General features: G+C 33.9%; 2 protein-coding genes across 2 annotated transcripts; one reads left to right on the forward strand and one right to left on the reverse strand.

The window, feature by feature from the left end:
- Positions 1-22,395: 22,395 nt before the first annotated feature.
- On the reverse strand, positions 22,396-52,316 carry LOC109677898 (olfactory receptor 7E178-like). Its single transcript, XM_074053280.1, has 3 exons — positions 52,157-52,316; positions 42,002-42,383; positions 22,396-23,350 (listed from the first exon to the last, which is right to left on the reverse strand). The coding sequence occupies exons 1-3, from the start codon at positions 52,314-52,316 to the stop codon at positions 22,396-22,398; spliced, it is 1,497 nt and encodes a 498-aa protein (XP_073909381.1).
- A 15,519-nt stretch (positions 52,317-67,835) lies between these two features.
- LOC109702406 (olfactory receptor 7E178-like) lies at positions 67,836-68,798 on the forward strand. Its single transcript, XM_020187757.2, has one exon. It carries the CDS (start codon positions 67,836-67,838, stop codon positions 68,796-68,798), a length of 963 nt encoding a protein of 320 aa, XP_020043346.2.
- Positions 68,799-72,089: the final 3,291 nt, after the last annotated feature.

Raw genomic sequence — 72,089 nt, forward strand, 5'->3', positions numbered from 1 at the left:
AACAAAACCCATTTAAAGTTATCAAAAAGGCAGTAGGTTGGATAAAAAAGTAATAGAAAGATGAACCTGAGCAAAACACATCACATGCATGTATCGAAATATGGCGACAAAGTCCATACTTTGTGTAATTAATATAACATAGCAAAGAAGAAAATAAAACAGAAGTGCAACTGAAAGAGTATTTTATCTAGCACAAGAAATTTAACTTCTCTTTTACCTCAGTGGAAGAACTAGCACTCTAGGATGGAAGTGAGAAAATGACCATCTTAGCTCTGTATCACTAAGATGCTAAAATATGTTCAATGTGTGTTCATCTTTCCAGGTTTCTTTCTTCCTTCTGCTTTTTGTGGACATAGGGAGAATCATACCCATCTCAACAAAGTATATGCCAAGTAATGTCATTTTGAAACTAATAAATCTTGTGCTTTTATAATAGATAATTCAACCATTAAGGATCAGTGAGTTTACAGAGGAGTGCAATTGTTAAAGGACTGTGGAATCTGGGAAATATGTAAAAGCCTAAAATGGACCTCATGCAGCACTTAAAATGGGCATCACCCCAGGCCTTTTCATTGTTCCTATTTTCATTTTCTAAAGACATGAAAATTTCTGCCCTGATCTCTGAATATCCGAAAGTTTTTGATAGGAATTTAGCAACCACATATCCATGACAAACACACAGAAAAGATCTATCTTTTTGATTTTTTTGACTTCGCTTCCTTGAGTGATGACAAAGATTTTTTAAAACTAGGATATATTTGTTGCATAGGGGGGATTCATTGTGACAATATTGAATAGATTTACATTGTACATTGGTTAGATCATCCCCACCATCTTCCTCATGCAACCCCTTCCCTGTTCCTTTTAAAGCAATTGAGGGAGGTTTCATTTTTCTATTTCATATAAGCATATGAAATTCATCAATCATATTCCCTTAACTTCATCTCCTTAATTTACCCCCACTCCCACAAGAATTCCTCCCAACACATGCCATACTTTTTTTTAGAGTACTGAATTCATTAATTCCAAAGTCAATATACAAAGTGTTTTCTGGATGAATCCCCTGTGAGGATACATTACTCTGATCAGTTCATACCCTTCCATTATTGTCCTTTATCCATTTCCTCCCACACACCATTTTTCAACAACTTTCCGTACATATTGTTATCAACTCTACCTTCATAGGTGTCATATATTTCCATATTATTAATGCTCTATCATTCACTATCCTTTCCCTCCACCCCCTGAGTTCCATAGGGCAGTTACACTATTAAAACATATTCTACATGTAAATTAAAAGAAATATCTTATATTGTCTGTAGTTCTTTGGGACATTCCTGAAAGGTAAGCAAAGTGCTGACAGATACCACAAAGTGCACTGAAGTCACATCAACTAATATCTAATTTAATTATTTCCTTATTTATGTATTCATCATATGTTAAACATTTAGGTAGGATCCATATCCCACAGTTCTTAGTAAATACAGTTGTTCCAACTTGAAGTGAACTCAAATGACAATACTGTGTCTCAGAAATTTTGAAATCCTCCTTTCATAGAAGCAAAATGTTGATCCAACAATATTCCAAATTGCCTACTGCATCTATGGGTAAAAGGAATATTTTTCTTTGTTTAGAACATTTATAATGTTGTAAGCAGAGGTATAGCTTTCATAATCACATGTTCAACTCAGATGTTCTTAAATTAATATTAATTGTTATTCTAAAAACCACTCTACTATCCATTACAAAATTTATCCTTTGGACACTGAGTGTGATTATTATAAGAATGCAGAGGATATGGATATTTGCAAAGTTTTCCTGGCATGGGGATCATAGAGAGCTCAGGGCTTAATGACCATGTGCCTTCATTTTCTGTAATATTTTCCTAAGAGGCAGCTCTCTTCTATAATTATTTCAGCAGGTGTCACACACTGATCTGTCTCATGTTCTAGCACAAACAACCAAATGGAAATGCATAGGAAGGAGGAACTCTTCCTGGAGTGATAGGTAAGTAAAATGACTCATTAAGTGTCAAGACCTACTAGAATTGTCCTGGTTAGTTATCTGTAGTAATATAGTTCAATGCATACATGACTTCACATATTCTCTACTGTCCAAAAATAGACCAATTTCTGCTTTCATGTGTTTTTTTTAAATCTAGATTATGGCTATGAGATAATTCCTATTTGACTTTCTGTGTCTGGCTTATTTCACTAAACTTGGTAATCACCAGCACTATCCATTTTCATGTTATTGACATAATTCCATCCCTCTTATGAGTGAATGATACTCTATTTTGTCTAGAGGTGCCACAATTTATTTGTCTTTATGACGATGGACACCTATGCTGATTCCTGACTATTTTGAAGAGTTCCACAATAAACATGGGATAGAGGTATATATATTATTTGCTTCTCAGGACACTTTTACTTTCCTTATATTTTACATGAAAATATTCAGCATAGGAATCACCACAATGTAATTACTGACACTCCCAAATCACCTCAGGGGATTGTAATAGAGGTGAATTTATGTAAATTCCAACCTTTGCTCCATAAAATAAACACCTGAAATATAAGACCTTAAAAGAGGAGCAGGCTTTATATTTCCCACCTGATAATGGAATTAGTGGAATAAACAAATTCACAGCGTGAAGAAAAACATTCAATATTGTTCAGACAAGATAGTAAAGTTATATAAGAATACATAGAATGTAAATGGTTATGCGATTCAGAAGGATCACAGAACAAATTGGAAATTTCCATGTCTTTAATGTAGAGAAAATGTAAGGCAAATATATTGTGTGACAGGGTATTCAAATTACTAATCAAAATCTCTCAATACTAAGAAGACCAAAAGTTTACCTGTATCCTTTTTTATAAGTTTTCTCTATTTACACCCACAAAAATCTTTGCCATGGAATAATTAAAAGCTATAGACATTGCTAAATGGAGCTTACACTGTTCAAATGTGCATGATATAAACACAAATATTGAATATTTCACATTGTTTGTATCTTTGTAGGTCACTGCTACCAGGATGAAAGTTCCTAGATGAAAGCACCAAGTATTTTGAAAGCTCACTTATGGTGACCATTCACTGGTGAACAATGTAGAAACTATTCAATATTTAAGAAAGGATATATCTTTCTTGAATTCTGTGTGCCAGGTATATATACAATCTGGGGAATGAATAAAATTTTTATGATGAAAAAAATAACACACCCGTTACACAAATAAGAATATGGGCACTTCAGTCTAATTTTTGTGAAGTTTAATCATTTCATTCATTTGATTTAAAATAATGAAGTCATATTTACCTTATATTATCCATTCAGCACCAATTGGCAACATAGCAAGAAATTATTTTCTGTTTAATCATCCTCAATACAGTTGTATCAACTGGAAACACTTCATATCCATGCTAAGCATCAGAGATATTAGAGGCCTGTTCTATATCAGAAAATGAATAAGTATAGTGTCAGAAATAAAGAGTACATGCCTATAATTCTACCAATTAAACTTTTTCCTTGTTTCCCATAACACTAAGAGCATAGGTCTTAATGTCTAAACAACAGACCTGTCTGAAGAATATTAAATACATTCCAATTTAGTAAGCAAGAGCAAAAAATATCCTGAATTTATGTATCTTGAGGAGAACGGGAAGTATGATTATAAGATGGGAGTAGAATGTGGATAGCTGCAAGGATATCCTGAAGTGGACAAGAGAGATTTATGTTAATTTTTATTGCTCTTTCTATGATCTGTGCTCCTCATCTCAGACACCCTTTCTCGAGCTGAAGCAGCAGCTGTCTCCCCCAGCTCATCACTGTAATCTCATTGGAACCCTGAAAATGAGCAAGGCTGTGAGAAAGTGGTTATATCCTGAAAAAGCAGGGAAGTAAATAGGTTGTTTGGGTTGTCAGAGGTGCAAAATGCCAGGATTTTCCTGATAAGATGCTGTGTCTGAAATCATACTGCACAATTCAAACATATATTCATTATTTTTTTCCTAATTACATAAAAATCTACTGCCCCCCCAAGATTAAGGCCCTAGATTCAAACCCAGTATGGAAAAAATAAAGTTCATGGCATGGTGTTGCTTACTTGTAATTGTGGCTATTTAGGAGGCAGGGATAGGACATTTAGGTGCCAACTCTGACAAAAGGTAATGAAGGTCATCTACTTAATCAAACAAACAGGGATGATGGATCAAGCCTGTAATCATTGCTTCATGGGACACTAGGAGAAACATGGTCTCAGGTCAATCACAGGGAAAAAAATGAGACACTGTCCAAAAATAACTTAAGCATAAAAGGGTGAGGGACTCATGTGTTCCAGTGCCAACCTAGTAAGCATGAAGCCTGGAGCTCAAACCACAGTACTAAAAACAAAGAAACCAACAACAGGGAATGAGAGTTTTGGACTCTTATGATAAGCATTCACATAAATTTGCATCCATGGGGATTCATTTACATACTGGTATCCTCTCATCTTACCGCCCAACTTTCATGTTTGTCCTTATATTTATAGAGCAATGATTTCCTAAGACCTGTCTCCATCCTTCTTCTCCCACAACATTTTTGTCGTGAATTTGTGTCTCTGCTATGTCATGAACAAAGAATATGGATCCACAAACTCCTCTCCTGCCTGATGGCCAATTAAAGTTCAGGCCCAATACTCAAGATTGATATGAACATTGCCATGTGGTAGCTTCACACAGGTGAAAGAGACATGGGTTTAGTGCCTGGACACATTAATGTTAAGTATTAAACAAAATGTCTATTATTTACTGTCACTGCTCATTGGAGACTCAAACCCCAAAGATAATGACAACTCAAACAGGTCTTCATTATCCCAATTACTAAGGATGGTTTAATATTAATGCAGAAAAATAATAGACAACAAATGTCTCAGGGATTTCCTCTACTCAGCAGTAAGTTCAGGTGGGCAATTCAGTTTACTCATTTCTTCCATTTTAAAATAAATAGGCTTTTTGTTTGCATTGCTTATTGTCATAAAATTCACACAAAAAAGGAGCATTTTAACCATTTTCAGTGCACAGTTTGGGGGCATTAATTGAATTGAGTTTTTCTGAAATAAACATAAAAAATTTCATCTCAATCTCAAATTTTGCACTCAGTCCTCTACCTCTTAAACCATTATATTTGAAACAGTCTTAAATTATGAGAATGAGAACCAATATTTATACATCTATGTCTTCAGGTTGGCTACATTTTCAAACCAATAGTCATTACAATTGGATGTCACACTTCCTGAGTTTACATTAACCTACAGTGGAATCTCTTCATAGTTCTGATAATGTCTCTGTTCCTCAGGCTATAGATGAAGGTGTTGAACATAGGAGTGACTACAGTGTACATTAATGATGCCAGCACAATTTGCTTTGGACAACGTGATATAGTTGTATCAAAGTACACACCAATGGCTATTCCATAAAATAAGCAAACCACTGTTAGGTGATACACAGGTTGAGAGTGCTTTATACCTCCCTCTTGATGAAGATATTGTCAGAATGGAAAAAACAATTTTGTAATAAGAGAAAAGGATCCCTGAGATGGGGAAAAATCCAAATATTGCCCCTAGAAAACACATCACTATGCTATTTGTAAGGGTTTCAGAACAGGAAAGATTGAGTAGTTGAGAAGGGTCACAGAATAAATTAGAAATTTCCACATCCTTAAAACAGGTAAATTGTAAGACAATGAAATTGTGCAACTGGGAGTCCAAAAGACTAAACAAAAATGACACCAAAACTAAGACAAGACAGAAGCGACAATTCATAATGACTGGATAATGCAGAGGGTGACAGATAGCCACAAACCGGTCATAGGCCATCACAGAGAGAAGCATGTCATCCATGACTACAAAAATCAGAAAAAAAAATCTGTGTCACGCAAACCACATAGGAAATGGATCTTCTGTTAGTTTGGATGTCCACAATCATCTTTGGGACTGTGGTGGATATAAAACAGATGTCAGTCAAAGACAGGTTAAACAGGAAATAGTACATGGCGGTGTGGAGATGTGAGTCAGAGCTGACAGCCACGATGATGAGCAGGTTCCCAAGTACTGTGACCAGGTATATGAACAGGAACAAACCAAAAAGGATGCACTGCAGTTCTGGATCTTCTGAGAATCTCATAAGATGAAATTCTGAGACAAGTGTTAGATTTTGTGCATCTGTATTTTGTGGGCACCTATTGAAATAGAAATTTGAAAAAAAGATGAAATTATTAAAATACTAAAGAATCTGTCTGTGCTTTGAATTCAAGCATTCACAAGTTAGAATTCACTCTTGAAGTTCAAGTCATAAGAAACATGTCTCCTTTGTGACAAACCCAGTTGTCCAGAAGTCCATCACTTTGTGGGGCTTTGCTATCCATCTTTCTATACTTATTTACTTTAGAGACATATAACAGTATTAGAGGTCAAGAATATAAAATTAATAAAGTAGGTGATAATGGTAAAATAAAATCTATTTTTTACAAATAGGGAATATTTCATATCCAACCACTTTAGCTAAACTATCATTCTCAGTGAAGCAAATTAAGTCAGTCCAATATATCTAATTTTCACTTCAGAAAAGTTATACAAATTCCTTCCCTTGCACCATTTATAAGCAGACAATCAGAAAACATTTGGTGTGTCACTTATCTCCCAGGATTTTTTCATCATTCTTATGTGTTTTGATCTCCTGCTTTCCAGAATGTAATTTTTCTCACACATTATGTTTATATATTTTTAATTACTTATTATTAAGTTCTGTGCCTTTAGTGAACTTAAGATTTTTATATGATGTCTCAATAAAATGCACATAATCATATTGCATACCGACTACAGATGTAGCATTAGCACACACTGCACCTATGCTTAATTAAAAACAGTAAACAATAAGAAGCACCATTGACATTACTTATCTTTTTTGCATGTTTATTTGTTTCAACTCTACACATTAGGTATCGTATACTCTTTTTTACTCTTCAATATATGGTCTATTATAGCAAGGCAATATTCCTCATTGTTTTCTGATATGAAGCCACCCCATTTACATTTAATAATTTAGCACAAAGGAAAGTGCCAAGTCCAGGTTTGAGTCCATATCTTATTTCCACTTAATATGTTTTAACAGTAATCATTCATATGCATAAATTAAAAATTTTCTTCTTTCAGCTACATGAGGGAAACATGGGCTCAAATTGTGCCAGGAATAATTATATCACTTAATTGTGAAAATATAAATAACAAAGTCCATGAAATAATGCCTGCAGATAGCATTTTCCCCTAAACTGTAAAATGGGTATAATAATTATGTACTTTATAGTAGCATGTAAGAATGGGTTTTAAATATTTATGCATTGTATAATTGATTATTCTCATTGTGTTTTCCTTATATATTTGCATGTGTATATTTAAAATACTCGGATACATTGTCCTCAGAGCAGTAACAATTTCATCAGAATATCACCATATTTGTGAACTGCTGTCATATCTTATTTTCTGACATTGTGAAAATGCTCCTCCATGAATACTATTATTACACTAGATAATGCAAAATGACTATATTAACATTTAAGATTAATAGTATATACATCCCCAGTGATATTTTATATAGGTCTTTCAAACTTCTTATGGAATATGATTGATGCATATTTAAATAATTCCATTCTCCTATGTATCTGTCATAAACAGAAATATTTCAGGTGGATTAATTTTATTCTCATGATTTCTATGTCAATTTTGAATTATGTATTTAGAAATTTTCCTACAAAGCTACCTAAAAAGTACCTTAAATTCAGCTAGGATTGTGTTATACTCAAGCAATCCTAGCTAGAAAGGAGGCAGAGATCTAGTTGATCACAATCTGAAGCAAGACCCAGACAGAAAGATGAGAGCCTATCCAAAACACAAATAATCAAAAAGATGACTGAGTGTGTGGCTTCAGGGGTTAGACCTGAGAGTACGTAGGCAGGAGACCTTCAGTTCAAACCCCAGTACTTCCAAAAAATCTAAATTGTATGTAACAAAATACCTATTGCTCATGAAATGTACTACTTTATATCAGTAAGTGCTGTAACATTCCTTGGGAAATATGTTCATCTAGAACTAAATACATTCATTTCAAGGGCTTTAGCTCATCTTAAAAAAAGAAAAATGTATTTTTTTCAAAAACAGAACAGGAAAGTAAAACATGTCTTGTCTTGGGGTTGGTGCCAATGGGATGGAGGAAAATATAAGGAAAGAGTGTAGGAGAATGAAGTATTGAAAATATTATGTATTCATGTATGAAAATGAAAAAATAAGTCCAGACGAAACTATTCCTGGAATGAGGAAGGAGAATTATGGATGGGGTGAGTTCAACTATGACATATTGTAATAACTTTTGTAAATACCACAATGTATCCTCAATACAATAATAATATAACAATAAAACATGTGAAAAAGTGGTAGTTGACAGAATACATTACCTGAGTAAAGGGTACCAATTAACCTGTAAGTTTATTGCAAAAATGGTTATAAGCAGTCATCCCAATTCAAGAACGGGTTTATTCATTAGTACCTTCTATAACTTATTAAAATAATGTGGTCTTTGATTTTTGTAAGATAATAATTATGTGGATGCTTTTATAGGAATTTGAATCACATGAAATGAAAAGAACTACATAGAACACAGAGCTCAGAGCCACCCAACCAGTAGTAGTATCTAAATAACGTTTCATAATGTAGTTACTGTCATCCCTACTCCCATCATCATTGTCATAGTCCTTTAGAAATACTTAGATGTAGTTTATGACCCAGTAGTTGTTAAATTGAATAAGACATCTATGGAATTTAGAGCAAGTATAGGCAGTAAGAAATATTGAAGTATGTTTTCTGGTATTCAAACACAGCAAAGAACATAAAGTTAACAAACCTGAAAAATATACGTTTTATATTGGTAAACTCCAATCTGGCATCCGTATGGTCATGTATGTTCCTATGATGATGAAATAATTATTCCAAAAGCTTTTCTTACATCCATCCCTCAGTACTTACAGGGATATACTGTTTCTCTGCTTCGTCATGACAAAAGTAAGCTGGTCTAAAGACCTTCCCATACTTGATGCCCAATGAATGTTACCTATGTGGAAGATTCACATAGAATCTTCCAGTTGCAGACTGCAATGGAGGAGGAGACATATACAGAAGCACCTATACTGGAGATATTAAACTGAAATCCAAGAAGTACAGGCTGACTTATTGCCTATTAAATGACCTTAGAGACTGAATACATGAAGCTTATAATTAGCCAAATTGGTTAATAATGGACAGTTTCTAAAGACATTCTAACATAGGAAGAATATGAGAAAAAGAATATCTAAACTATGTTTTAAGCTCTTCTTCTAATCAACTGAAAATTTTGTGTTCTTTACAGTTTCATAAATTCTGCATATTTTTCAGGTCCCTTAGCTATTAATTACATTTCTTACTAGGGCAAAATATACATTACAAAAAAATTAAACATTACATATATCAAGTTAACTCTAGAGTAATATTTTCCCATTGTTGTGTGCTATACATATCAAAAAATATATCACTTATCCAAAATGAAAACCGTACTTCCCCCTTGAAGTTGAAGCAAGATAGACTTAGGTAAGTTAGAGAATCTAAAACATAAATGGCTTAATTTGGTATATCCTGTTGAACATTCTTCTCTTTCTCTGAGCCTTATTTTCAATTGCAAATGTGTGCAGGTTATGCACTGTCTGGACTGCAAATAACTCAAAACACCCCCATCTGACCCTGGGACCACTCATTCTCTTCCCACTAATCAATTATTGGTTGTTTAAAAACACCAGGTTCTTCCCTTGTGTATTTTAAAAGCACCTGAGAAAGAGAAAAACTCTCTCTTCTTCTGACTTCCACCTGGCCCACAATTACCTTTTCTAACTCTTCTCCTTAATTGTTAATAAATGCCATTACCACCCTTAGTATACCCACATGTCCTACCTGAATGCTTCCACGTGGACACAAATAATTTGGATATCTGATCAGAGACTGCTCCTATCCACAACAACAACTGCAGCAATTTAAAACACATCAGATGTTTAAGTATCATACAAAGCACTTGGAAACATCATCTGCTCCCTGAGTAAGTCTGGACAAGTAAGGGACTATTAACCCCCTCATTACCAACACTTATGCTCTTCTTTCTTCCCACTGGTTCCTTTATTACTACCCAATAATTCTCCTCTACTTCCATTTTTTTAAGATTCCATATTTGAAACTTGTCTAATATGTATTATATTGTACAGCTAGTTGTCCTTAGTCTCATTTACTAATATTCTTACCTTGTATATTTCAAATATCCAGTTGCTCTGACTTCAGATAAAAATAATTTTAACTAGAATAATTGCACTTGAAATTCTTGTGTTACTTTCTGACAAAAAAGATAATGTTACTCTTAGAATTGTTCCTGGAATCTAGAAAATGTTTCAAGAATACTATTATTGCTGGCAATAATAACCACTATTAATATCAACATATAAACATTTAATAATATTTGTATTAAAACTAAAATTTTATATAGATCTGAAAGTTAACTTGTGGAATTTTAATGCTTGGTATGCTACATGTTTCCATTTTCCACACAAAAATCCTTAAGGGAAAGATCTTAAATAATTTTGTGCATAGAGATTCTTTTGAATATTTCCATGTCAGTATTATTTTATGCATCCAAAAACATTCTGTGAAATTTACCTAAACTAACTAATATCCATCCAAGTAGTATAAAACACACTATTTCTTACCTGTAAATGTAATAACTTACACAGCACTCTTCTGTACCTTACTCTGTCAACACCCAGGTAATAAAAAACATAAGGAAAATAGAATATCCTGTTGGAGAGAGATGGATGTGAAATTGTTCATTGGCCTGTCAAGGTGAAGACCTGTTAGGATGTTCTTTGTATGATGCCCTGTGTCCTTAAGCACATAGTCAAATGTAAACATTGATTCTGTCTTTGCTACTTAGCAACCTAACACAAGTTTCAAAATAATAATGTGATTTTAAATGTTCTGGAGGATAATGGTGGTCAAATTTAACGTTACCCAGCACAGTAACTTATACATGGTACAAGGATCATAGGAGGCAGTCATAAATAGTCCATGATGTACAACAACACTGCCATGCTTTTCAATATTCTTACCTTTACCTTAGTAATTCTTGCAGAATGCTTAGGAAATGATTTTAAAGATTGATTTGCTTGAGGTGAGATATCTATGGATGTTGAACGAGTTTTGGGAACTCCATAGGTGTATTGAGTAAGCTGCATGTTTGAGTTTGGCACAGCCCCAAACCATAGAAGGAAGCAGGTAAAAATAAGCCCACTAAATTGCTCACTTGGCATAGCCTCAGCTGACAAAGTGGACAAGATGCAGTACAACTGTGTTTTCCTTTAATGTTTATGTTTTGGATAGAAGCTGACATAGGTTCCTTCTGTTCCTGAGGATCATGGTGTAACACCCCCTCTTCTGAGAAGTGCCTCTCTACCTCGTGTTGCTATGGTATATAATAAACTCATTGGAAGTGGAGGTTGTTGGTGTGTTTCCATCTGAGCGCCCAGCCTACCTGGTCCCAGCTTTATGAATGTTTGGTCTTCTGTCTGTTGTCTTTTCTGGCATCTCCCATCACTCCCAGCAAGGTTTCTAGGAAAAGTTTGTGTGGCACACAAGAACCAGTATAATTGTAATCCAAATTGTGAATAAGATTTCTGGTATACCTGCTACAGACGGGAACAGATATTTCACCTTCCTCATAACTGATATTTTCACATAGGAATCTTCCCATTTGCTACCCGTTCTGTCTTGTTTGTGTTCATGTCATGGATGAAAACTTTCAAGAGTCATTACCAAATATACCGTGTACCTCTTTAGTTGCTGGTTTATGCTGTTTCCCTGCTGGATCATGACCATAGAATGTAGATACAAACACATTCCCATCCTTTCTACCCTATGAAGCCTTAGACTGTTTTCTCGGGCTGATAAAAATGCAGTGTCCGACCCAAAGTTCCTGATTCAAACAAACATGGATGATGAAACACATATGGAACCCACTGTACTGGAGATATTAAATTAAGGACATTAAGAACAAGCTGGTTCTTGAGTATTTTATGTACTTTGGTGTTCAAAGCATAGTGCTCATATTTAATCAAATTGATTGATATTGGTTGAAGTCTTAAGGAATTTTTACCGATTTAAAGGAGAGAAAAAAAATAATGGCCCTAGTAGGTGTTAGACTCTTCTTTTCCTCAAGGAAATCTTGTGTAACTATTTACTTCTTCATTTCTGTTTATTGCTAAATGTTCATCTGCTTTTTATTTCTATTTTTATTTGAGTAAAATATACATAAAATAAAAATTATGATTTAGCTGAATTAAATATAAATGGTATTGACAAATATTTCATTCATTTATAACAATTTATTTTGATATAAAAGTATTTATATTGACATGCATATCCTGAAAATTAGGTTTTACAAACTGAGAACTTATAATCATTTTAAATCTGTTGTTCTTCCTACCACAAAATTCTAGCAATCATACTATACTATGAAAAATAGTGGAAAATCAAAGCCATTAAATTTCAAAAATATGGGGATCAGATATGGTAAGATTTGTAAACCTAAAGGCTATGTTTTATCACTTCTTTAATACTACATACAAATTAATTCCATAGGCTCTAGATTAGACTGTTCTGTGGTGCTGCTTCCTTAGGGCTATTTTACTGACTATTGTTCAAGCTACAGATGACATTTAGCTAGGGAGTGACCACATCGTACATAACTGGAGCCAGCTAAGTATATCTGTGAAAATGTGTTACAGCTGTGCCAAGGTACACTCTAATGTTTATTCCACAAAAAAAGCAAACAACTGGTAGGTTATACCCACTGGTAGAAAAGGATTTATGTTTCTAATATGAGTATATGATATAACATTGAATGAAATAAATTTATTGCAAGGAAAAAGGAACCCAAGGACAAGAATACAAATAAATATTGCACCAGCAAAACACTTGATAATACTATTGATGAATTTGTCAAAACACAAAATTTAAAAAGTGGGCAGTGTAATGGGAAAATGAGCAATTTCAACATTTTTAAATAGGTACATTGTTAGGCAAACAAATTGTTCACCTAAGAGTACAAATGTCTAAACAAAACAAAAATAATGTAACCAAAACGGGGAAGTCAGAAAGGTGAGAGGGTTCATGATGAGTAAGTAATGAAGCTTGTGAGAGATATCCAAAAATTAGTCATAAATCATCACAGTCAAGATAAAATCATCCATATCCAAAAGAGATAAAAGAACCATCTGCAGTAGAAACCTAACATAAGAAATAACTTTGAACTTTGATTTCCATAATCAGGTTTAGAACACTGGTAGAGATCAAATTTCAGCCAAGGACAGGTTGTAGATAAAGAAGTATACATAGATGTGGAGAAAAGATTCAAAGTGGATGGCCAGGACTGTAAGTAGGTCCCCAAACTATATGACCAGGTACCTGGATCAAAAGAATCCAAAGATGATAGTTTGTGGTTCTGGATCATCTGAGAGTTCCATGAGATGGATTTTGAAACATGTGTTAGATTTTTTTCTATATCACTCAGACACTATTTGAAAAATACGATGGTGAAAATGAAATGACTAAAAAGCTCCCAGGTATTGTGTATATATTTTCAATCCAAATATTTATAAGTAAAATGTTCTCCCTTGAGATCTATCCACATTCAGTCATATTTGTCACTTGTGACAATCCCAATTTCATAAAAATTCTTACATTATTGGTTCCAGAGTTATTTGTCTCCTTCTATACATATCTCCTTTAGAGTAACTCAACTAGACTATATTTGAAACATAATACTTGTTATTGGCTTTGGTGAACTTCAATTAAAAATTCAAAAATAAAAATCATTTTAGGTAAATGCACATAATCTTATGGCATCCCTGAATACAAGTGTGCTGTCATGTTCGATGCATCAATGATTAAAAATAAAAACATATTATGAAACATTTGCATTGTTAAAATTTTATGCATGTTTGTTTCGATTATCTCACTATATAAGTTCAATAACATACCCATACATACGTTATTGTTTTTTAAAGTACTCTATTCTGCAGTAACCTGACATGTTATTTCATTATTTATCTCACAACAAACCATCTTATTTAATGTGAAGGGGATTTAGCATTAGAGAAGGCTCTGATATTCAAGTTTGATTCCTGAACTTCATATTCTTCTTTAATACATTTTAACATTAGTCCTTCCTGATACCTTGCATGCAAGTCTCTTATATCATTACCAAAGTCTGTACAGGTTTATTTTGTCAATACCCATTGTGATTCAATTTGGAAATGTGTAAATCAGGAAATGATAGGAAATAGTTTAAGTACACCTGACAGGTTTGTGATTTGTACTATGGTGACCATAACTATCTACTTTATACTATTGCTATCAGAAACTTAAAACAGAAAAACTTCAGTTGCCTTCACCAGTGGTTTGTAGTTCCAAATATGAAAACATTTACCTGGGAATATTTTTAAGCACCGGTTACCTTTCTTACATCAGTGTTGAGAACAAATGCCTTTAAGAATTCTCTGAATTCTGAAAAATTGTTAATTAGTATGGTCTGTTAGCAATGTATATGAAACTGATTACTTATTTGAAAATTAAAACTTTCATCTTTATAGAAATTGTTTTATAACTTGCATTTTATTTAGATGTAAAAGATTTGGGTAACTGCATAATTCTTTTCTCCTGTACACTTGCTTGTAAAAGCAAATTATGCCCATGAAAATAACTGTTACGGTATTTGAATAATTGAATATTGCAATGGAGTTAAATGAAACTACAGGACCAATCTATCCATGGCAAACTAAAACAAGAGCTATTTTATCTGCTGTAGCTCTATTGAGCATTATTGAAAAGACCAAAAATGCATATAAACAAGCACAAATTGTTCTGAGCTACATTAACTATGTTCAGTTTTTGTGAACTAAAGGAGTGACCAACTAATGTTGAACACTCATTTTTATAATAGATGTCTTTCCTAGGTCAAGCAAGGCATATGCTCTGCAGAATCAGAAAGAAAAGATAGTCCTTCTTCTTCAAATACATACCATACAAATATACCCTGAACAAAAGAAAATGTGTAGTAAAGAAATTGGGAAAGTCACTTTATACGTTGCAAGATTTTATTTTTCTTAAATATGTGAATGTTAACCTCATCCTTATTACAACTATTATTATATTAATTATATTTTACTGATAATTGATGTTTCATGACATGTTAAGCACATGGGGAACATACATTATCTGTTTATTACTTACCCAGAACAATTGTGTTAACTATAAATCAACTCAGAAGAAAATAGTGATTCTCAGATATGGTAAAACATACTCTATGTCACAGAAATCCATTTAACTAACAGAATCCAAAATTAAGTCAGTCTTTGTGTAGTATACATTAATCACTGTCAACATTTCCTGACCATTTGAACATTTTGAGTAGAGGTAGAGATATCTTAACTACAGGTTTAGCTGTGTTATGTTTTAATACTATTTCCAGTTTTCATCTACATAGTGTATTGTTCTTTTTATCATTTGGCCTTCTTTATCTCTTCTAATTCTGTTTTGATACCTGATTTGTTAGATACCTCTGTTGCTTTCTTTTGGTTTCCATTAACTTTGGATATCTTTTTCCAGCCTTTCATTTTAAGATTGCATTTTCTCTGCCAGTGAGGTGTTTTTGTTTTAGCTTAGGAGATTTGGGATTTTGGTTTTTAAACCAATCTCCAAGTCTGTGCCTTTTAATGATATATTTGAGATCATTAATCTTCATTGTTATTGAAAGGCATGCAGTAACTCCCATCATTTTGTTTTTATTGTATTTGATAAAATGATAATCCACCTTTTCTAATCTACTCTTCTTATGTGGATTATTCTTTCCTATACTGTCATGGTTGTGCTTATTTTCTTGTTGTGTATGGAAGAGTTCTTTAAGAATTTTCAGTAGTATTGGCTAAGTGGTCATCAGTTTATTAAGTGTGTGTTTTCCATTAAACTATTTTATTTCTCATTCAAAGGATAGCTTTAGTGGTTACTGTAATTCATTTTGGCAGGGGTTTTTTCAGGACTTGAAATACATCATTCCATGCCCTTATGGAATTTACTGTTTCTCTTGAGTAATCTGCTATTATTATTTGATGTGTATGCCAATATATTTGAATTGGTTCTCTGTTTAGCTTTCAATATATTTTCTTTGTTCTGCTTAAGTAACGTTTTATTAACATGGTCATTAAGTTTTTTTGTCTGGTTTGTTTGTTTGGTATTATACAGTTCTTCAGTGCCTGGAAATTATGTGTTTCCCAAGATTTGGAAGATTGTATGTAATTATTTTATGTAATGTACTTTATGTGCCTTTTGGTTGATATTTTTTCCATTGAGTGTGCTCACGATTTACTGGTTTTGTCATTTACTGGTATCATGGAGATAATTTATTTTATATTTTTACTTTCTTATTTTTCATGTTTATTATTGTGTGAATGTTCTAATTCTTCAACTTTTGCTGGAGCCTTGAAGTTTGACCTTTTGCTTGATCCAGTATATTGGTGACACACTCAGCAATATTTTTATATAAAGTAATAAGTTTTTATTTCCAAAATTACATTTTTCTCATTTTTATTAAGATATATTTGTTGCACATGTTAGATTCATTGTGATAATTCTGAATAGACTTATATTATACAATGTTTAGTTTGTCCCAAACATCTTATCCCACCTTGACCTACCCTGCACCCCAGCTAAAGCAATTGCTAGAGGTTTCATTTCCTATTTCACCTATGTATGTGAGGCCCATCACCCATATTCCTTTACCTTCATCTGCTCCATTCACCCTTCTCCTTCCACAAGTACTTCACCACACGCTGTATCTATTTTAAAGTTTTGTCTTGTGTTTTTAATTCCAAAGTCAATGTCCAAAGGGATTTCCTGATGTATCCCTGCTGTGAGTATACTTTACTTTGGTCCATTAAACCCCTTCTGTTCTTCTCCCTTTCCCATTTCCTCACACTCACCCATTTTTTGACAGCTTTCAATACACATTTTTATATCCTCTACCTGCACAAATGTTATGTATTTTGATATGGACAACTCTCTATCATTCTCTTTTCCTTTTCCTCCTCCCCACCTTCCATAGAGATGTTCCAGTATTACAAACATTTTTACATATTAGTTTGTAAATGATCATGCTTTTTTGTGTATGTGTTTTTATATTGTGCATCAGCCTTCCACACATGAGAGAAAATGTGACCTCTTTGTCTTTCTTAACCTGACTTACTTCACTTAACATGATGTCCTCTAATTGCATACATTTACCTACAGAGCACATGTCCTTATTCTTTTGGCTGAGTAAAACTCCATTGTGTACATATACCAGAGTCCATTTACCTTCAAACCATGAGGTGTCATTCTTCCTTAAGTCTGAAAACAACTCCATTCTCTCTCTCTCTCTCTCTCTCTATATATATATATATATATATATATATATATATATATATATATATATATATATATATATATATATATACATGTATAATTATATAATTTTCTTCATCCATTCATCAGCCAGAGGGCATTTGGCATTGGGTAATTTACATCACTTGGATGTTGTAATAAATGTTTCAGTAGACATTAATGTGCAAATGTCTCTATTGTATTCTGACTTATGGTCCTTCAGATGTATGCCTAGGACTGGTATCCATACTGCTTTTTATAATGGTTGTAATATTTTGAATTACCATCAGCAATGTATAAAGTTTCGTGTTTCACTACAACCTCACCAGCATTTATTGTTTTTGCTCTTGAAGGTGGCCATTCTAACTGGAGCAATTGCTTAAGAATTTCATTATCTTGTTTAAAGTCCTTTTTCATAGCCTGTATTGTATTACTACATTCAGGTGTTTATTTATACTCTCTTTGAATTCTTTTGATGTTTATTTTGGCTCCCTTTATTTTTTTGATGTAATTTATTATATCAAAAATTTATCATAATTGCTTCTGGATTTTATCCAGTTCAACAAATCAGAATATGTTGTAGAATTGTTGATTTTTGGGTGAATCAGATTGTTTTTTACTTTTTTTCTCTGTATCTGTGTTTGCATTTGCATTTCTGGTTCAAGTTGATGGTTATGGGTTTTAATCTCCTCTCTTCTTTGAGGGGGAATACTTGCAATATGAAGGCAGGATTGGTTTGGGACATGGCTGATGCTCAGTTTCCCACTTCTGAGTTGGGGATGGATTTCAATAGCTAGATATTGGCCAATATGCTCATGCACCAAGCATAATCCCCAACATGTCAGAAAGATGGAAACTAGCTGTAAAAGCAACAATGATATAAAGACACATAAATTATGTAAATAGGGTAATTAAATAAAATTATCACTGAAACAATTCAAATAATCTTAGTAGAAAAAGAGGCAAAGATAATAGGTGAGCTAAGATAGTACTAGTTAATAACATTAGGGATAAACTGAAAAAAGCAGTAATAATAATAAAAGGGAATAGTAAATGAAATATAGGGCAATAAAAATGGAAGGAGAAATAGGAACATAAAATATAAAACTCTCACATATTCAATATCCAAAGAAATGGGCCAATGAACTGAACAGAAAATTTTCAAGAAGTACAAATGAACTAATGGCACATGAAGAAATGTTCAACATCCCTGGACAAAAAGGAAATGAAAATCAAAACCACATTTAGATTCTACCTCATTCTTAGTAGAATGGATACCATTAAGAACAAAAAGCAAATGTTGGCAAAAAAAGCCAGGAAAAATGGAATATTTATACACTTTTGGTGGGAATGTAAATTAGTACAACTCCTATTTTAAGCAGCATGGAAGTGTCTTAAAAACAACAAAAAATATAGTACTGCTGTACAATCCAAGATACCACTTGTGGACCTTTACCTGAGGGATGCAAGCCAGTATACAATATAAGGAACTTACACAGAAATGTTTACTGAAAAATCATTCACAATAACCAAGGTATGGAAACAGTTCAGATGTCGTACAACTGATGAGTGGACTAAGAAAATGTGATTTTACACACACACATACACACACTCACACAAAGTGTAAATGGCTTTCTGTTTTGCTGCATCCTCACCAGTATTTGTTGTTTTATATTGCCCTTGCGTAAGGCCATTCTAACTGGGGAGAGATGAAATATGAGTGTAGTTCTGATTTGCATCACTTCCATAACCAGGGAATTTGAACATTTCTTAAAGTATTTACTGGCCATTTCTCCCTCTTCCCTTAAAAATTCCCATTAAATTCATGTTCTCCTTTCTTCATTGGGATGTTGATTCTTGGGGGTGAGTTTTTTGAGTTCTCTGTAGATAGTTAGAGGAGACTAGTGGAAGAGGGAAGGAAGAAGAGTGTGAATCAACTATGTAGGAGCAAGACAAAAAATGCAAGGAAAATCTTTAATCTATATAGGGTGGGGGAAAAGGCAAAGAACATTAGAAAATACAGTTCAGTCTGATTGAAATATAATGTATTTATAACTACACTACCAATGCAAAACCCCATTGAACAATGAACAGGCACTGAACAACGAAGAACAAGAATGTAAACAGGACACAATTATCTGAGAGTACTAATTAGAGGGGAAGGGCAAACAAAGAAGGTAAAGGGAGGTAAACATGATCAATATATTCTCTACACATGTATGAATATGGATAATGAAACTTGTTGAAGTCAGTTTAAGAAGAGAGGAAGGATTGAATAGTAGAATGGACTAAACCAAACCAGAGTACAATGTGCACATATATGGAAAGGTAACAACAAAACTCTGTATAGCTATAATATACTAATAAAAAGGTTAGAAAACGAGCAATAAATATGTGTGATGAAGAGAAGAGAAAGATAAAGCAGGAAAATTCAATATTGAAAGCTGGATGATGTGGCTTGTGTATACCCCCTGGCACTTGAGAGGTTGAGGCAGAGAGACCATGAGACTCAGTTGATCCTGGGTCCATGCTAGAAATCAAACAACAGCAAACAAGACAAAAAAGAAGAAAAAGGAAACCAAGGAAGCAGAACAGGATGGGGCAGGTCAAATAAACTAGATATTAAATGGAGATGTAGTATAAGGGAATTACAAAAGCAAAGATAAATGAAAAATGAATTTTGTAAGAATTAGAGTAAATTATATATTTGAATATATAAATTAGTCACTCTGCTTTTAAATGTCTCCATAGAAAAGTGGATAATCAGTCAAGAAATATAAGACTGGACAAAATAAAGAATACATTAAATAAAAATGATAGACTCCAAGTCCGCGAATGATGCCAATCTTGTAGGTTGTGCTAAAATCCTAGATCACTTATTAATAGGTTTTCTTTACATAGTAAGTGCAGCTTGTTAGGGATGTCTTTATACTATTTCACCTTCATCTTGTGTGTGTGTGTGTGTGTGTGTGTGTGTGTGTGTTCACCTAGCAGCAATCAGAGTGTGTGTTTTGTGTGGTAAAACCAATACTCTATAGTTGTGGAAAAATCCACTGCCCCCCTGTTTCTGCCTCCCTGAGTTTTGTCCATATGAGAAGTGGCATCTGCTCCTCTATGTGACTTTGAATAGTTTCCCACCATGTGTAGCTCTGTATATCACATACTCATACTTTCCTCTGTAGCTAAATCAGCGCTCTTGGTCCACACTCACTAAACAAACATCTATTCATATCTTGCTAAGTGTTTCCAGAACCTGGGAATTCTGAATCCTTACTCCATTAATTTAGTGAGTTGCACAATGGCTTCTCACCAGTGTATCCTCTTCTAATATCAGGAAGAGAGAATTTTCCCACTCTACGCTCTATACAGATGCCAGGACATGTCCCTTGCTAGACTAAAAATGTGCTTGATATTTACTCAAGTGTTTAATGAGTTCTCAGAGACGCTTATCCTTCTCTGTTCTTTCTTTCTGTTGTGAAGGTTCTACACAGGCCACAAAATGAAAAATTCACTAATCCCATTCTGCTCATTAAGACCCTTTAAAAATATCATCCTATCTGTTCACAACTTAAACCACAATGTGTGTTTTCTGTCACTTAATATTTTTCTTTCTTTCTTTCACTTTAGCTTCACTAGTTGCATGCCCTCTGCATTCCAGGGTGAACATTTGGACCACTGAAGCAGATATTCACACATATTCTGTTTTGCTTGTCCAAACTACCACATTTAAAAAAAAATTGTTCTAACTGAACAGTAATGAAATCACTGGTCTTGAAGGGTAGCTTTCCCTGAGGTGATGGAGATACGTGGGTATCATTCAAAGACACTTAAGTGACACCTACTTTCTTCTATTGTAAGTAGGATACATATAAGAAGTGTAAACAGTGTGGGAAGAAAGCAGAAAAGAAGAAAGTGAGATTTCAGGGACTTCTATCTCAAAGAAAATAAACATTATTATATTCATAACTGAATTTTAATGCAGTATCATATTCCCATGTAGCTACACAAACTGCATTTTTGTAATGATGGAAATGAAACAATTTCCTTTGCCTATATCCATATTTCTCAGGACTGACTGAGTCGCAGTATGGATCTGGTGGGTCATGAATAAGGATTTACTAAAAGGAATACCTTTTAGTAATAGGTGCCCAGTGAAATCACAAGCTCTGATATCAAGATTTATTTAAATCAAGTAGTTGATTCCTGATGCAGGCACCCATAAGGAAAGGAGACACAAACATAAGGCCTACCAGACATTAAGCCAACTAACAGAAGAGTGGTAGCCACAGTCTAATTATTAATAATTGTATAATTTTGGAATGTGAATGCAGAGTTCATCGTTAGCCATATTAACCCAGTTTATCACAAATTCTAACAAGTCCTTATTGATAGTATGGGAAGAAAAGAAAATGGAAATATCGGTCCAGAAAGTTTCTGAATTTTCCTCTATTCATAAGAACCTTGATGTGAATCATTTCTTTTATTTCCCTTTTTTCTAAAATGCATTTCCTATTTTCCATTCATATTACTGCAAAATTAAATTTAAAAATATTTACATTTTGCAAATATCAGATCCAGAACTCAATAGAATTACTACACAAATGTTATAGTGCACATTACCAAGAACCATCTCCAAATTTTTTCATTTTGTCAAATGAAAATTTCTACCCATCTTAATGAACTGCCCATACTTGTCATCAATTTTTCTATTATAAAGCATAGTGATAAACTAACTATTAAACTAAACTAATAATCTGAACTAAGAAGCAGGCCTTAATACTTACTGTATGATCTTTTCCATGGTGCAATTAGACAGATTGTCTCAGAAACTGAGATGGATTTTTCTTCTCTGGATTCTCCTAAGAGAACATTTGATATCCCTATTCCTTAGGCTGTAGATGAAGGGATTTAGCATAGGATTGACCACGGTGTAAATAACTGAGGCCACCAAAACACTTCTAGGAGACTGTGATATTCCTGAACTAAGGTACACACTAATGCTTGTTCCATAAAACAAGCAAACAACGGAGAGGTGAGACCCACATGTTGAAAAGGCTTTAAACTTACTATCTGATGATGGTATCTTCAGAATGGATGATATAATTTTATAGTAGGATAAAATGATTCCTGAGATGGGGAAAAAACCAAATATGATACCTGCAATATATTTCACAACGTTTTTTGAGAATGTGTCAGAACAGATAAGATTAAATACATGAGATGGATCACAGAAAAAATTTGAAAGTTCAACATCTTTGAAATTATTAAATTGTAAGGCAAACAAATTATGCAGCTGTGAGTTCAAAATGCTAACCAAAAGGGACAGGAAAATTAAGAATACACATACACGAGTATTCATAATAACTGGGTAATGCAGGGGGTGACAGATGGCCACAAACCGGTCATAGGCCATCACAGTCAGAAGCATGTCATCCATAGTTCCAAAAATAATATATATAGACATTTGCACCAGGCACCCCACATATGAGATGACCCTACTGTGAATTTGGATGTCCAAAATCAGATTTGGAACAGTGGTGGAGATGAAACAGATGTCAGTAAATGAGAGGTTGGAGAGGAAGAAGTACATGGGTGTGTGGAGGTGTGAGTCACAGGTAATAACCAGTATGATGAGCAGATTCCCAAGGACTGTGAGCAGGTACATACACAAGAATAGTCCAAAGAGGACAGGTTGCAGTTCTGGATCCTTTGAGAGTCCCAGGAGATAAAATTCTGAGACAGGTGTTAGATTTTGTGCTTCTATACTGCTTGAACACCTTTATGCCAAAAATTTAATAGATAAAAAAGCATGAAGAAAACAGAATTCAACATTCTGTATGTATTTTGTATTCATAACTTCACAAGCCAATTATGCAAACTTGAGTTCCATACACCTTTTCAGTATTTCTTAGTTGTGACAAATCCTGTATTTGTGAGTCTTGCATTATTGGTTTTTGAATTATTTCGTTCCATCCAGACACAATTACTTTGAAGTCACTCAAATGAAACTTCAAGTGGATAAAGAAATATTGGAGATAATAAGACCTGAATCACACTACAATAATTCCTTTCTCTTATAAAAACATGAAATAAATAATAACCTTCCCCTTTTCAGAAAAAAACTCCATTATAAATCATTTTAAAAGCACTACAATTTACCTTATGTTTTATCTAATTTTATGCATTTTGATATTTGCATACATGCATATCCACCCCCTACTTCTTTACACTTTAATCTCCCCCAGACCTGTTCCCCTTCCTCTTCTCTAACAGTATTCTTTTAGATTCATGTGAACTTTTCACTAGATTCCAAATATTAGAGAAAACATGTGATAGTTTTCTTTCTGAGTCTCCTATTTTTCTTAACATAATGATTTTCCATTCTATCAACTGTCCAGCAAATTACATGATTTTTTCTTCCTTATTCATGGATAATACTCCATTGTTTAAACGTATGAGTTTCTTTTATCCATTTGTCAGTTAAGGGAACTATGGGAATTTCATAATTTGGAGATTGTGAACAAAGTTGAAATGAATAGGCATTTGCAGGTACATGTGTAGAAGACAGCTTTGATTTTGAGGGGAATAAACCAAGAATCACTGTGACTCTATAGTATGGAAATTCTATTTTTTTGAGGATCCTCCATACAGATGTTCATAGTCGCACAACTAAATTACATTCTACCCAGAGTGAATAGAAGTTCCTCTCCCTTGCATCCTTATAAATTTTTATTATGTTTTGCAATTTTGAGGATAAATATTATGACTAGTGAAATATGGAATACCAATGTCAAATTTCTTTTGCAGGAGGTTTGGTGGGACATGGTGTGAACTCCAGGCTTCATGCTTATTGATGCCCACCACACCACCAGTCCTTCAATGTACTTTTTAATTGTTATTTATTTATTTTATTATAACATCTATTTTTTCTTTTTTCTGTAAAATATTTTATTTTATTTTAAATTTTTTATTTGCTTATTCACATGTGCATACATTGTTTGGGCCATTTCTCCCCCTGCCCCCTGCCTCCTCTTGCTCCCCCCCCACTTCCTGGAATAACCTGCTCTGCTCTTATTTCTAATTTTGTTGAAGAGAAGACATAAGCAATAATAAGAAAAAGAGTTTTTGCTAGTTGAGATAAGGAGAGCTATTCAGAGAGATTCCTAGCATTGCTTCCATGTACAAATGTGTTATAACCCAAGTTGATTCATCTCTACCTGACCTTTTCCCTAGTTCCTGATCCCCTTCCCATACTGACCTCTGTTGCTAAAATTTTTGAATATTATTCTATATAACTATTAGCCATTTGTACTTTCATGCTAAATTTTTCTTTTATCAGCCCCAGAAAAACATTTATATTCATTATTTTATTAGCTGTGACTCAGTTATAATTGAAAAAAGTGAAAAAAGAGAAAAAAAACCCAGAAATTTGAACACACCTGGATGTTTCATCACTTTCAATATGACAAGAATATTTACCTACAATATACAGATATCTTAGAAAATTTTAAAGACATTGTGGTGATTGAGCATAGGTACAGCTCTTACCTAAATTTGTGAGGTCCTGGGTATAATCACTATCACTGAAAATAATCTAATTATTTAGAGAAGAGTACTTTTTCATGTTGTTTACCCATATATTGACCTGGTACTATTTTTAAATATCAAGATAACCTGACCTAAGACCTTAATTTAATCAATATATCTGAATGTGAATTAGTTTATTATGACACCATTCAGAACCATTGCATTTTAAATATCTTTGGACTTAAATAATGCTTCATTATGATGACCTTTTCTTTCAATAGTAGGGATTGAGTACAGTGCCTGGTGCATTCTAGGCAAATGTTATTCCATTTTAGTTAGGATTTTCATGATCTCTGTTGTATGTAATTTGCTATTGTGATAGGACCTTACTATCTTTTCCTGGGCTAGCCTTGAACTTGCAATCCTCCTGCCACTATATCCAGAGTAACTGGGATTACATATGTACACCACCATGACTGGCTACTCTTATTTGTGCTGACTAAATTTGTACCAATTTTGAAATATAAGTTTCAAAAATTTGCTACATAGCTAACTTTTTAATGAGATATAATCTCAAAGGTATATGAAACTCAAATTTTGTTAAACATTTCTGCACAATTACATTCTTCTTCATAGTCATTCCCATTAGCAACAGTGGCCACTAATTTGATTTTATTATCAATGTTTCCATGCAATTATTGATTTACATATAAAAGAGAAGTTTCCTTAAATAATTTATTTAAAGATCATCTAGAACTCATCTAAATAGTACACAACACAGCACCTGTTGTCCCAGAAATTCACAGGTTCACATCAGCATCTCGATTTAAGTCTCTCAGACAAATACACATAGGTACTTCAAATGACTTATATTGTGTACAAAATTACCAGAAGTAGGGACATGATTTTACTTGCTAGTTTGTTATTACAGCAATACTGTCGAAATTATTGTGCTTGTCTCTATATCAAATGGATGAAAATTTTCCCAATTTATGTCAGTTGAGGATTTTTATTTGAATCACTGCAATTAATATGTACTCAATTTTATGACAAAGGCATGTTTTTATTTATATAAAAACTTATCATCAGGTATATCCTCTTATTCTTAATATGTACTATCATAACATGACAGTCTTTCTTACAATTATCTGTTCAAGAGAGTTCATAATGAAATTTCTTACAGAATGTGAAGTAATATTTCCTTTTGTCTTTAGTAGTTGATGGGAGTCAGCATAATAACATTTTGACTTCCACATAACTGACATGGTACCATATCCAAAATGTATGTAAATATACACAACTCTTCATTTATCCATACAAAATGTATATAAATATATCCAACTCTAAATCATAAGAGGTAGATATACTCTAATCTCCACAACAAATATAGCAGGTAATCTATGTTTGAAACTTGTAAATATTATTAAAATCGTGATTTATTTTTGCAGTATTGTTGTTTGAACTCAGGGAATACATCTTGAGTCACTCAAGCAGACCTTTACTGTGATGGGGTTTTTTGAAGTAGCGTCACAAGAACACTATTCCTGGGCTGGCTTCAACCTGTAATCCTCTTGATCTCTGCCTCCTGAGTAGCTAGGATTATAGAATTGAGCCACCACCACCCAGCTAACATTGTGATATTTTTAAGAAATAAAGAATTATGTCATTAGGAAAATGGAGAGTTTACTGATAATGAAGGTTTCAGGGTCTTGGAACAATATGAATTTGAAATGGGTCTTAGCCCAAGAAACAAGTTTCACCAGCCTAATGATTTTCATCCCTTTTTAGTATCCAAAATCCTCTCAATCCAGCCTTTCATAATTGAATATTTTAATGTAATTAAGTGAAATTATATGTCCCATATTTATGTGACTTGAACACCATCAGAAAATAGATACTGTTCTTTCTATCTTCGCAAAAGTGATTTATGTGTACAGAGGAAAGTACCAAGTGTTTTGAAATTCCAGAGATTATGAACAATTTCTATGAATGAAGGAGTGTCTGTCTATTCAATGTTTAATGGAGATTTTTTTAATGTTTAATGCCTCCACTGTGTCAAACAGTTTAAAGGATCTGGGCAATGAAAAATGAAAGTAATCCAATAAGCTTCCAACATATGTAGATAACCATACAAAGCAAAAAAATGTCTTTTATATCAAAAGATAAATGTGAACTTCACCTCAGATGATATTTCAACTGAATGGTGTGATGTTTAACATTATCTATAATGCCATTAAAAATATTCTGCCAATATTATGTACACATGCATGAAAATGGACAAATAAGAGCTGTTGAAACTATTCCAGGAATTGTGCAAGAGGGATAAAGGAGAATGATGGAGGGGGCAAATTCAACTCTGATGTATTATAAGAACTTTTATAAATGTCATAATGTACTCCCAAGACAACAATAATAAAAACTAAAAGGTTAAAAATGTATATTGTATTTCCTCTTATGTTATACATTCCTTACGAATTAGTAATGTGGAGAGCATCTATTAACTGTTTATTTCTTCTTCAATAAAGCTGAATCAAATGTAAATTACCTCAAATGACAATGCTGACTGTCACACACACTAACACTTACTGCATTTCAATGACAAAATATTTGTCCAGAAAAATCCAAAATTAAATTGAATTGTCTGTTTCTGGATAATGTATGCTAATCTTTTATACTGTTTCCCAAACAACAGAAAGACTTAGACAGACATACTAATCACAGGTATATCTCAGGTACATTTTAAACTGCTTCAAGTTTCTGGAATAGGAAGGAATTAAAGACTTGACTTTAATCTCCTTTTAAGATTGAGTGATCTGTTTACAAGAATGAAGGAGGATGTGCACAGCTGTAAGAATATACTGCCATCAGTGAAAGACAGAGGTCAGTGCTTGTTGCTTTTCTGCATTCTATTTTGCTGCTCTTTTCTCAGAATCTCAGACATTCTTTCTTTTATTGTAACAACAGGTACCATGCACTGATTTGTTCTATGAACATCTAGGAATGCCTAAATGGAAGAGGACTATGAGGAATGGGTCTAATTCTGGAGTGACCAGGAAATGAGATGACTAGTTGAGTTGTCACAGTAACAGCCTGAAGGTATGATCTTACCCAGTTGACCCATTAATCTAATTAGCACAACTCAAACAGGATTAGCATTGTTTCCCGAAACACTTACATTAAAATGCTGTGCTGAATTTTTCATGAAAATAACTATAATGTGCCAACAATCTACACAGAATGTGTAGATGTGTTGGATTCCAACAATCTACACAGAATGAATAGCCCAAAACCTGGCACTCAATAATAGTTTATGATGTTATGGATAGTATCATCAACCTAATCCTCCCTCAATCAAAATGTTTATAAATCTTATGGCATGCTTAAGAAATAGTTTATTGACATCCATTTTCTATTTCTTCCATATGCTAAACAATCTCCATGTTTGTCTTGATGCCAAAGAAACAATACATCTGATAGAGCCTCCTTCAAATTTATCTCCCTCAGCACTGACTGGGACTCTGGTGGGTCATGAATAAAGAATGAGGATCAATGTCCACTTACATCTTATTGTTTAATGAAGTTTCTCTCTCCTTTCTCAGATGCATATGAAAGCAGATTAAGATATGTCCTTCCCCATGCAGTCTGCTCAGGGAGGAAGAGTCGATGATATTGAGCCACCTATACTGCATTCACCATAATGAAAAACTGGAGTGACCAGCTGTTATTGAATATTATATGACCTTGCAGGCTCAATACACAAAGGTCATAATTACCGAAATTGATTCAGGATATTCCACTCTCTAAGGACATCCTAACATTGATGGAGGAAGAAGAAGGGGAGAAAATGATGTCCAAAACAGATTGTGAGCTCTTCCTCTACTCAGGAAGAAGCTTATGTGTGTTATACATTTCTTTAATTTTTTGAAAAACATTCATTTTCCTGTTTATAAGCATTGTGTGTTTCAATTATGAAAGAATAGCAGATGTCTTATAAAATTTTAATACATGAAGCATGATCATATTTAACCTCCATTTACCCATATTTATCCCCTCCCATCAGTCATTACTTTCCCTAACAGTCCCCCTACTAGTTTCATGATTTTTTTATTTTAGATTCCTCACATGAAAGAAAACATGTACTACTTGCTTTCTGACCCTCACTTATGTCTCTTAACAAGAATCTTACCCTTTAAAGATTTTATTATGGTAAAATTCAAATTATAAAAAGTGTATGTCAACTTGCAGAGTGGCTCAAGAGATACGGGTGCGTACCTACCAAGCAGAAAACTCTCATTTCAAACCCCAGTACTACCAATAAAAATTTTTTTAAAGATGTATGTTCCACTGACAAGGACTCATTTCTATGGCAATTGCCCTCATATTTTGTGCATCATTATATGCATACCTTTCTAGAATATTTGCATCTTCACACATTAAAACTATTTGTTAAAAGAATAAAGTCTCCACATTGATAAGACCCATAACTCTGGCTGCCATCATTGTATTATAAAATAGAGTGAAAAAGTAAAGCCATACAAAAACATAATGGAATCAAAGAGACAGAATTTACATGTGAACATATACTTTTCTATCTTTTCACCTTACAATGAAGTTATTTGCCATAGATCGTGAGATTAGACTGATGTTTTGTGGAGCTTCCTTAGAGCACTTTTAGTTTCTGTGTTCCTTCTGCTGTATATAAAGGGATTCAGCACAGGGGTGACAACAGTGTACCTGATTGAGGCCACCAAAACTTTTTCTCAAAAATGTGACAACAAAATGAAGATACAAGTCAATGCATATTCCATAACAAAGCAAACAACTGAAAAGTTGGATCCACAGATACAGAAGGTGTGATACATCCCTCCAAGATGACATATTAAAAAAGGAAGGAATAATTTTATGGTAATAAAGTACTATTCCTGAGATGTAAAATATTATGCCAGCAAAATGATTGACTAAACAAATAAATGACACCAACAAAAATTCAATGTAGTTTATAACAACTGGGTAATGCAGGGGTGGGAAATTCACCACAATCATGCCAATACAATCAAAACTGCACCATCATATGTATCCAAGAGGGATACCTGTGTCAGGCAGTCCACACAGTTGATCCTACTGTAAATTTGGATGACTACATCCACTCTTTGGACCACTGTAGAGATTACAGAGAGGTGACCCAAGGGCATGTTTGAGAGAACAAAGTACATGTGAGTGTAGATGATGGAGTCACAGTTTGCAGTCAGGATAGTGGAAAGTTACCTAAGCATTGATTTTAGATATGTGGGTATGTTGGTAGGAAGAGTAAAAAAAGGATGGGACTGAGGGTACATTGCAGCATTTGCAAATGTTCTTTCAATATATAAACTATATGACAGTAGGATTCACCTACCTCCATAATTCTCCTTTACCCTCCCTTCCCCAATTTCTGAATAGTAGAACAGGTCTCATTTGTCCATTTATATACATGTGAGTTATACATTATATTCACACTGCTACACCCTTTCCCACATCCTCTCCATTCCCACTGTTACCAACCCCCAAGAAAAGACATGTTCTGCCCTCCTGTTTCCTGATTTTATAAAATAAAATTGACATTTTTCTTTAAGATAGCTACAGTGGAGTTTTCTCATGTCATTTTCATCTGTATGTGTATTAAAACCCAAATGGTTTCATCTGTCCTATTTTTGTCCTTTCTGCCTTAGACCTCTTATGGTGATTGCAACAGCTTTAAAATTTGTATATTAATTCTTGTGTAATAAGTGTATCAACCATATTTACCTTCTTAACATCCTTCTTTTTCCCTTCCTCTCTCATATGTGACCACTGCTTAGTGTGAACTGTTTTCTTGATATGGCTTATATTAGATCATTATTCCACATATGAGAGAAAACACGTGGCCTTTGCTTCCTGAACCTGGCTAACTTCAGTTAAGGTGATGTTCACCAGTTCATCCATTTATCTGCAGATGTCAAAATTTCATCCTTCTTTATGGCTGAATAAAATTTCATCGTTTATAAATTCTACATTTCCTTAATCATTTCATCAGAATTGGAGCACTTTGGCCATTTCCATAGCTTAGCTATTGTACATAATGCTGCAATAAACACGGGTGTGTAGGTGCCTTTATTGTAAGCTGACTTACATTCCTTTGGGTATATTGCTAGGAGTGGTATTGCTGGATCATATGACAGTTCTATTTTTAGTTTTTTTCTTTCTTTTTTTATTATTGTGTTGAGTAGTGGTACATTGTGGCATTGATAATAGTCCTTACAATATATCAAATATATCATACTTGAATACACCCCATCCACTATTCTCCTCATATACCCCTACCCCATTCCTGGGATAGTTTCAACAGATACCATTTTTCCATTTACATACATGTGTACACAGTATTTGTACCACATTCATACTTCCTTCACCATTTCTCCATTTCCTCCCCACTCACACTGGTATGAATCCCCCCAGACAGGGACTATTCTACACTCCTGTTCTCCAATTTTGTATAAGAAAAGAAGAGGAGGAAGAAAAAGACATTTTTGGTTGTTTAAGATAGTGACTCAGGAAGTTGACTTGTGGAACTTCAATGTTTATATGTATTTCAGCCCGATTTGATTAATCTCTATTTATCTTCTTTCTACCTTAGTCCCTTTCTTATGGTGATTTCAACAGGTTTAAAAATTCTACAATCATATTCCTATAGAAAGCACAACAACCATATTCATCTTCTTAACTTCCTTTTCTTACCCTACCCCTCTCCTATATGACCTCCCTTAGCATGTCTTTTTTTTCATAGAATCACTGTGTTTTTATTAAGTGTATATTCCACTTATGAGAGAAAATGTACAACTGTTTGGCCTTTTGAACCTAACTAACTTCACTTAATGATGATCTCCAGTTCCATCCATGTACCTGTAAATGACAAAATTTCTTTCTTCTTTGAGGCTAAATAAAATTCCATTATATATAATTCCACATTAGCAGTGGGACATTTTGGCTGTTTCCTTATCTTAGCTATTATGAATACTGCTGTAATAATATGGAGTGTGCAGGTGCCTTTATTGAACCTCACTTACATTCCTTTGGATATATTCCTAGGATTGGTATTGCTGAACCATATGGCAGATTTACTTTTAGTTTTTTGAGGAGCCTCCATATTGTTTTCCATAGTGGTTGTACTAATTCACATTTCCTGCTAACAGTGTATTAGGATAAATTTTCCCCCACAAACTCACCAATGTTTGTTGTTTGTGTTCTTGATGGTAGTTAACACAACAGTAGTGAGGTGAAATCTTAATGTGCTTTTGATTTGTATTTCAATTATGTCCAAGAATGCTGAGCATTTCTTTATGGATTTTTTTGGCCAATTGGACTTCTTCCTTTTAAAAATCTTTGTTTAGCTCATTTGTCCATAAACAAATTGGGTCATTGATTTTTAGGGAGTTAATAATTTGAGCTCCCTGCATATTATGGTTATTAATCCCTTGTCATGTGTACTGCTGGTGAATATTTTCGCTCACTCTGTGGGCAACCTCTTCAATTAAGAGACCATTTATTTTGCTGTGCATAAGCTTTTTAATTTCATGTAGTCCCATTTGCCAGTACTTTGAATTAACTGCTGAAGCATTTGAGTTCTATTTAAGGAGTCACTGTCTATGCACTAATTCCAGTGTATTCTTTGCTCTTTCCTACACTAGCTTCAAAGTTTCCAGTCTAATATTAAGGTCTTAAATCCATTTTGAGTTGATACAATTACAGAATGAAAGACATTTGCCTAGTTTCAGTCTTATGCATGGAGCCATTCAGATTTTCCAGGAACATTTGTTGAAGAGGCTCTGGTTTCTCCGTCATATATTTTGGGGCCTTAGTCAAAAGTCTGGTGGGCATAGCTTTGTGGATTAATATCTGGGTTTTCTGTTCTGTTCCACTGGTCTTCATATTTGTTTTTGTGACAGTACCATGATGTTCTTATTCTATGCCTCTTAGTGTACTTTGAAGTTGGGTTTCGTGAACTCTTTTTGCTCAATATTGCTTTGGCTATTCCAAATATTTTGTGCTTCCAAACGAACTTGAGGGTCCAATTTCCAATGTGTACTATGAATGTCATTGAATTTTGATGTGGATGTCATTGAACATGTCGACTGCTTTTGGTAATATAGACATTTTCCCAATATTGATTCTTCCAACCCATAAGCATAAGAGACCTTTCCATTTTCTTTAGTCTTTATTTTGTTCTTCCATGGTTTATAATTTTCATTGTAGAGATCTTTCAATTTTTTTTATGTTCATTCCTAGATATTTCATTTTTGAATCTATTGTTAATGAATTTGTTTTCTTTATTCTTTCTTACTCTGTTCATTGTTGGTGTATAGAATTACTACTGATTTTTGTAAGTTAATTTTTCCTTCTTCTTTGCTAAAGATGTATATGTGTCTAGGAATTTTCTGGTGTAGTTTTTGGGTCTTCTCAGAATAAAATTATGTCATCTGAAAATATTAATATTTTGACCTCTTTTATTCCTCTTTGTATTCCATTTATTTCTTCTTCCTCTCCTATTGCTCTGGCTAGGCATTCCAAGACTATGTTGGATAAGAGATGAGAGAAAGGACAACCTTGCCATGTTCCTGACTTTAGGGGAAATGGTTTTAGTATTTCCCCATTAAAAAGACCAAAAGTGCATATAGACAGGCATTCCAAGACTATGTTGAATGAGAGATGAGAGAATGGACAACCTTGTCATGTTCCTGACTTTAGGGGAAATGGCTTTAGTTTTTCCCCATTAAAAAGAACAAAAGTGCATATAGACAGGTATAAAGTATGTTGAGTAACAGTAAATAAGCTCAGCATTTTTGAGCTAATGAAAGGACCATTCAACTTTCAGCACTAATTTTTATATTAGATGCCTTTCCTGTGGCAAGTAGGGAATATACTCTGGAGAATCAAGAAGAAAAAAATGTCACTTCTTTTCAAGTATGTGGTAGATAAGTATATCATGAAAAAAAGTGAAAAAGCATTTGAAAGATGGCACTTTAAGTTGCCAAATATTTTTCATAAATATTATGAACATTAACTTAATAGTTATTACTATTATTACTAAAATCTTATTTTATCCATAATTCATGATTTCATGAGTTCTTAATCCCATGGGGAACATGTGTTATCTGTTCATTCTTTACCCAAAGCTATTGTGTCAACTAGAAGTCAACTCAGATTGATCAGAAAATACTGATTCTCAGGTATATTAAAACTTACAGTATGTCACAAAAATCTATTTAACCTACAGAATTCAAATTTAAGTTGTTAGTCTTTGGATAGTATGCATTAATCATTGTCATAATTTCCTGACCATCAGAAAGTCTTGAGTACAGGTAGAGTTATCTTAAACAAAGGTACATTTCAGGTATATTAAAAATTATTTCCTATTTTATGAATTAGGAAGAAAGTAATGACCTGACTTCAAGTGTCCTTTCTAGATGGTCTGAGCATATTAATAAAATGTAGGAATATATGCACAACTGAAGATATATCATGGAGCAAGGGAAAGAGAAGAGATCAATGATTAATGATTATGTTATTTCTATATTAGTGCTCTTTTATCATGATCTCAATCATTTTTCCTATCATTGATGCAGCAAGTTCCACACACTGATCTGTTCTATGGACTTCCTGGAACACTAAACTCAAGAGTACCATGAAGAAGAAATCTTGTTCTGCAGTGAAAAGTAAGTGAAATATTAGTTGAGTTGTCATTAGGACAATTACTGGAATGGTCCTGGCCAGAAGCCCTGTATCTATGATCATACAGTTCGATTTGTGCATGATCCCAGAATTTTCAAACTATGAACATAGCTTAAGTTACATAAAAATTTTGCCCAGCTTTCTTTTCTGTAAAATGAGCATAATATTCCCATTATAACCTTGGAATAATCATGAAGATGAATTTAGAAAATCTATATAGGACACATAGATCAAACCCTGTTACTCAGGAACCTCTTAGAAATAGCTGATGGTGTTATATGCACTATCTCCATTCTCAGTTGCATTCTATCATCACATTCATATAATTTTTGAGGGTCTACTACATAAGCTTATGTTTTATTTAGTGTATACTTACTGTGGAATGGAGGGTTTTCACATTTTATATTTCTATATATGTATACAATATAATTTGCCCATAGTCATGATCTCTATTCCTACCACTTATGCCCCTTCCCATTCTGACTTTCCCCCTCCCCTCCCTTTCTACGTCCTTTCAGCAGTCCCTTTTTCACTTTCCTACTTTGTTTTGTGACTTTTTGTTTGCTTTTTTCCCTATCTTCCACAAATTAGGGAAAAATGTGATAATTGCCTTTGAGGCAAAGACATACTTTACTTAAACTTATGATCTCCAGTTCCATCGACTTTTAAGTAAATGGTGTAATTCAATGCTCCTTTTGAAAAATTTCATTAGGGCATTTAATTATTCAGAAGGATTTCTTTGCAACTGTACATGTAAATATTGTACATTGTTTAAATTCACCCCCTTTGTTACTCTTTATTATCCCTTCTTCCTTTTGTAGTGGGTTTCATTATTTTATTTGAATACATGCATATAATGTACTGTGATCATATTAACCTTTCATTACCTGCTCCTTTCCTCCTTACTCCACACACTGTTTTCCCTCCAATAGTCCAGCTTCTACATTCCTGTATTATTATTATTGTTATTACAGTTTATATCAAGACAGAAAACCTGGGAAGTTTAAAAAGTGATAAATCTCCTGTGTATAAGTGTACCACAATTTCTTTATCCATTCATCTGTTGATAAGCACCTAGAATTGTCCTATAATTTGGCTGTTCTGAATAGTGTCATGATGAACATGGGCATAAAGATATGTCTGTAGTAAGTTGATTTTGATAATATTTGGATATACCCATGGGTGGTATGATTGGGTAACATGTAATTTCTATTTTTAATTTTTTGATGAAAATTAAAAATGATTTCCACAGTGCATGGAATAGTTTATATTCCTAACAGTTGCAGGTAAGAGTTATCTTTTCATATGTCCTCTCCACATTTGTTGTTTTTGTTTGGATGATGATAGCCATTTTGACTGGAGTAAGGTGGAATCTCATTATAGCTTTGTCATTTCTCAGATAGCTAAGGATATTGAATACATTTCATGTATTTTTTGGTCATTTTTACTTGCTCCTTGAAAAATGTCCTGTTCCATTGTCATTTTTTTTCATTTTATTGCTTGCCAATATGTTGCTAAATTTAGGTATTCTTTATATAATCTGGAAGTTAACTCTCTGCCAGATAAATATCTGGCAAAGATTGTCTTCCAATTTGTAGGCTGTCTCATCACTCTATTGATTGCTTTCTGTTGAACAGAAGCTTTTTATTTGGAACAATTTCATTTATCAATTTTTCACTTATTTACTAAGTTATTGGAATCCTATTAAGTCACACAGTATTACTGTGTTGTTATGTATCTATTTCATTATTTTCATTATACATATTTTGTTTTAATATGTTTACAATTATTACATCTGCATAGTGACTTGCTTCATTTATCAGTATGAATTGACATTCTTATCTCTTTCTTACTAATTCTGGTTTAATATCTGCTTTGTTTGATATGAATATTAGCCTATGCTACTTGCTTTTGGTTTTCATTTTCTTGGAATATCTTTTTTCCATCCTGTCACTTTTCCTGCTGTGTTTGTCTCTTCCAGTGCAGTGTTTTTATTTTAGATTGAAAAGAATTTGTTTTTTTAAATCAATCTGCCATTTGATGCTTATAATTGTTTAATTGAGAACATTAATCTTCAGTGTTATTATTGATAGGCATGCAGTAACTCCTGTCATTTTTTGTTTTGTTTTGTTTTCATTTTTTTACATTTTGTCATTGTTGTGCGGATACCTTGTGACATTCACAAAAGTCCTTACAAATTATCATACTTGAATTCACCCCCTCCATCATTCTGCTTTCCCACCTTCCCCTATTCCTGGAATAGTTTCAACAAATCTCAATTTTTTCCATTTATGTGTATGAATACATTACATTTCTACTAAATTCACACTCTTACACCATTTCCTTATAACCTAGCCCTTCCCAATGGCACCCATTCCCCAGACGGGATGTGTTCTGAGGCCATTACTCTTCAATATTATTATTGAAAAGAATGCAGTATTTCACCTAATGTTTTTTTTCTTGTTTGATGCAATCATAATCTTTACTTATCTACTTTACTTGTGTGGGTAATTCTTTCCTATAGCATTATGGTTGTTCTTATCTTCCTCTTGTGTGTGTAGGATTTTTCTAAGTAAATTCTTCAGTGTGGTTTGGGTTGTCATGAGTTTCGAAATTGTGTGTTTGCCACTGAAGCATTATTTTCTCTTTCAAAAGATAGCTTTGTTGGTTACTGTAATTTAGGTTTGTTAGATTTCTTTAAAGATTTGAAATGCATCTTTCCATGCTCTGTTGAAATTTACTGTTTTTGTGAGTTATCTTCTGTTATTCTAATTTGTATGCCCTTATACTTGGAATGGTTCTACGTTATTGTTTTCAATATACTTTCATTGTTCTGATTAGTTATTGTTCTAATAATGTGATTTGGGAAGTTAATGTCTGGTTTTGGTATTACAAAGTCCCTCATAATATTGGTGGCTATGTATTTTCCAAGGTTTGGAAAATTGTCTGTTATTATTTTATTAAAAATATTGTCTATGACTTTTGCTTACATTTCTTTAACTCCTTTTCCTTTGCATATATCCACGATTTACTGGCTTTGTCTTTTATTGTTGTCACAGAGTCCCTTTATGTTGCATTGTACTTTCTTAATTTAGATGTTTATTATTGTGTGAATGTTCTAATTCATCTACCTGGTGTTTGAGCCCTGGTATTTGGTCTTTTACTTAATCCAGGATGTTGACAACATTCTCCAATGAGTACTTGTATGAAGTATTAAGTATTTTAGCTTCAGTATGATTTCTTTACAATTTGTATATCCTTACTGAATTCGTCTTTCCTAGCCTGCATTATCTTTCTTGTTTCATTCACCTGTTTACTTATATTCTCTTTGAATTAATTTATTGTTTGTTAGATCTCTTTAATCTAATTGATGATCATTCTAAATGCTTTCTGGGAATTCACTTCAGAGTCAAAGTAGTTTGTTTTTGTGGGCTTGTTTACTTATGAATAAGTCATGTTAATTTTTTCAATTGTTTTTCTGTTTCTGTGTTTGTATTTGAATGTTTAGGTCAAGGTGTTGGTTGCAGGTTTTAGTTTCTTTCAGGGAAAATATTTGCAATGCTCAGACAAGAGTGGATTGGGATAGGGTTGATACTGAGTTTCTCACTACTGAATTGGGTGTGTTGATTAGAAGTTAGATATGGGACTATATTCACAAGGCACCAGGCCTGATGCCAACATCAGCCAGCAAAGAGGAAACTAGGTGCCTAAGCAGCAACAACTTATAGACTCAAAAATCATAGAAACAGTTATAACTGATTAAAAATAATCACTGCCTTTATTCAAATAATCTTAGAGGAATAAAGAAGCAAAGATAATAATATGTGAGTTAAGATAGTACTAGTCAATAAATAGTGATAAAAATAAAGTAGGAGGAATAGTCAATAGTAAAAGAAATATAGGGAAATAAAAATGTAAGGAGAAATGTGAGCTCAAAATATTAAATTCCCAAGGAATCGGTGACCCCAAAATGGGTAAATGAAATGAATAGAAGTTTTTTGATAGGTTAAGTACAAATGGCCAAAACAATACATGAACAATTCTCAACATCCCTGGCCATAAAGGAAATGCAAATCAAAACCACATTAAGTAAGTCTCCACATCATTCCTATTCCAGTAGCAATAGGAATGAAAGCTGTAGCAATAGGAATAAAAGCTGAAATGTTGGAAAGGATGAAGAGGAAAAAGAACACTTATAATGTTTGTGGGAATGCAAATTAGTACAATCATAATGGAAAGCATTATGGAAGTTCCTGAAAAAAAACTAAAGAATATAACTGCCTTCATATGATCCAGCAATAGCACTCCTTGGCATATGTATGAAATAATGTAAGTCAAAATACAATAAGTACACTTACCTACTGATGTTTATTGAAACATTATTTATAATAACCAAGCAATGGAAGCATCACAGAAGTCCTACCGTTGATGTTCAAACATTCCAGCTGCCCTCCAACTGATAAATCATTTAAAAAAGATGTTATATCTATCTATCTATCTAGTAGAATATTATTGAACCATAAAAAATGAAATTTTGGCAATCATAAGTAAATGGATAGAAATGGAGAAATTCATGTTAAATGAAGTAATCCAGACTCATAAAGACAAAGGTCACATGTTTTTGTCTCATATGTGGAAGATAGATCCAAATACAAATGCAAGCATTTGTATACACAGACACACACAAGCACACACACACACATGCACACACACACACATATGTGTAAAACAAGTTTCCAATATAGGAATTGTTAGAGGAGACTAATGAAAGAGGGAAAGAAGAAGAGAATGATAGAGAATGAAGCATCTCTGCAAGAACAAGACTAGAAGAAACACACTGAAAACCGATAATCAATACAGGGAAGTAGGTAAAGGCAAAGAAGAGTACAAGTAGGCCTAGACAAAGTATTTCTAGCTAAAATACCAGGGCAAATTGCCAATTAACAATGAACAGACACTTAATCAATGAAGGACAAAAATATAAAACAGGTCATCAGTAGAAGAGAGTACTAGTATCATGGGAAGGGCAAAAACAGAGGGCAAATGAGGACAACTATGATTGGTTTATTTTCTATAGATGTATGAACATGGATCATGAAACCTGCTGAAGTCAGTTTAAGAAGGATGAATTGCACATAGTAGAGAGGAATGAACCAAAGCAGTGTACATTGTATGCATAAATGAAAATGTCACAACAAACCCCTCTGTGCAAATATTAAATACTAATAAAAATGTTAGGAAACAAATGAACAAAAATTTTGTGGAGGAAGAGAGGAGAAGGGAGGGGAAGAAAAAAATAATTATTGAAAGCTAGCTTATGAAGCCAACATGAATCAATTGAGCCTGGGTCCTATAGGCAGTGTCCATTACAAAAGAAGGAGAATGGGGCAAAATGGGTCAAATAAATGTGATATTAAATGGAGATGTATTAAAAAGAAATTAATAAAACAACCACAATTGAAAAATAAATTATATAAGAAGTAGAGTAAAATTATATATTTGAATATTGAAGTTGATCATAATGCTTTAAATGTGAACATTTGGACCACTGAAGCAGATATTCACTCCCTGTGTTTGGCTTATCAAAAGCACTCACCTTTTTTTTAAAGACATTGTTTTATCTGTTCAGTAATGAAATCGTCTCCCTTGAAGATTACCTACTTTTAGCTGCTCACAGTCACTTTCCCACAGCTTATAGAACTCAGGGACCCTTAACACAAAGAACATAACCATCACAATCTTCACTGCTAAAATTTAATGCAGTATCTCATTACCATGTGGCTAAACAAACTATATGTTTGTACTGATGAAGAGCAAACAATGTCCTTCCTCCATATTCTACTGTCTCAGGATTGAATAACTTACACTACCGTTCTAAATAAAGGGTGCAGAATTGATGCCCTTCTACTGATAGGTGGCCAGTGAAGACAGAATCTTTGTACTCAAGATTTATGTTAATCTGTTACTAAATTTCTGATCCAGACAGGTATGAGAGAAGGAAACACAAATATGAGGCCCATCAAACCTGGATCCAATCAGGAGAAAAGCTGGAGATACAGTCTGATTATTTACAATTGTATGATCGTGGAGCCTCAATGCAGATCTCATCATTAACCATATTGGTCCATATTCTCACCAACTCTAACAACCCTTTCTTATTAATAGTGAAGAAGAGTAAGATGAGATATAGGTTCACAGGTTTTCTGAATCATCTTCTATTCATTAATAACTTCATGTGAGTTGACAATATCTTTTGTTTCCATTGTTTTCTAAAATTCATTTTCTTTTTCCACTCATATTATTGTAAAATTAAATTTTAAAATATTTACATTTTGCATGTATCAGATCAGAACTGAGTAAAATTATTATACTCATATTTCCATGCACATTATCAAGGTGCATCCCCAAAATTTTGTCAAAATAAAATTTGTACATAATACTCTGCCCACACTTGTCATCCACTTTCTACTATGAAGATAGTGATAAATTAAGGCCATTAAACTAAAATAATAATTTGACCAAAAAGTAGTTCTAAATATTATTTTATGAACTTTTCCATGGTGCAATTAAAGAGCTTATCTCAGACCCTGAGATGGATTGTTCTTCTGTAGATTCTTCTAAGAGCACATTTAATATCCCTATTCCTTAGGCAGTAGATGAAGGGATTTAACATGGGATTGACCACAATGTGAATAACTGAGGCCACCAAAACCTCTCTAGGAGACTGTTGTATTCCTGAACCAAGGTACACACCAATGCTTGTTCCATAAAATAAGCAAACAACTGACAGGTGAGACCCACATGTTGAAAAGGCTATATACTTACCACCAGTTGGTGATGTTTTCTGAATGGATGATATAATTTTATAGTAAGATAAAATGATTCCTGAGATGGGGAAAAAACCAAATATGACACCTGCAGTGTATTTCACAATGTTCTTAGAGAATGTGTCAGAACAGATAAGATTAAAGACATGAGATGGATCACAGAAAAAATTGGAAATTTCAGCACCTTTGAAATTATTAAATTGTAAGGCAAGCAAATTATGCAGCTGGGAGTTCAAAATACTAACCAAAAGGGACAGGAAAATTAAGAATACACATACACGAGTATTCATAATGACTGGGTAATGCAGTGGATGACAGATGGCCACAAACCTGTCATAGGCCATCACAGTCAGAAGCATGTCATCCATACTTCCAAAAATGATATAAATAGACATCTGCATTAGGCAGCCCACACATGATATGACCCTACTGTGAATTTGGATGACCAAAATCAGGTTAGGCACTGTGGTGGAGATGAAACAGATGTCAGCCAAAGTCAGGCTGTAGAGGAAGAAGTACATGGGGGTGTGGAGGTGTGAGTCACAGCTGATTGCCAAGATAATGAGCAGGTTCCCAAGCACTGTGACCAAGTGCATGGACAGGAACAGTCCAAAGAGGACAGGTTGCAGTTCTGGAACTTCTGAGAGACCCAGGAGGTGAAATTCAGAGACAGGTGTTATATTTTTTCCTTCTATATTGCTTGAACACCTTTCTAAAAAGAAAAAAGAAAAAAAGTAAACAGGCTTCAGCATTCTGTTTATGTTTTGTATTCTTATACTCTCAAGCCAAGTCTGAATATTTAAATTCAGTACATCTTTTTCAATATTTCTCGGTTGTTGACAAATCCAGTCTTCTTGGATCTCTTTCATTATTGGTTTCTGAATTATTTCCTTCCATCCATACACACTTAATTTGAAGACATTTAAATAAACCATTCTAGAGGATTAAAACATGGGTGATGATAATAAGTCCTGGATTACAGTAAAATTATGCCCTTTCTTTTATTAAACTATATGATAAATAATGTATTTAATCCTTTCAGAAAAAATTCATTAGATGAATTTAAGAAGATTCCAATGTATGTAATTTTATATAAAACCAAAATAAAATATCCTTATACTTTGAATAATCCTAAAAACAGTAAAAGTTCTAGGACTGGATAACCTGAATAGTAAATGAAAATTGATCATTTAAGAGCATATTTATGTCCTGGTTTTCCTGCAGAGCTTTCTATTTATTGTTTTTGTGTTTCTGGTTTCCGCTTTTATTTTAATTTAAAATACTTATGGGCTTTTATATTGTACAGAATGATTTCATTGAGACATTTCCATGTATGCTCATTAAGGATTTTGGTTACATTCACCCACCATCATCTTCCTCTTCCCTACCTAAACTGATTTCAACAAATTTCATTTTTCTCTTTTTATGTAATCATATTACATACATTGAGCCTATTTATAATCCTTTATAACATTAGGTGCTCATTCAAGTTTTTTTGACTTTTAATTAGTATTTTATATCTATTCTTATTCTTGGCTTTGTTGACTTCTATATTTTATGGATAGTATTCATTTTAATGCCCCTGATCATGACACCAGTTGGGACAAATGTGCTTTTTGTTTACACTGCAAAGTTTAGTGAATGAAAATCAAGTTGAAGAACATTTAAATTTTTTATATAGATTTATTTTGTCAATTATATATAAAGTCAGTGAAAATGGACATGGGCTTTTAATTTTTCTTGATTCTATTTTCTGTAGTAAAATTGTAAGGCTCATTCATTGTTTATCTAATCACAAACCATCTCATTTACACAGGAGGACTTTGGCACAATGGACAGCTCCAATTCCATGATTTGGGACCTAAACTTCATATCCCTAGTTAACAGACTTTCTTATTTTTGTTAGTATATATCAAGTATACAGAACAAGTGGATGTAATGTGGTATTTTTGTACATTCATATAACACAGTTTGATCATATTCATGTTCATCCCCAATTATCCTGCCTTATATTTTGCTCTCTCCTAGAACTTTTCTCCGTATTCTTCTGTAATAGTCTTTCTCAAGATTTATGTAATCTATTATCTGCATCCCACATAGTAGAAAAAAAGATGAGATAATTTTCTTTCTGAGTCTGGCGTATTTCTCTTAACATAACAATCTCAAGTTCTATCCACTTTACTTGAAAGTGCATGATTTTATTTCTTCTTCATTGTTGAATAATACCCCATTGTGCAAATATACAATCTTTCTTTTATCCATTTGTCAGTTTATGAACAAAAATTCTAATAGCTTACATATGTTGAATATGGTTCAAATAAATGTGAGTTTGTAGCTATATGAATAGAGAGATGACTTTGATTTAGTGAGACAGATATTTAGAAGCAGCACAATTTTATTTTATGTGTATTCTACTTTTAAGTTTTTTGAGGAATCTCCATATTTACTTTCATAGTAGATGGAAAATATTTTGCTGCTCCTGCCATGAGTAGGGGTTCATTTTTCCCTCATACTCAGTAGCATTTATTATCTTTTTTATTTGTGATAATAACTTCTGATTTGTGTGAGAGGCAATCTCAATGGAATTTTGATTTGCTAAAGATAATGGATAGTTTTTCTCATATAAATATATGGCACTTGTTCTTTCATGCCAAATTTTCCTCATGCATGCATATGGTTCTCCTTTTTCAACCACATAAAGTCAACTTAAGTTAAACAGTTTTCTAGCTCTAAATCAGATATAATTTGGAAGCAATGATAAAGAGAAAAATACAGCAAATTGTTTAAACATATCTAGAAGATCATCATTTGCAATTTGACACAGAAGATTATTTACCTATACTATGTAGAGATCTTTAAAAAATTTTAAAGGAATTATAGTGATTGGAGCACAGTTCAGTAGTAGAGCTCTTACATAGAAATTGTGAGGCTCTGTGTTTGATCATCATCACTGAAAATAAACTTCTAGTGATATGACAAGTGGTTGTCCATATCATTTATCTGAGGATATTTTTAAATGATCACGTATCCTGGCTTAAGACCCTAAGCAATAGAATCAACATATCTGGGTGTGAAGTTCTCCATTATACTGCAGTTAAGAAACATAAATATTTTTGCACTAAACCATGGTTCATTAATATGACATTTTTTGTAGTAATGGAGATTGATCCCATGGCTTTATGCATTATAAGCAAATGCTACGCTGCTTGAGCTATGCTAGTTTCAATCTCTCTTGTTTATAATTTGTTTTTGTGCCTGAGTCATGCTAACTTTTCCTGGGCTGGCCTTGAAATTACAATCCTCCTGCCACCTCTTCATGAGTAACTAGGATAACATATTAGCACTCCCATGCCTATTTTCTCACATAACCTTATATTAGTGTTAACTAATTTCATAGCAATTTTAAAACACAAGCATTTAGTAATTGCTTTATCACCTAAAACTCATTAAAATAGTACTAAACAACTGTTGTCCATGAATTTCACTGGTTCACATCAACATCTGGATTTAACTCTCAAGAAATTACATAAAGTTACTTCAAATGATTTATTTGATGGACATGATTACCTGAGGTAGGGATATGATTTTACTTGCTGCTTTACTATTAGAAAAATACTTTAAAATTTATTGCACCTCCCACCATATTATATAATTCAAAATTTCCTTAGTTTATTTCAGGTGAAGATGTTATTTGACTTCCCCAAATTAATACTCAGTTTATAACTAAAGCACATTTTATTCAAATAAATACTTATCATTAAGTATATCTTCTTGTTCTTAATGTGCACCATCAAAATACTGCAGTATGTCTGACAATGAGCCATTCAGGAGAGCTCATAATGAAATTTCTTATAGAAGTTGAAGTAATACTTCCTTTTCCTTTAGTAGAGGAGTGTCGTCAGCAAAACATTTGGGTCTTGACATCACTGACATGATACTATATGGAAAATGTAGGTAAATATCTCTATGTCTCTGTGCTCATATGCATAGATTACAATATGGAGAAGTACACAAATCTACACAAAATGTATAGCAGGTAATATAGGTTTAAAAACATAAATATTCTTATGATTATATATTTGAAACAAAGTAACAATTTCTATCAGTCAGAAAATAAAGAGTTAACTGATCACGGCAACCATCAAAGGTCTTGGAGGCCTTGGAACAATATGAAAGTTTCAAATGGGTCTCAGCTCAATGAATGACTTTCACCAGCCCAATGCCTTGTTGCCTCTTTTTTATAGCCATGAATATCTCTACCCAATTTTTAACAATTGAATATTTTGATGTAACTAAGTAAAATTATTTTGCCTGGTTATCCATGACTTTGACACCAGTAGAAAATAGTCACTCTTCTCTGAATACCTATGGAATATTCCCCAAATTGATCAAAATATAAGAGGAAAGTATAAAGTATACTGAAATTCCAGTAATTTTAATTTTCATGAGCCAAAGAGTTTCTAGTGAATGCTTGTCAGGTTTTTTTTTTAAATTTAATGACTCTACTGCATAAGTTTAAGGATCTATACAATCAAAAATGAGAGACTTATTCAATAATCTTCAAGTACATGCATATAATCATACAAAGGCAAAAATGTGTCTGGTTATAGCAAAAACTGTCAATTTCAGATCATAGGCTATGTTAATTGAGTGGTATGAATTTTAACAGTACCTGTGATGCTACTAACATAGAAATTGTATCTCATCTTTATTATACACCCTTATAAATTAATAACATGGGGAGCCTTTTAGTGACTGTTCAATGCAGCTGAATCAACTGTAAATCAACTCGGATTATAATGCTGAGTCTCATAGACACTAACACGTGCTGCTTTTCACAGACAAAATGTTTAACCAATAGAATCCAAAATTATTTTCAGTACCTAGGTAATATATGATAATATTTCATACAGATTCCAAGCCGCTGAAAACAATTAGATAGGTTGCATACATAAAAGACATAAGTACAATTTAGATCCATTCTAAAATGACTTCCAATTCTACAGCAGGGAGGAAGACAAGGCCTGACTTAAGTTTCTTTTTGGGATTGAGTAGGCTCTTTAAAAGAATGCAGGAGAATGTGCACAGCTGTAAGAATATCCTGGAATAGGAAGAGAGAGATCACGGCTTATTGATGATTGCCTTCTCTTTCTGTGACCTTTTCTCATAATCTCTGCCATTCTTCCTACCATTATTGCAGCAGATACCACCCACTGATCTCTTCAGTGAACTTGTGGCAAACTCAAAATGGAAGAACACCATCAAAACTGTGTCTCATCTTGGAGTGACAGGGTAATGAAATGACTATTGGAGTTGTTGTGGTAACAATCTAAAGGGATTACTTTGATCTGTTAATCTAATTAGACAGCTCAATTGAAAGATGCCATTAGTGATTTTGACCTGAAATACTTGCATTTACATTAAAATTATGTGCTGATGTTTTTCTATAATGATAGCTATAATGCATAACTTATAACTTAGAAAAGTACTATGCATATGTATTAAAATAATCTACATATAACCCATAGCTCAAAACTTGCCACTCAGGCAATCTCGCAATAATCATTCATGATGTTATATCATCCTAATCCTCTCCTCCCTATCAAATATATAAACCTTTATAAGTGTTTAGGAAACATTTTAACAGTACCCATTTCAATTAAATGTTTATGGGAAGCAGAACCATAGTAAGAGGGAATCAAAAGTTAAGTGAGATTACTTAGATACCCTCCACAAACAGAAACATAAAAATTGCAGTCCCTATACTGAGATTTATGTATTATTTTTATCATTTTACAATAATAATTCTGTATTTTTACTGACAATGAAGATATAATCTTCTGATAGTCTTTCTTACTACTTTATCCCCCTCAGCATACACTGATTTACATAGAGCTCTGTGGGTCATTACTAAAGTATTAAGATTCTACGTCCACCTACTTCTTGGTGTCCAATGTAGGCTTAGTCTCCATCTTCAATGTTAATATGAAAAGAAAATCAGATATTGGTTTCTTGATGCTAACAAACAAAAGAAGAAAAGACACAAATATGGAGCCAGCTGTAAGACAGACATCAACCTGAAGGACTGGAGTGACAAGCTTCTTATTGTCTACTTTATGACCTTTGCAGCTTAATCCACAGAGCTCATCATTACCCAAATTAATTTATGATATCCCATTCTCTAAGGTATTTGCAACATTAACGGAGAAAGAAGGGTAGAAAATGAATGACCTCAATAAATTTTTAATTAATGCCACGCAGATTTGTCCTTATCAATACTGAAGACCATACATTTATAAAATTTGACTTTTACCATTTCGTCCTGTTCTAAGGAAGCTTATGTGTGATATGTCTTTCTATTCTTTTTAAACATTCATTTTCATTTTAATAATTAGTATATATTCATTATAGAAAATTGTGAATTGATTTTGGAAACTGTTTAAGTCATCTTAAGTAGGGGAACGTGGGAAGATGGGCAATAATGGTGAGGATGACCTTAACCTAGCTACACTGTAAACATATATGGAAATGTTTAAATGAAACATGTTGTACAACTAATATATAGTAATAAACATTTGAAAAGAACATTATACCAAACATCAAATAAAAATGCATGCTTTTCTTCATTGACAAGGACACATTTCTCTGGCATTAATGACATTCACATTTGGTGTCTCCATCATGAATATGCATTTCAATAAAGCTTGCTTCTTCACACACTACAAACTGATGCATTATTAAGTAAAAATACTTCCAACTTATCTGACTCCTGATTCTGGCTACCACCATTCTACTCTAAAACAGATTGAAAAATTAAAGTCATTAAACTAGAAAATGTGATCAAAGAGATAGTATTATAGGTGCAGATGTTTACTTTGCTGTATTTCCATCTTACAATGGTAGTGAATGCCACAGGTCCTAAAAGTTGACTGATCTGCTACACAGCTTCTTAAGGGAATTGTTAAAATTCCTGCTCCTCATTCAGAAGATAAAATTCTTCAGTATAAGGGTGATCTCACACTGGCATGATTGAGGCCACCAAATCATTTCTTAGAGATTGCAATGTTAGAAACAAGAACCATGCAAATTCTTGTTCGATAAAAAAACCATGGAATTTACAAGTTGAATCCATAGAGGTACACACTATGACACATCCTTTCCCACAGCATGAGATTCTAAGAAAATATGGAATAACACTGTGGTAATAAAAATGTACCACTATAATGAGAAGAGATATGATGCCAGCAAAATTCTTGACAATGCTAATGAAGAAGATGTCATAAGAAAGATTAAGGGACTTCAAGAGAAATAAGAAGAAATTATAAATTTCCATATCCTTGAAGTAATTAAAATGTAAGCAAATAAAAAATGTAGCTGGACTACACAGAGTACACCAACCTAACATGCCACAACTATGCAGGTTTATAGTGGGTTGTGAAGTGGGTGAAAGAAAGCCAGAGTGGTCATAAGCAATCACAATTAAATGTACATTATCCATATACAGGCAATAAAGATAAGACACCTTTCTGACAGGCATAGCCCATATCATTGCTACCCTACTGTGAATTTGCATATTCACAACAATCTTTGGTACCATAGTAGAAATTGTGGAAATGTCAAAGAAGAACATGCTTCAGAAGACAAAGTGTATGGAAGAATGAATATTTGAGGCTGAGATGACCAGGATGATGTGCAAGTTCCTGAGCACAATGCTTAAATATATGGACAGAAAGTGTTTCCCAGAGAATAAGTTGGAATTCTAAGATATTTGTTAAGTTATGTGTTTCTACACTGTTAAGAAATCTTCTGAAATAGAAAGCAGGAAGAACAGGGAACAAATAAATGGGAAACCACTATACAGTTTGTTCTCAAACGCTTGAAAATAAAGTATTCACTAGAGTCCCACACTTCAAAAACATGGGCATGTTGATACATGTCTGTAATTACAGCTATGTGGAAGGCTAAGATGGGAGAATCACCATCCAAGACTGACCCAAATGTAAGAGCCTAACTGAAAAATAAACTAAAGCAAAAATACCTGAGGATGTGACTCAAGTATGGAAGTACTTTTCTTGCAAGTTCAAGGTCCTGAGTTTCATACCCAGTACTGCATATGCGTGTGTGTCTTTGTTCAAACCCCAGTACTGTATGTGTGTTTGTGTGTTTATCTCACGTTTGATAAACCCATTCTATCTAGGGCTCTCATATTACTTGGTTCTCTCTAAATCAACATTTTCTATTCCCCTCCACCTTGGAAATACTCACTGATCTGTTAGTAGACCAGAAATAGCAGAGATAACCAGTACTTGATTATAGTAAACTATAGCATACTCTCCAAAGAAAAAGAGTGAATTGGTAAAATAGACTTTCTCTTTACAAAGGCATTCTAATTTAAGTATATCAAGGAACAGTGAAATGTATTTATGTCATTCAGAGACAATCACACAAATTACTTTTGCATACAATACTTAAAACACTACATAGGAGAAAAGAATAAATTAACTGAATGCCAAATGAAAGTTGATGCTATATAATCAGAAAATATATGTGCCAGTTAGTTATGTTTAGTAAGTTTCGTTATTCTTTGAATTTATGATTTTCCCTTGAATTTATTAAATTTAAGTGCTCCCTCAAAGGTTACTTGTCTTTAGAAAATCACACAATATATACAATTTATACTCAGGTCCAGTAGCTTTCATATTTTATAAATATGAAATCAATGATATCATTATACTAGCTACTTTTTTATTTGCTATGACAGAATGCCTAACATTACAACTTAAGGGAGTAAGGATTTATTTTAGCTCACAGTTTCTGAGGGTTTTGTCAGTGGCTGCTTGGCCCAAGGACTTAGGCAAGGTTCATGACTGCAAGGGCATGGTGGAGGACATTCATTATAGTGGAGAAGTAACAGAGAAAAGAGAACATAGGAAGTATAAAAAGAATTATGTAGACCCCAGTGACATGCCCCTTGATGGAGTTTCTTCAGATAGGCCACACCTAGTCCTACATTTACCTCTTACTAATAATGCTATTATATTATGAATTCATCAAGAGATTAATCCATTCATACAGAAAGTGTAACTTTTGTAATCTATATATGGTGGTCTAAAGAAAGGCCACCACAGATACACCCAGAAATATATTGTACCAATCTCATAGACATTTCTTACTTTAATCAAAATGGCAATCATAACTAACCAACAAAATCCACACTTGGTCAATTTGACACTCAAATCTCCTTAGCTATAACATTCTAAAGCTGGACCCCAAAAGACTCATGTCCATCTAATAAAACAAAATGTATGAAGTCCATATCCAAGAGTATCTTTTGTGTTATGATTTCCAACATTATTCAAATTTTTTAATCAGTTACTTTCCTGATATTCAACCAAAACTCTTAACTGGGAGTACCTGTAATAATCACAAGTGAGTTATATACCACCAATATGCAATGACACAGAATAAACACTCCTCTTCAAAATGGGAGATGCAGGTGACTTACAAAGGCAAGTGAGTACCACAATAGAAATTCTCTATACAAGAATGAATACAGAATTTTTAAAGCTGTTGAAATTACCATAAGAAGGGGACTAAGACAGAAAGAAGAAAAATAGAGGAGATGAACCAGTTCAGGTTATAATTTGTATATTCATGCAAATGTCATAAGGAAAGTCCCTGGATAGTTATCTTAAACATATAAAAATGTCATTTTTTTCTTCCAGAAATCGGAGAACAGGAGGATGGAATTGTTCCTGTCTGGAGAGGGGTGTTAGTACCAGTGAGAAGGGGAGGATGTGGGAAAGGGTGTGAAAGAGTCAACATAGTGCAAATATTATGTACACATGTGTATAAATGTAACAATGAGACCTGTTGAATCTATTCCAGGAATAAGAGGGTTAATGCATAATCGTGGAGGGGTCAAATTCAAGTATGTTGTATTTGATATTTTGTAGGAATTTTTGTAAATGCCACAATGAATCTCCAGCAAAACAACACAAAAAAAGAAAAAGAAGAAAGATGTACAGTTAGAGAACAGGGAAAACACAGAAATACTGAAAATAAGAAACAAAGGTCCATAATGTAGCTATCTAATAAAAATGGCAGAGAAATGAGCGAACCTTTCCAATAGAGCAGCAAACAAGAGAATAGGAAAGGCCACCTCAGGAGGTGCCACAAGCACACCAACTGGAACTCTGAAGAAAGGAAGTTTAAGCTTCAGGTGCACCAAGAAAACCCCACAGAAGTGGTTCCTTACCCATCCTGATTCACTCTCCAGTCTTATGGAAGGTAGGGTACAGAGGAGAATTCTTAAATACAAGATTCCCAACTGAAAAGAGCAGAAGACAAGCTTTTTCTTTATATATCATTCCTATATATATCAACCCCTTTACCTGTCAGATGATCACCCACATAGACTCAAAAAAATCGTTGGGTACTTAGGCTCATACCCACTGACACAAAAATGTTTGTGGTGGTACTCACTTCCTAGAATGCCCACCTGCTGAACTTGGAATCTCCCACAGACCTCCCACAGGGAAAGTCCAAAGCTACCCTTTTCCTTAACCTGAAACTTTTGTGCTCCTTTGGAAAGTGCAGGCTTCCAGAGGCATACTCTGACTTTCCCAGTGTTTTGAGCTACCATCCCACATAAGTTAATGGAAAGAACCATTCATGCTCAGAGCTGTTGCTGATCTCTGAAGCTGTTGCTGTGCTCCTGGAGCTTCCTAACCCCATGGAGCTGCTGTGAATGTCCAGGTAAGACCCCTGACACCCAGATCTCCTGCTGTGGTGCCCATCCTGGTGTGTTCTGGAGAAATTACTATATACCAATAGCCAACCAGCACCCCAGAGTTGCTGCTAAACACTAATAGCTGCTGGAGTTAACAGCTTCTGTAGGGGATATTGCATGTCCACATATGATCTGTATACCAGAACTACTGATTCACACTCACAGTCGCACTTCATCCTGCAGCGGCTGACTCACACACAGACCAATATGTACAGTTTGCAGTCTGAGGAAAAAACTGGACAGTACCATACTGAAAAGGGAACCAGCAATAAACCCATTGAGAGAATCACAGATGAAAACCTGATGGCCAGAAGTTACAGGAAAACACCTGCTGCCCCTAAGACAACAGTCTGTATCGAACCTTTTCTCAGCAAGGAATTTTCATTGACTAGTTTTCATTTTCATTTTTTTCTGTTTTCTCTTTCACTGCAAAAATTATAATATGCTCCCTTACAATTTATTTCTAATATCTTCATCCCATATAATTATCTTCCCTTTACATAAGTATCTTCCTTGTTTGTCATGCCTTTCCCTACTATGCCTTTTTTGTGTTATTTGATTTTTGATACATATAAATTCAATAAATTGCAAACTCCTAGATTTTCCTAACAGAACTGTAGTTCTTTTCTTCCATAACTTAAGTAGGGATGACGTTTGTTTTCCTCAATTTTATTACACTTAAATAATTGGTTAATTTTTTTTAAAATTTCATTCATTTATTCACATGTACATACATTGTTTGGGACATTTCTCCCCCCATCCCAGCTCCCCCCACCCCCTCGTTTCCAGGCAGAACCTGTTCTGCCCTTATCTCTAATTTTGTTGAAGAGAAGACATATGCAATAATAAGAACTGCAAAGCATTTTGATTAGTTGAGATAAGGATAGCTATTCAGAGAGATTCCTAGATTGCTTCCATGTACAAATGTTTTACAACCCAAGTTAATTCATCTCTACCTGACCTCTTCACTACTTCCCAGTCACTTTCACATTGACCTCTGTCATTTTAAAGTTACTACATTAACTCTTCTGCAGAGGGGGCATCAAACACTTTCAAGTTTTGGGTTTCCTACCTATCCCCATTCCTCCCGTGTGTGCTCTCCCCTTAGCATGTGACCCAAGTCCAGCAACATTGCTGTATTTGTCCTAGATCTAAAGTCCACATATGAGGGAGAACATATGATTTTTGGTCCTTGGAGCCTGGCTAACCTCATTCAGAATGATGTTTTCCATTTCCAAACATTTACTTAAGAATAATAAGATTTCATGCTTCTTCATGGCTGAGTAAAACTACATTGTGTGTAAGTACCACATTTTCTTAATCCACTCTTCTGTAGAGAGGCATCTTGGCTGTTTCCATAACTTGGCTATTGTGAGTAGCATTGCAATAAACATGGGTGTGCAGGTTCCCTTGGAGTAACCTGTGTCACATTCATTTGGGTGTATCCCCAGGAGTGAGATTGCTGGATCACATGGCTGATCGATGTTTAGATTTCTAAGAAGCCTCCATATTTTTTCCAGAGTGGTTGCACTAGTTTACATTCCCACCAGCAGTGTATGAGGGTTCTGTTTTCCCCACATCCTCTCTAACACCTGTTGTTAGTGGTGTTTTTAATGATGGCTCTTCTAACAGGGGTGTGGTGGAATCTTAGTGTGGTTTTGATTTGCATTTCCTTTATGGCTACCAATGCTGAGCATTTTTTATGTGTTTTTTTTGGCCATTTGAATTTCTTCTTTTGAGAAAGTTCTGTTTAGTTCAGCTGCCCATTTCTTTAGTCGTTCATTGGTTTGGGGAGAGTGTAGTTTTTTAAACTCCCTGTATATTCTGGTTATCAGTACTTTGTCTGATGTATAGCTGGCAAATATTTTCTCCCACTCTGTGGGTGATCTTCTCAGTTTAGAGACCATTTATTTTGTTGTGCAGAAGATTTTTAATTTTATGAAGTCCCATTTGTCCATCCTTTCTCTTAATCACTGAGCTGCTGGGATACTATTGAGTAAATTCTTGCTTATAACTATTGCTTACAGAATATTCCCTACTCCTTCCTGTGCTACAGAGTTTCAGGTCTGATATTAAGGTCCTTGATCCATTTTAAGATGGTACTAGTAGAGGGTAATAAACATGGATCTAGTTTCAGTTTTTTGAAGAGGGATAACCACTTTTCCCAGCAACATTTGTTGAAGATGCTGTCTTTACTCCATCATATATTTATGGTGCCTTTGTCAAAAGTAAGATGGGAATAGCTACATGGATTCATATCTGGGTCCTCTATTCTATTCCACTGGTCTTCATGTCTGGTTTTTTTTTTTTTGCCAGTAACATACTGTTTTTATTGCTATTGCTTTGTAATATTGTTTGAAGTCAGGTATTGTGATACCTCCAGCATTGCTCTTTTTGCTGAGTATTGCCTTGGCTATTTGCAATCTCTTGTGTTTCCAAATGAACTTTAGGGTAAATTTTTCAATCTGTGCTATGGATGTCATTGGGATTTTGATGGGAATTGCATTAAACAAGTAGATTGCTTTTGGTAGTATAGCAATTTTTACTATGTTGATTCTACCAATCCAAGTGCACAGGAGGTCTCTTTTTCATTTGCTTGTTGTGTTATTGATGCTGTTTTCTTTTCTCTGAGTGATAGTGAAAGAGACATGCACTGTGCACATATGCAAATTGTAATGTACAAACAACTAATATGAAAATGAAAAGAAATATGAATCTCTCCAAATCTCATAACAGCTCACTAACTGATTTCAAAGGTAGCAAAATGGCTAGGACGTGAGAAAAATATAATTCAATGATTTATTTATCAAAATGATCAATAACTTCAAAGTAGATTCAAACAGAAATGAATTATGAGAATAAAGTTAACATCTAGATAAGAAAATAAACAACATGGATGATAAATTTGGTAAGGAAATTGAGATTCTTAAACATGTTGACAATGGAAAGGTCAACAAATCAATAAAATAAAAGCATACAATAGCTCAATACCAGTAAATCAAGCAGAAGAAATAATGTCAGTAATTGAAAATAAGATCAAAGAATCATTACATGTAGACAGAAATAAAGAAAAAAGTAAACAAGGGAAACAAAATATCAGGAATTATTATATATTATCAAGAGACCAAATATAAGAATCCTTGATGTAGAAGAAGGAGCTGAGATGCAAACTGAAGGAATAGAACACCTCTTCAATAAAATGATAGCAGAAGTTTTCCAAAATTTTGGAAAAGATATGGGCATCCAAGAGCAATACGCATTTAGAATCCTACATGAGCAGAAAAGAATCTGCTCATGCCATACTGTAGTTAATATACAAAAAACAGAGAACAAAGAAAGGATATTGAACTCTCACAAGAAAAACACCAATACACCAACAAAGGCAAACCATTATGATTTACTTCAAAATTGTCAGAAGAGTACTTAAAATTCAGCAAATAACAGAATGTATATTTACAACTGTGAAAGAAAATAACAGCCAACCAAGTTTACAGTTTTTTTTCAAAGTTAATCTTCAAAACCAATAGAGTAATAAAGTCCTGAAGGTAAGCATCAACTAAAGCAGCACATGTCCACAAAACCTGAACACAGAAGATATTTAAACATAAGTTCAATGATTGGATTAAAAATAAGAACAAACGTTCATAGCCAAAATGAACACACCTTACAAGTTAACATGGTATACATACGTATATGTGTGTGTGTGTTTCAGATTGCGTGTGTGAAGTAACATCATATTATTAATTTATACTAAATAAAAAATTAAATGAAAAAATTGTACAATAAAACAAAATTATCACACAGTAATAGTGAAAGGATGAAAAACAATACATAGGAAGTGAAATTTGAAAATAAAAGATAGCTATGCTAGGGTCTGAGAAAGTAGACTTCAAGCCAAATGAAATAAAGAAGAATTAAGAGGTACATGTTACATTTTCTTAGATTTTTCTTCTTTTATAATGCTCAGAGACTTTTTAAAAATAAAAAGTCATGTGACTTAGGTTACGCCAGAGGCACCTGCACATCCATGTTTATTGCAGTGCTATTCACAATAGGCAAGTTATGGAAGCAACCAAGATGCCCCACTACAGACATGTGGTTTAAGAAAATGTGGTATTGTACACAATGGAATTTTACTCAGCCATGAAGAAGAATAAAATCTTTTTATTCTCAAGTAAATGGATGGAACTGGGGAACATCATCTTGAGTGAGGTTAGCCAGGCTCAGAAGACCAAAAATCATACATTCTTCCTCATATGTGGATTTTAGATTTAGGCCAAATGCAGCAGTGTTTTGGGACTTGGGTCGTGTGCTAAGGGGAGAGCACAAATGGGAGAAATGTGGATAGGTAGGAAACCCCAAACTTGAAAGTGTTTGATGTCCCCACTGCAGAGGAGTTATTACAGTAACCTTAAATGACAGAGATAAATATGTGAAAGTGACTGGGAAGTAGTGAAGAGGTCAGTTAGAGATGAATAAATTCTGGTTGTAATATGCTTGTGCATGGAAGCAATGCTAGGAATCTGTCTGTATAGCTATCCTTATCTCAACTAGCAAAAATGCTTTGTCTTTCTTATTATTGCTTGTGTCTACTCTTCAACAAAACTGAAGGAAAGGGCAGAACAGGTTCTGCCTGGAAGTGAGGGGGATTGAGGGGATAAGGAGGAGATGGGGCCGGGGAAGAAATGGCCCAAACAATGTATGTGCATACGAATAAATTAATAAAAAAAACATTAGGAAAAGGAAAGAAACTGACACCTACCACATGTGTTTAAAAATTTATAGCATACAATAATTATTTGTTATATATACATAAAGGAATATATTGTTTTGATTAAATTCATCCTAATTATGTAACTGTTTAATCCCTTTGCATCCTTCCCTGTCCTTTTTATCAGTTTTAGAGGATTTCACTATGCAGTTTTCATACACACACATATAATATACTTAAGTCATGTTGAATATTTAATGTAAGTAATTATACCTATGGCTTTTCCATTTGAGGTCCATACACCTTTAACTACATTTCTCACTTGTGACAAATACACATTTCATGTAACTCTTAACGTTATTGTTTTCTGTGTTATTCACTTTCACCACAGACATCTATTTTAGACACCATTTTTTTATTGTTGTACTTAGTGGGAATACATTGTGGCATTTGCAAAAGTTCTCATAATGTATCATGGCAAGTCTATCTTCAGTTTTTGAGAAGCCTCCATATTGTTTTCTGCAGTTGTCGTACTAATTTACATTCTCAACATCAATGTGTGAGGGTTTCCTTTTTACCCACATCCTCAGCAGCATTTTTTATTGTTTGTGTTCTTGATGGTACTATACTAAAAAGAGTGAGTCAGAATCTTAGTATGGTTTTTATTTGTATTTCCTTTCAGGATACAGTAATTGAACATTTCTTCATGTGTTTTTAATCATTTTGACTTCTTCCTTTGAGAAAGCTCAGTTCAGATAATTTTCCCATTTCTTCATTGGGTCATTGCGGTTTTGAAAGTTTAGTGTTTTGAACTCCCTCTATACTCGCATTATCAGTTCCTTGTCCAATATATAGTTGGCAAAGATTTTCTCCCATTCTGTCGAAAGCCTCTTCAATTTAGACACCATTTCTTTTTCTGTGTGGCAGCTTTTAATTTTATGTAGTACATTTGTCAACCCTTTCTCTTAGTTGCTGAGCAATTGGGGTTCTATTGAGAAACTTTTCTGAAGCTGCTTATTGTGTCAAGGATTTTTTGGTGGAGTTTTTCAATACACAAAAGCAATTTAAAAAAGAAATATTATGCCTATACTAGTAGCTCACACCTGTAATCCTAGATACTCAGGAGACAGAGATCAGGATGATTGTGGTCTGCAATCAACTCATGAGAACCTATCTCAGAAATACTCAACACAAAAGTGGGTTAGTGGAGTGATTCTAGGGACAGAGAGTCTGCATAGCAAATATTAAGTCATGATTTCAAACCCCAGTGCCATCAAAAAAAACCCAAAATCTTTACACTAATAAGTTAATCATCACAGTAAAATGTACCCCTCGTCTTTATAAAATTTTTTTAGAATAAGAAATACAATGTTGACCTCCAAAATCTTGTTCTTCTCATTAAAGGAAATGAAAAACAAGGTAGATATGCCCTATCTTATTTTAGGAATATAATATGCAGTTTCTTTTTAAAACACTATTTGTAAACACCCAGTAACACCTAGGACTGCATCATCTGACTCATGAATATGATCAATAGCTTATAATCAAAAAATGTTTTTATGTGGTAATTGTTTCCATGGACTTTTTCATAATTTTCAGGTTTTCAGATTCCCCTGCTTTGTGGATGTAAGTGCTTACTACAAAGGTTTTATCTTTTAAAATTTGTTTATTATTTGGTACCCACTTGACTTTTGTTTAATTTACATCAATATGCCATACAGTGAACCCATACATGGAAAATTTCCTACATATTTGAAACACTTTGCATGTTTAAAATTTTCTATAGTCTCAATTGTATCAGCAACATCTAATCTCCATAAAATATCTGGTAATATCTTGTTTTTTATATTTAAATTTTGTGTTCTATACATACCTTCTGAAACTGTTTAACTGTTTTTCCAAACATAAACTTCTTTTCAGTCAGGGTATTTACACCAAGGAATGTCTAATGCTCAGTTTTCAGTCACAACTTTCTTTTCTTCAGTTAACAGATTTTCTCATCAACCCTCTCTGAAGCATGCATTGCTATTACCTTGCCTCAACTGCGTGAACAAATCTCAGATTCATAATTTTGTCAGCGCCCACAATGATTTATTTGGGAAATGATGCATCTTAACTATGCAATATGTGATAAGTAATTACCTTCTTTACATACTAATTTCATAAGTTCTTAAAATATTATAAATTGAGTACAATAGTGTCTCTCATTCCTACTTTATTTATTAATATATTTTTCTGAATATGTTTCAAAGTATCTATGTACCCTGACGTTCTACCAAAACAATTTAATGAGAATATCTGCTTCTGAAGTTCTTGGTCATCTCTTGGGTTTTTTCATAAGTGTATTTTACTTGTACAAATGTGACTCAATGTGATATTCACATATATGCATATAATGTCCCCCCAATATCTGTTCTTATTCCCCTCCCTTCTAAACCTCACGTTTTTCATATTTTTTGTGGGTTTTATCATGCTATTTTGCTGCCTACCTACATTCAATATATTTCATTCACATTCATCCCTTATCATCCTCTCCTTTTCTACTCTTCCTTCCCTTGATACCCACTCAAAAAGTTCTCCTTTTAAAATTATGACACATTGCTATAATTTTAAGCCATCCATAATTAAATTGTGGTTGAGAACCAGTGTATTAGATGTCTTATAGCATGAAGAATTGTGCACAAATATTAAGTGCTATTACTGTGAGTGAAATTGATTATCAATTTTAAAATATAAACATTAAAACATGTGCTCTTCATAACTAGTATTTTATCTAGGTTTGAATTATTTTCTATGAAATTTAATTATTGGTGTACAATGATTACCATCTCCTAAATATTTATCCCTCAGAGACGAGAACTCTAATGAATTCCGTGGACAGATTTTTCTCTCAATATTTCCACAGCAGTATTTACTTATGTTTCAAAAAACATTGCTCTTAAAATAATACTTTAAAAAAAACATAAATTCAGTCAAAATAGCATACAATGCAACACCTGGTTGCCAGAAACTAGTTCATAGTCACATTTGCCTTTATTTTTCTATGAAATGCATACACCTATGCCAAATGCTCTTATTTACATTCTGCATCACTTTATCAAATAATATTTTCCATTTTTCTCTTTTCTTTTTTCAGTGGTATTTTCAGTTTTACTTTTAGACACTTACACTTGTGGTTCCTAACACTAATGTAGGTTATTTTATTACGTGTAACCTTTTTTCCTTAATGTCTCCTCTCTAAAGGACAATGATGGCTTAGAGACACCCATATATGACACTGGCATAACCTTCAGACTGATCCAAAACAACAAGTGTGTAGCTACAGAGAGAGCTGGAGAGTTGTGGGAAAGCACTGGAGTAGGGCAGTAGAAAGTCAAGGTCCAGGTGAAACCCAGAAATACTGTACTTTGGAGATGTAAAAGAACCAGAAGATACTCAGAAGGCAGAGGCAGGAAAATTTTGAGTCTAAGCCAACTTAGTGAGACCCTTTTTTTAAATTTAATTTAATTTTTGTGGTACTGGAACTTGAACTCAGGGCTTTCACCTTGAACTACACTGTGAGCCCTTTCTGTGATGGGTATTTTCAAGATAGCATCTTGTGAACTATTTTTTCTGGGTTGTCTTCAAACAACACTCCTCCTGATCTCTACCTTCTGAGTAGCTCAAACTACTGGCATGAGCCACTGGCACCTGGGTTTAGACATTATTTAAAATATATATATATATATATAATAAATTTTAAATAGTTCTGGCCATATTGTTCAACTTGTAGAGCATTTGTGTAGTCTGTGCAAGATCTGAGATTCTCTGTAACACACACACACACACACACACACACACACACACACACAGATCCCTGATTCTAGATGTATAGTAACATAGATAGTAGAGAAATGAGCTGCTATCCCTTAGTGTTGATAAAAGTGAAAGAGATATAAAGAGAAGTTCTGAGTGTTTTCCACAAGCATAGAATTCAGCATGGTGCACAATATACTCTAAGAAATCTAGTCACACAGGATACACTCAAGGAGCTACCACTGAAGAAGAGTGGCCTTACACTTCCTTGCATGGTGCCTTTCTGGGAGCCACCTAAAGAAATATCCTTCCATCTGAGGTTATTGAGTAGGGGATCAGAAAAACCTCACATTTTGCACCTCCAAATCCTAATGGACTTTTCACTGTTTCAGTTGTCAGCCACCTCAGGAATCAGTGCAGGCCTAGGGATGTGAGTATAATGTTGACATTAGTGTGTGGAGAAGTAGGAGTGCTGGCAACCACCTTCTGCAAAGCAGAGGGACCTAGAAGGTGTGCTTCCATTTAAAATTTATAATTGGGTCTCTGCAAAGAGGAGTGAGGTTACCTGTGATGGATTTCCATGTTTAAAGAAACTTGGACAGAATTCCCTCAAGTCTCAGTACTGTCAGCTCAATCCCCAGTGCAAGTTGCATTGACTCGGTTGTCTTCTCTATGCCCCAAGCATCAGAGGCATTGAGAGAATATTTGCCTCACCCATAAGTGTGTGTTTACAGAGAATGTGGAGTCAAACAACATCACTAAGTTGACCATGGCAAAGGTTAGAAGATGTATCCTAGGATTACAGGGTACACAAACCATCACAAAGAGCATACAGCCGTGAAGTGAGCCCTGAAGTAGATGTTGTCCTAGCCCATGTCAGACAAGTGCTCTCCATGACCACTGCATTTATGCTATTTATACCATTATACAGATCCATTATCTTCAGTGTGTTCTGGACCCAATGTCTTGCTTCCAAAAAATACAGTATGTCAAAAATCATGAGTCATTTCTTGTGAGATCAGATAATAGAAAGAACATGGTTCTTAACTTTATGGCAGTCTGTTACTTGCTTTAATGCTCTAATGGAAGCCAGCTTCAACATTTGGAATTTGCCCATGAAAGACTCCATTTGCAATTGCTTAGGGACTTTTCTAATCAATAACCTGAGAGGAAATGAATCCAGCAAACAACCATTTACAGTGAGTATTGGAGCAAGAAATGCACCTATCATTTTGTACTCCAACAGTACAACCTTGCTGTGACTTTAGCCATAAGTGACATTATGATTTCAGCTGGTATGATACTACTGACACATATAAGAACATATGATATTATTAATAGATAAATTACATCAAAAATTTACTAGTATCAAAACAGACATCAAATAAAATGAAAAGTTAAATTTTGGCTGTCATTCAAATCAGCAGTGATTATTACCACAGCCCCTATGCAAGAGCTATTGAAAGGAAAATGCAAAAATGCCTTTTAGAAACTAACCATTTTGTGTAGTGCCAGGAATCAAACCCAGGGCCTTGAGCATATTATGAAAGTTCTCTAAATCTGAGCTATGTCACCATCTCTTAGATACAAATCTTAATTGAGAAAATGGAAATAGGGTAGAATAATCACTGTAGAATTCCCAATTCTCCATACATTACATAATTAATGCAATGGATATCAGCATTTCAACGTCCTAACTTAGATAAGTCACATTTAATGTTAAGATACTTGAAATTGGAAACCAGAGTAATGAGTCCAATTGAGCTTTCTCCTGTGAAGAGAAAAGGCCACCCCATTCCAAGTGTATTCACATTTTTCTTCTTTGTCTTCCTTTGCTATTATCAAGTCCCCAGATATCAGTACAACATGGATCAATTTAACTAATTATGAGCTTTGTGTATTGAGCTCTCAAGGCAATAGTAATGTAAACAAAAATCAGCCTGTTTCTCTTGTCATTCAGTTTCCCTGGCCTCTCCAGTCATCTACCTGTCTTTGTCTTTTCTTTCAGAAAAACCATCTGCTTCTAGGTGTTCATGTGTGATTCTGTCTTACTGCTATTTCTGACAAGGAAACCTCCACCCTCATCACACACCAAACAAGAGAACAGTGATATATTGTGATCCACTGGTTATGCCTCAACAGGGACCAACAGCAGCTCAGTAAGTTACTAGGGAATCTGTAGGGAGAATGGAATGTTGGGGGCATTATTTCCTCCTCATCAGGTCAGATATAAAAATTTGGGAGGCAAGAGGGGAAGTGGCACCCACATGCAAATTTTCACCTCAGAGGTACATTAAGTACATGTTCCAGGTTCTCACAAGTTTGGAGGACTTTTGTACACAGTTTTTCTTCTCCAATTCTGAGTCTTGTTCTCATTCACATCTGTCCCAGTAGACTAGGAATTTGGCTGCATTAGATGGTGCTGTATATATGCAATAAGATCATGATATGGATGATAATTATGAACATGGTAATAGGAGCCATACTATCATGAATCTTTACCTAGGTCTTCCCTTGCTATAGTTCAACATTTTTAAATTTTGGCTTGGCAACTTTGTCTGTATAATCACCCCATAAAAAGGCTAACACTCATTAAACTCACTTGAAAGTTTGAGATAAGACACCTTATTTTAGTGTTATGTTGTCTTAAGTCAGACAATAATGCTGCAATCAAAGGAAATCTTGGCTGAACACTCTCTTGCAAACCAAATATGAATACTTTGTTGTCACCACAGGCATGGGTTTTCCTTCTTTTTACTCTACCCCTTGTGAATCTGGTAGAGACTTATGGGTTGCCTTTCCTGTTTCAACTTTTGGAAGGATAACTAATATCCAAGCCAGTGGATCACACAAAGTGTTGGCCAATGATAAATCATTGAAGATTACTCTTTTGTCTCTGCCCTTGGATCTTGTTTCAATTATTCACTTCTTCCCTTACTCTGGTAATTTCCCTCCTCTTTATCTGAAGGGAAAATATTTGAGTTAATATAAATTTTAGTCAGAAAATGTGAATCTGTTAGATAATTATAAATAATACCTGTAATCTGATCTACTCAAGAGGTTCAGATCCAAAGGATCATGGTTCAAACAGTCTTGACAAAAAGTGAGTGACACCCAATTTCAAATAACAAGCTGGATGTCATGATGCACACCTACACTACCAGTTATGGAAAAAGAATTGTTGGGAGGACTGCAATCTGACTAGGTTCAAGAGAAAACATAGAACCCTGCCTGAAATGCAACTAAAGCATAAAAGGATTGGCTATCCAGTGGTAGAGTAACTGCCTACTAAATATGAGGCTCTGAGTTCATGCTTATATAACACAAATAAAAAAGTTTGAAATTATTTCTGAATGATTGTTCAACTCTGAAATTCAAGAAAAGAATGAGCAAGTTTAGTGCTCATTCATTAGAGAATGAACATTTATTTTGAATCTTAACAGTTCCATACATCATCTGTGTAACATATTTCTTGACTTCATATTTCTGAGTGCTGTCATTTGACTTGATCTGCAGTTGACACAACTTGATTCACTAAGAATCAAGCATAATACATCCTGAACTTCTTACCAAACATGTGGTAAGAGCAAGTCCTATTTACACATTACAATTATTAGTAGTGCTGAAGATCATGTATTCAAATAAAGTGTCCTGTCCTCTGAAGGTTTTGTTTTCCCTGGGACACTGAAGGAACATTTTATTTTCTGTTCATATGCCAGTTGATTATTTTATTTTTCTTTATAAAAGTAGATTCTGAATGCCTGGCATAAACCATCTGAGTCTCTTTCATCTCTGATTCTTTAGTATCTATACCTTATTGGAACACAGGATGCTGCAAGAGTAACAATCTCAACCATGAATATAGTAGATGCTCCCTTGGTTCACAGAAACAGCACAGGCAATGTAACTTCACACAATATGGCTTTTCTGCATGTAATTTTGCTACTCCCTGTAATGTGCTATAGGACCACACAAAATATAAAGCAAGGCTTTTGTGTTCCTGGCATGAATTTTATGATAACTACCATTTTCATTGTGTAACAATATGGAATATCATCATAAAAGTTGTTGAGATTTCATTAAAATCAAAAACACACAGGGAGAAAGAGAGTTTTTACTGCATGAACTGAGACACATTTTAACAGTTTTACTCCATGAATGTGTTCATATGGACGTATTAGGCTTCAGGTTCTCTGGCATACACAAGAATAAAACATCGTTAATACTTTTGGGGGATTGCATGTAACAATTAAACTTTCCACTCCAATATTAATTAAAATTCTGATTCAAAAGCCATGACCAAGTAAAAAGTCAATCCCCTCTTAGCTGTAAACTAAGAATGAATGTTAGTTACACAATTTCTAAGCAAAGGATACTACACAGATAGTTTGAGAGATTTACACATATATGGTTGGAAATTATGAATTTGAATTTGTATTAATACCTCTTAAATCATCCCAAGGTCGATCTTTTCTACTACAGTAAAAAGATTTTTTTATTGTTGTTGTGTTTGGTGGGGTACATTGTGGCATTCATAAAAATTCTCACCAAGTAGCAGATATACCATACTTTAATTCAACCCCTCCACATTTACAGCAATTTATTGTCAAATAAGAAACAGTAGTAAGGCATGGATTAGTAATGATGGGATTTGATAAGTTTATCTGTAAAGGAGGAAATGGGCAAAGTTTTACATAAGAACCTTATGAAATGAATACTCTGAAACATAAGATTGTCCATGAGTAACAATGTATTGGCATTCTGCTTTAGAAATGTGACATAGAGCAATACTACTCACTATTCAGGATAGGAATTTTCATGGAAATATATCATGGGATGTCCATTTCTATAAAGATTTCAGGGATATTTATGTTTAGATATATTGACAATAACAGCACATAATTGATTGAATTTTTCCACGGGCCAAAGTATGTAAGACATTGGAGTAACAAGTAATATGGTCAACATGTACAATTCAAAAAACTATTTAGTATATATGAATCTCTTGGAAATTATGACTTCTGTGATAATAAGTACGTTTGACATACCAACATATAAGAAAGGATTGTAAGTATTGTCATGCACTAAGAAAATGTTTCTTTATTGTTACCTATTACTATTGTTATCATCACTACCCAGTACACAATAAAAATAGGAATAGTAAATAATACTCCACGTCACCTATGTGTAAAGGATATGTTGCTTGCTATGCTTGTGTGATTCCAATACTTTGCATTTTCATTGACCAAAGGCTAAAATTGTCATCAGCTTCATAAATGTTATTTCCCATCAATGTTTCCATATTTTAGTGTTGTTGTATATAAATTACTTTCTGTTAAAATGATCTAAAGACTATTCTATTACATGTCTTATTTTCATTTAGGCCAATATTTTTTCAAGCTTCTTTTGTAGAATGTGCCTTTGCCCTGAAGTTTTTAAATGATGAATAGTCTAATCTGTGGGATGAATTCCATTTTCTTTTTAAATTTATTTTCACAACCGCTCTAGGAAGTCTGTATGGACAAATAGAAGGAATGTGGTACAACTTAGCCTGGGCATAAAAATAGAGCCATGCAAAAAATAACCAAAGCAAAGAAGTTTGGTGTTGTAGCTTAAGTGTTAGAGTTCATGCCATACAAGTGAATGAGAGGTCCTGAGTTGAATCCCTATTATCACTAAAAGAAGAAGTTATGCTGCATTTGTTTCCATTTTGTTTCTCTGCTAATTGAATCCCATTACTTCTCTGCTAAGAGGAAGAAAAACTTTTGGTATTACCAGGAAGCTTAATTTAGGAGATTGGGAAAGCTAAGGTAAAGTATCAGATCTGGCTTTGATTCTGGCATTGGTTTCGGAATTACACATAGGTTTCTGAACTACACATAGGTTGGATTTGATGAGAAAAGCTTTTCAAAAACATTTGGCAATAAAGAACTATTTAAGAAGTTTACTAAGCCATCATGAGCCACAATAAGCAATGTGTGAGACATTTTTTGAGATGTGCAAAACCAACAAAAAATAAACCTGCTCTAATAAGTAATATAGATAGAGCTTTAATTCAAATGCACTGATATTTCATAAGTGCTACATTGCAAATTAGTGTAAACTTTAGGATTTATTGGATGCAATATTATCTTTGTGCACTTATCAGAGCATGCAAAAATGATAACTAATCCATGACAACATTTATATTTGTATATATATCTATATCTATATATATAGATATAGATAGATAGATATAGATATGTATATATACATACACACACACACAGGAAAACACTTTCCAGAAATTGGAAACATTTGAGTGGAAACTAATCACCATGAAAGATGAATGTCTGAAACCAAATAGAAGCACCGTGAAAATTAATTGAAATGCTACCTGAATATGAACATGTGATTTAAATTGATCACCCGCTTAAGGTAGTTATATGTCTACTAGTGCTATAACCCAGATGAAGAAAATTTTTATAACATATTTAACATGTTAGTTTCCTTTAATAGGATTATTTTTTATTAAAGTGAGAAGTGAGGGTTTTTTTTAAAGTTCGTGCTTTGAATAGCAGGGTCTGACATTTAAAGTGTTCATGGATTTCTTATATTACAAGCATAATGCCCTTGCATCTGTAACATTCTTTTGTCCAGTGTCTGTAATGTGGATGAATACAGAAAAAAAGTGCATACACCAAAAATGAGGCATTCTAAGGAGAATTCACAACTGCAAACATTATCAAATGCACTTAGATGTATTGTCCTTAAGTGTAAATAATTCACGGGTAATTTTCATATTCCAAAACACAGAAGCTTAGAAGGATGCCTCTGCAGTTCTTTTCTATTTACATACCTTTTTTTTTACCAGGTGTCCAATCTACATGGAACCAGAGAATCTAACATGTATCTGGGAATTTTTCCTCCTGGGTCTATCAGAGAATGCTGAACTGCAGCCAATCCATTTTGGACTGTTCCTGTCCATTTACCTGATCACAGTGCTTGGGAACCTGCTCATCATCCTGGCCATCAGCTGTGACTCATACCTCCACACCCCCATGTACTTCTTCCTCTTCAATTTGTCCTTAGCTGATGTTGGTTTTATCTCAACGACAGTTCCCAAAATGCTAGCAAACATCCACACACACACTAATTCCATTACCCACAGAGGCTGCTTAACCCAGGTGTTTTTTTTCATGCTTTTTGGTTGTTTGGACAATCTACTTCTGACTGTGATGGCCTATGATCGCTTTGTGACCATCTGTCACCCATTACACTACTTTATCATCATGAACCCTCGCCTCTGTGTGTTTCTGGTTGTGATGTCATATTTTATCAGTCTTTTGGACTCCCAGGTACACTGCTTAGTGGTTTCCCAACTTACTTTTTGCAAAGTTGTGGAAATTCCTCATTTCTTTTGTGACACTGCTGAACTTGTCAATCTTGCCTGTTCTGACACCTATAGTAATAATGCTTTAATCTATATTGTCATTGTCATCTTTGCAGGTGTTCCTGTCATAGGGATCCTTTATTCATATACTCGAATTGCTTTGTCCATTCTGAGAGTTCCATCAGTATGTGGGAAGTATAAAGCCTTCTCCACCTGTGGCTCTCACCTGTCAGTCGTTTGCTTATTTTATGGAACTGGCTTTGGAGTATACCTCAGCTCTGCTGTCTCTCATTCCCCCAGGAAAGGTGCAATGGTCTCTGTGATGTACACCATGATCACCCCCATGCTGAACCCCTTCATCTACAGCCTGAGGAACAGGGATATCAAGAGGAACCTCATGAAGTGGTTCAGAAAAATAATGTATTTCAGTACCTTGGCTGTGACTTTTGGTTCATAAAACTGAAAATGCAGACAAATCAAATTTAAATGATAAGAACTACTTAGGCTGAAACACATTTCATATGTACTCTGTACCAATCTGCTTTCTGTTTATTCAATTTTTCTCTTATAAAGCACTAATTTAATGGAGAAATTATTACGATAATCTCCAAAGTTATGTAATAGTCACTTGGATTTATGTTTAGTACCTCATCATAGATTCTGACTTTTATCCTTTACCCAAGTCTTTTAGTCATGAGGAGTTTTATTTTTCCTATTTTATTTCAAAATAATCAGCTCTCCATAACTTATTTTTGCCTCCAAAATTTCCATCCTAATATTTCCTATATTTCAGAAGTATATAATGTTCCCTTACATCCAAGGTAACTACTAAATGTTTACTTTATAGTGATCTTCAACTGCTTCTTCAGCTGGTAGTGTGTTTAATTTCTAATTCATATTGGGATATTTGGGGATTGGAAGAGAATGTTATTTACACTCAGCTTTAATGAACATGTATGATTTGGAAAATTCCCTGGAATACTGGCCCGTGTGATCTCTAAGCAAAATGTGAGAAAGGACCTGGCAGAACACAGGGACTTTTGTAATTCCTAGGTAATTATCTTTCCTGCAACCTCTCCCTTTTATATTATACAATAACTTGAAATTCAAATATACATAAGTGAAGGTTTTTTCAAGTTATTAATAAGGTATATCAATGACTTTAGAACAAATGTAAAGATATTTTAGTTAAGTATTGAATCTAGAATTTCAGAAAATTAATACTAACATTAATGCAAGAATTGTTTATTAAAATAGTGAATAAAAGAAGAAATTTCAGTTAAATAGCCATAAATAGTGTAAAAAGTTAAGGCAAACTTTGATATTCTTGGGGAATTAATAAAGCAATAAACCTCTGGCAAGACCAATTAAAAAAGGAGAATAGATACATATAGCAATATGAAAGAAAACTGACCTTTGACTATGTAATTTAAATATGAATCAGTAAGATGATGCTGTAAGGATATCAGTAAGCCTGAAAACACAAATTGAACCACATCACAGAAAACCATAGCCACGTTTTCTTAGAGCAGGCAAAAAATTGTCAGTCCATTAAGACTAAATGATATCTTGTTTGAGTTGGTAAAGGACTTCAATCTCCATCCAAGAATAAGATAATAAGGTGTAAATAAGAGATTAACACCATTTCTAGCATGTGTGAGGCCCTGGGTTCAATTCTCACCACAGCAGAAATTAATTAATCAATTGAATATTAAGGAAGATAAATAGTAATGTTAGATAAATTGTAAGGTTAGATTTTTCTCCTATGATAAGCACATAAATATTGATTTTAAGAACCTATCAACAGTTTTCTTTTTTTATGGTACTGGGAGTTGAACCGAGGGTCTCACATTTGCTATGCTAGGAAGGAAGTATACCACTTGTGTCATACCTTCAGCTTTTTGGTTGAATAGGACCTCCTATTTTCATCCAGGCCAGCCTAGACTTCAGTCTTTCTATGTACTCCCCATGTTATTGGAAGTGCTTGCCACTTGTCCCAACTTTATTGTTGGAGGTATAATTTTGCTACCTTTTTAGCTAGCCAGGCTTCAAACTGCAATTATCTGGATCTCTGCCTCTCTAGTATCTAGGATTACATGCATGAGCCATTGTTCTCAGCATACACAGTTTCTTAAAAGTTTCTTAAAGGTAACTAATGCTCATCTAATTAGTACATAACACAATACAAATTGCTGCTACAAAACTCTAGTTTTCGTTTTACATGCCTCTGAGTTGTAAATAAATATTTTAATTTAAATATTTTAACTAAGTGTTATCTATATAACAGATATTTAATTTGTCAGTTTATTTCTGACACAGCTTCCATAATTTCTTTTTATCATCATTTTATTCTTGTATTGGGGGTACATTGTGACATTTATGAAAGGTCTTTCAATATATCATAGTTGAATTTACTCCCTCCATCATTCACCTTCATCTGCCTGACCATTCCCACAATATTTTCACATGCTTCATTTTCCCAGTTTCATATATGAGTACCATAATATTTCTACCTTCCCAAATCCACCTTCTTACACACTTTTCTTATATCCTTATCCTTCCTCTTGATATCCCTTCAAAATTATTTTGTCTCTGTTTATATCACACAAGTTTGATTTCCCATATCATATTGAGATGGGGTAGAGTTGTTTGATGACCCATAATTGATGCAATTTCAATTTTACTACTAATCACCTGCATTTGTAATCACAATAAAATAAGTTATTAACAACTGCATGCTTTTCTTATTAGATTACATATCAAAAATCCCTTCAATCTTTCTAGAAATAATCAACCCACATCACTCATGAAGAAATCTCATCTAGCATTAAGAGTAATACTTCCATTTGTTTGAAGTGGAAGAGACAGGGACCAGGTCTAGAAGTCAGGAAATGAAAATTTTTGTCCTATAATATTGACCTAGTACCATCTGCAAAATTTCTGTTACTCTACCTCTCTGTGCTGAAACTTCTTAAAGGAAATGGGAGAATAATGGCCTTTTCCACAACATCTGTAGCACCTAGAGCAACACTGGAAGTTTATTTCCACCTGCCCATATCTCTCTCTCTCTCTCTCTCTCTCTCTCTCTCTCTCTCTCTCTATATATATATATATATATATATATATATATATATCATCAATCTCACACCTGGACTGACATGAATTGTAAAATATGTCTCAGCCTAAGCCACAAAGTTTACATAAACACTTTTTCCTTTCTATTAAATTCTCTGTCCCATATATTAATAATTGAATACTGTAGATGCTGTTGAATAGAATAATAAGCCCCAGGGTCTGTCATATAAACAAAAACTAGATCTGTTTTAACTTGAGTTAGTGCTATGAATCATTTCTAAAATAGATAAATTTGACGATAGGAGAGTAATAAGGCAGTCAAAGTCAAACTGAGTACAGTCAATTTTTGTGAACCAATGGATATGCTATTCAATGCATGGCAAAGAATTTACTTATTTGGTGGTACTGAGATTTTGAACATAAGGCCTCCCACATGCTAGTAAACCACTCGACCACATAAAATATAACTCAAGCCCTTTTGACTTTGGTTATTTTGTCTCACACCTTTTTTTCATGCTCTTCTCAGTCTGAGACCCTCTTACATATGCCTCCTACATAGCTGTGGTTACAGAAATTAAACACTTTACGTCTCCTTGTTCTTGAGATAGAGTCTTGCTAAGCATTTCTCCCTGATCTGCCTTGAACCACAATCCTACTATCCCATGTAGTCTGG

The sequence above is a fragment of the Castor canadensis genome, chromosome 14 (assembly GCF_047511655.1).
Source record: "Castor canadensis chromosome 14, mCasCan1.hap1v2, whole genome shotgun sequence".
Lineage (NCBI taxonomy): Eukaryota > Metazoa > Chordata > Mammalia > Rodentia > Castoridae > Castor > Castor canadensis.

Coding starts and splice junctions, on each gene's coding strand:
- LOC109677898 (XM_074053280.1), bottom strand. CDS start 52,316: ATGGTAGCTCAAAACACTGGGAAAGTCAGAGTATGCCTCTGGAAGCCT. Junction 42,384..52,156: donor GCAGGTGGGCATTCTAGGAA/GTGAGTACCACC, acceptor TTTTCTTTTTAG/AAAGGTGTTCAAGCAATATA. Junction 23,351..42,001: donor ACTGTGATGGCCTATGACAG/GTTTGTGGCCAT, acceptor TTTGGCATAAAG/GTGTTCAAGCAGTATAGAAG.
- LOC109702406 (XM_020187757.2), top strand. CDS start 67,836: ATGGAACCAGAGAATCTAACATGTATCTGGGAATTTTTCCTCCTGGGT.